At 38.3% G+C, this 72,089-nt stretch overlaps 1 protein-coding gene across 1 annotated transcript; it reads left to right on the top strand.

The window, feature by feature from the left end:
• Nucleotides 1-20,825: 20,825 nt before the first annotated feature.
• On the top strand, nt 20,826-50,948 carry LOC136882458 (uncharacterized). The gene is made up of 5 exons (XM_068229354.1): nt 20,826-21,065; nt 25,629-25,756; nt 36,424-36,504; nt 50,049-50,131; nt 50,825-50,948. The coding sequence occupies exons 2-5, from the start codon at nt 25,679-25,681 to the stop codon at nt 50,946-50,948; spliced, it is 366 nt and encodes a 121-aa protein (XP_068085455.1). The 5' UTR covers nt 20,826-21,065; nt 25,629-25,678.
• Nucleotides 50,949-72,089: the final 21,141 nt, after the last annotated feature.

The following is a 72,089-nucleotide window of genomic DNA, read 5'->3' on the forward strand; positions in this document are numbered from 1 at the left end:
CCTATATCATGTTTATGAGTACAGGCCGTGAATGCAACAATTGGCAATACATAATATCATCCATAATATACAATGTTGCAAAGTTTGGTCTGGGAAGACTTGGGAGAAAGGAGACAAGCTGCTCGATTATGTGGTATGTTCCGAAGTGTCAATGGACTGATGGCGTGGAATGACATGAGTAAACTTCAATTTTGAGTGGTGTCTTTAAAAGTAGGAAAGATAAAGCACATAAACGACAAGAGAAAATCAGCAAGTCAAGTAGGTACCTATAAAGTTAACATATATATTACATATCCTTAGTGACCATAAACCGATAGTCCCATTCTCTTCTGCGTCGCTCTGACGGGAGTGCGACTGAATTCAGTCGACTTGTTTTTTTTTTAAGTAGTCGACTGTTACGATAGTTTAAAATATCGACAAGTTCCATAGTTATCACTCGAAAGTGCCCATCTCTAGCTTCTAATCATTCGCAGGGTTGCCACCTTTAGTACTTTAGTGCTAGATCTAGTAATTCATGATCATTTAAAAGTACGTTTTTATGGAAATCTTGTAACTTTTACGGGGGTAGAGTATAAACTCTTCTACTGCAGCAAAAGAACAAGAATAAGTTTCAGAGCCATGTTGAAGTTTGCGAACAGATATTTAAGATGGTGGATTTTCGTAATCCTATTTTAAGAAATCTGTCCATGGCGAACCTGGGGCCTATTGCACGAACGAACTTTGCAAACTTTTCACTTTTCAGTTCAGATTTTGTTACACCATCACTTTTCAGATTTAGCTTGCAAAGTGAAAAGTTAGGAATCTTTTCACTTTTCAAGCTTGTTATGTTCCTCCATTGGTAGAGAAATGCAAAGTGCAAAGAAATGAAGTGAAAAGTTTTCATAAATCTTGCAAAGAGATGATTCCCTTTTCATATGTTAATTAACAAGTATGTACACTAGTTTCTCGGCGTAGAATTTGGTTTAGTGATATAAACACGTTACGACGTGAGCTTTTATTAGCATCAAGTGAGGACAGTGATGAAGAATCCAATAAGAGAACGTACAAAGACGGGATTAATTTTCATAACCTCACTTCGACGGGCTTTCGCGAGTGATTTCGTATTACCACAACACAGGCTCACTATATTCTTGAATGATCAGACATTTATTGAATCGTGTAACAAAAAGAAGTCAATCCCTTTCAGAAAAGAACAAATTCTTATATGCTTACATTGGTTAGTAAATGGTGCCCAGCTGCACCAATGCATGGGACATCAAAATCAATTATTTGCGAACTGTTACCAAAGTCGTAGATGTTATAGTAAATGTAATATTTCCTAACAGTACGTTGGCCTGATAATCCACTCAATATAGCGACGGGATTTCTAATAAAGGGTGAATTTCCCTCTGTGTGTGAATGTGTTGACGGCGGCCTGCTCTCGTTAATATTGATGTGTCATAATTTGAGAGATTATCTTTAAAGTTGTCGAAAAAGGATGTCACGTTTCTCCTTGACAACTTCCAGCACAGCCAGCTACTTGTAATAACCTTTTTTCCCATGATAAAAATTTAAACGGTACGACAATTATACCGTCAAATTCGCCGCGAAAAGTAAAGCATTAACACCGTAGAGTATTAGGCCTATACAGTTTGCTCATGGAATAAACTCGATCGGATCACTCATTCGCAGAGACTTTTCACTTTGCGAAAAAATTGAAAAGTACAACCTAGACCATGGTGGAACAGAAAGACTTTGCACTTTGCAAAATTTGAAAAGTGAAAAGTGCAAAGTTGAAAAGTTGCAAAGTTCGTTCGTGGAACAGGCCCCTGGAAAATTACTAATGAGATGGCAGTTTCATCAGTATAATCCCATTAGCTACGGTATATATTTCCCTATTGTAATTACAGAAAGTGTTAATGAAATTAGATAGGAAATAGTGGTTAGCTAAGTCCACAGAAACTTAAAAGCTTTTCAGCCTGGTGTGAAAATGGGAAACCACGGAAAACCATCTTCAGGGCTGCCGACAATGGGGTTCGAACCCACTATCTACCGGATGAAAGCTCTCAGCTGCGCGCCACTAACCGCACGGCCAACTCGCCCGGTGTTTTTGCAATTAAAAATCCTGTAGGCGACTACACCTTTCCAAATTTGACGAATTTTGTGAAGGCAGTGTTCTGTTTACTACATTCTTCTGCTGCAACAGAATGGGTTTTTTTCTGCTGTTACTACCAATAAGACCAAATTGGAAACAAACTCCAAACACGTATGTTGAATTGGCTGCTTCTGACGGAGGAGAAACTGGAACATTCGTCTGCCCTAACTTTTCACATTTCAAAACAGTTTATTGCTTTGGCAATGTCTTCCAAGAATTAAGAGACGAGCAAAATATGACGACCAAAACCGGTAAGTTCTGTTCTCATTTAATAAATATTATTGATAAGTAGTAGTTCATGTTTGTGGGTTAGTGTAGTCACGTCCTAGTTCGTGAACCATGGGCAACGGCTGAGTGGCCTAGTAAGTGGTCCTGACAGTCGGGATACCAGTTGCTATGGAATGGGAGTGGGCATCTCGGACATATTCTGAGTCGTGGCCCTCCTTGTGCTTAGGCGGCTAGGACTATGCAATTCACCGGTGGTTCATAACCCGTTAGAGGAGAGATCCTCACTTGGACTATGTGCAAGTAGGCCAGCATCCTGCTTCATGAATTTACCAAGCTCAGAACATTTTAAGCAAGCCTCGGACCTATGGGAGCGACGGAGTCCCACTCCCATTTGACAGGCGAGGGAGTCCTTGGAAAAAACTTGGCGAACTAAATGGAATTCGATGGGGAGCTATCAATATTAATGGGGTTTATGGAAGAAAGAAAGTAGACCTGGCTGAGTCAGCAAAGAGGATGCATCTGGAAGTGCTAGGAGTAAGTGATATTCGGGTAAGGGGAGATAACGGGGAAGATATAGGAGATTATAAAGTGTACTTGACGGGTGTTAGAAAGGGACGGGCAGAGTCTGGGGTAGGGCTCTTTATCAGGAATACCATTGCACGGAACAAAGTTTTTGTTAGGCACGTAAATGAATGAATGATGTGGGTAGATTTGTCAGTTGGAGGAATTAGGACTAGAATTGTCTCCGTGTATTCACCATGTGAGGGTGCAGATGAGGATGAAGGTGACAAGTTTTATGAAGCATTGAATGACATCGTGGTCAGGGACAACAGCAAGGATAGAATAGTGCTAATGGGCGGTTTCAATGCGAGAGTTGGGAATAGAACTGAAGGATACGAAAGGGTGATTGGTAAATGTGGGGAAGATATGGAAGCTAATGGGAATGGGAAGCGTTTGCTGGACTTCTGTGCTAGTATGGGTTTAGCAGTTACGAATACATTCTTCAAGCATAAGGCTATTCACCGCTACACATGGGAGGCTAGGGGTACAAGATCCATAATAGACTATATCTTAACATACTTCGAATTCAGGAAATCTGTTATGAATGTACGAGTTTTCCGGGGATTTTTCGATGATACAGACCACTATCTGATCTGTAGTGAACTAAGTATCTCTAGGCCTAAGGTAGATAAAGTGAAATCTGTCTGCAAACGAATAAGGGTAGAAAATCTCCAGGACGAGGAAATTAGACGGAAGTACATGGATATGATTAGTGAGAAGTTTCGAACAGTAGACAGTAAGCAGGTTGAGGATATAGAAAGTGAATGGGTGGCATGCAGGGATGCTGTAGTAGAAACAGCAACGGAATGCCTAGGAACAACTGTGTGCAAAGATGGGAAAAGGCGAACATCTTGGTGGAATGATGAAGTGAGTGCAGCTTGTAAATGTAAAAAGATGGCTTATCAGAAATGGCTCCAAACAAGAGCCGAGGCAGACAGGGAGTTGTATGTAGATGAAAGAAACAGAGCGAATCAAATAGTTGTTGAATCTAAAAAGAAGTCGTGGGAAGATTTTGGTAACAACCTGGAAAGGCTAGGTCAAGCAGCAGGGAAACCTTTCTGGACAGTAATAAAGAATCTTACGAAGGGAGGGAAAAAGGAAATGAGCAGTGTTTTGAGTAATTCAGGTGAACTCATAATAGATCCCAGGGAATCACTGGAGAGGTGGAGGGAATATTTTGAACATCTTCTCAATATAAAAGGAAATCATCCTGGTGGTGCTGTGAACAGCCAAGCTCATGGGGAGGAGGAAAATGATGTTGGTGAAATTATGCTTGAGGAAGTGGAAAGGATGGTAAATAAACTCCATTGTCATAAGGCAGCAGGAATAGATGAAATTAGACCTGAAATGGTGAAGTATAGTGGGAAGGCAGGGATGAAATGGCTTCATAGAGTAGTAAAATTAGCGTGGAGTGTTGGTAAGGTACCTTCAGATTGGACAAAAGCAGTAATTGCACCTATCTATAAGCAAGGGAACAGGACGGATTGCAACAACTATCGAGGTATCTCACTGATTAGTATACCAGGCAAAGTATTCACTGGCATCTTGGATGGGAGGGTGCGATCAGTTGTTGAGAGGAAACTGGATGAAAACCAGTGTGGTTTCAGACCACAGAGAGGCTGTCAGGATCAGATATTCAGTATGCGCCAGGTAATTGAAAAATGCTACGAGAGGAATAGACAGTTGTGTTTATGTTTCGTAGATCTAGAGAAAGCATATGACAGGGTACCGAGGGAAAAGATGTTCGCCATACTGGGGGACTATGGAATTAAAGGCAGATTAGTAAAAGCAATCAAAGGCATTTATGTTGACAATTGGGCTTCAGTGAGAATTGAAGGTAGAATGAGTTCTTGGTTCAGGGTACTTACAGGGGTTAGACAAGGCTGTAATCTTTCACCTTTGCTGTTTGTAGTTTACACGGATCATCTGCTGAAAGGCATAAAATGGCAGGGAGGGATTCAGTTAGGTGGAAATGTAGTAAGCAGTCTGGCCTATGCTGACGACTTGGTCTTAATAGCAGATTGTGCCGAAAGCCTACAGTCTAATATCGTGGAACTTGAAAATAGGTGCAATGAGTATGGTATGAAAATTAGCCTCTCGAAGACTAAATTGATGTCAGTAGGTAAGAAATTCAACAGAATTGAATGTCAGATTGGTGATACAAATCTAGAACAGGTCGATAATTTCAAGTATTTAGGTTGTGTGTTCTCCCAAGATGGTAATATAGTAAGTGAGATTGAATCAAGGTGCCGTAAAGCTAATGCAGTAAGCTCGCAGCTGCGATCGACTGTATTCTGTAAGAAGGAAGTCAGCTCCCAGACGAAACTATCTTTACATCGGTCTGTTTTCAGACCAACTTTGCTTTACGGGAGCGAAAGCTGGGTGTATTCAGGATATCTTATTCATAAGTTAGAAGTAACAGACATGAAAGTAGCAAGAATGATTGCTGGTACAAACAGGTGGGAAGAATGGCAGGAGGGTACTCGGAATGAGGAGATAAAGGCTAATTTAGGAATGAACTCGATGGATGAAGCTGTACGCATAAACCGGCTTCGGTGGTGGGGTCATGTGAGGCGAATGGAGGAGGATAGGTTACCTAGGAGAATAATGGACTCTGCTATGGAGGGTAAGAGAAGTAGAGGTAGACCATGACGACGATGGTTAGACTCGGTTTCTAACGATTTAAAGATAAGAGGTATAGAACTAAATGAGGCCACAACACTAGTTGCAAATCGAGGATTGTGGCGACGTTTAGTAAATTCACAGAGGCTTGCAGACTGAACGCTGAAAGGCATAAAAGTCTATAATGATAATGTATGTATGTATTTTGATAAGTATACTTTGCTTTCAGTAACTTACCTTATGGATAACCCTATTCCATTGTAAATAAATTCTTTAGTACTTTTTTTCCAAAAACTATTTTAATAGTACCTTTTTAGGGGAAAATTTAGTGGCAACCCTGATCATTCGTCTCCCAGTAGGTACGCACGCCATGTATTTTCTGGCTTGTAGTCTGAGTGTAATGTTCGGTCTTGGTTGTCCCAGATGTGTTTTTACTTCTATCCATGTGCAGTAGTTAGCTGGAGATAGTGAATTATACCGGGAGTGGGTAGAAATTCAGTAAGGGTTACATTACTTTTATAGCATGATAACGATGTAATATGTTGGAAATCTTAAGTGTAATACCTTATAGAGGAGAGATGTGTTCACTGCGACAGTTAGGAACCCACCCGCCGTCCCCCAGAAGTAATTTTGCTTTTATGACCTAATACAATATATCACGCACCATAGTCCATCGCCTAACTACGTTCCAGCATTTTGATTGGGCGAGACACAATGGTATATGACGTCACTCGTAGCAATGAAGTAAATGAATTCCATTACCAACCCACGCACAAGAAATACACAACTGCCCAAACCAATGGTGGTGTCACGCGGGATACTAGAGGCCTAGAGCCGCTTTGCGGTTTCTAACCTGGACGCCCCCAGGGCCCCTTTGCTTGATCCAGACCAATGGCATTGTCACTGACCAATGGTCTAACCAATCCAGACCAATGGCTTTGTCACGCGGGATACTAGAGGCCTAGGGCCTCTTCGCGGTTTCTAACCTGGACGCCCCCAGGGTCCCTTTGATTGATCCAGACCAATGGCATTGTCACTGACCAATGGTCTAACCAATCCAGACCAATGGCTTTGTCACGCGGGATACTAGAGGCCTAGAGCCGCTTTGCGGTTTCTAACCTGGGGGCTTACGCCCCCAGACCCCCTTTGCTCGATCCAGGCCAATGGCCTAACCAATCCAGACCAATGGCTTTGTCATGAGCTTCGTAAATTCGAAAGTAGCACCGCTGTACTAGGACTAGTTCTTTATATGAACAATTGGCAGCTCTGACCTCCGCACGATCAAGCCCTTCGCGAGACGCGAGAGAGAAACAAATGACAGTGCAATCGCGCCTAGATGCGTGCGCTGGAAAATGTAACCTGTTCTGAACTTTTGCCCGGGAGTGTATGTATACGGTCGAGGAACGACGCAAGGGTTTGACAGCGGCATAGGTCCTACCCTTCCGAGGGCCCGGCTCAGACTGAATACTTTCGCCCTCCACTCTTGTGGGCGCGCTGTTGTACAACACGTCACTCACCCTAAGCCCACGTGACGAATACGCCAGCTCCTATTGGTAGAACCATCTCCCGATTGCTATTGGTCGATTTGAGTTTGACAACTTGGACCACGTGGGACGACCACGTTTTTGACGTTTGTGACATTTTGCTTCACTTGGATTTGCATGCGTATATCTGTTATCTTCGTTTGCGTGTTTGAAGAAAAAGTACAAGATATTTGAGGTAAGCATCCTTACTGTTCTTGTTTTACTGATCTCCTGAGGCCAGAACATGAAAACATACCACACCAAGGCAAATGAATTTCGGATAAATTGAAACATAATCGCCTAGGCCTAAATTTTCTGTTTACTTTATCTTAGTGTTTGAATAATGTTTGCGGATATTGCATTCTATTTATAAATAAAATCCTATTAAAAGGATACTAGGCCGCAGGAGTTTAAGTAAGTTAATAAGTTGATGATTGATTGTTGCTTCTGTTCCCAAAAATGTCTTTTTATTATTTTTGACTGTCACCTTTTTGTTGCCTTTTTGCATGGTGGTTGATATGATAGTTACATAAGCCTACTTGAAACAGACACCTTAAAATTCAGTTGATGTAATGTTATATTATGTCTGATAAGCCATATCGTTTTGATAGTATTGATAGTAGCAGTACAAATATAAGCTGATTACAGTGTCCTTAATTATTTCTTTCTATTTCTTTTCTTGTCCCCGTTAAAATTGGCGATATTGTGAATATTTTCAACAAGTGGAAAGTAAAAGTTTTATTGTCTGCTTGGAACTGCAGCGTGTCATTTGGGGAGTAGTGGCGAGCTAAGAACGAGTTTTTTTCGTCGTTCAGAGGGGTGATACACAGCCTGGACTGTGCCAAGGTCTGAGCAAACCACGTGACTACCGCCGCACGCGCGCAACTCACAATCTGGAATAGTCTGAGCCAATTAAATGAGACCATCAGCCAATTACCGTTCTCGTTGAAGATCACACCTCCCAGGCTGATAAGATAAAAAGGCCTTGTTTCGAGTAAATCGCTCTCTCTGAATATCCTGCTCTTACCCTGAATATTCTTCGCTGTGCTGCTGTGTGGGACACTACGTTATCGGACCACGTGGAGAAGTAATTTCCAGTTCAAGTCAACGCCCGTTCTGCCAGAATTTAGCGAGAATTAGTGAATTCCTATGGAATAAAAACATCTTAAGAACCAAGTTAAGTGTGACTGTGTAGACGAGCTATTAATATTCGACGTGTGCTTGTGCAAAATACTTAATCTTGTCATCTCAGTTACAGCTTATGACCGGCGTTCTACCGAAGTCGTCTTAGAAGCTGAACACCTCAAGATGGATAATTCCACAACCACCGGCAACACAACTTCATCGAGGGACACCTGCTACAGAGCCTCCATGGAGCTGTAAAATGTGAGACGTATCTGGTAATTGGAAGGAGACTGACCGGAGGAAAATGCTGGAATAATTGACTGTCGACGGGAATCGAACTCCATCTAAAACTTGAGTACCTTTTTAATTTAATTTATCTGTCTTACCTTTTGTACAACTAGACGTCTTTCTTCTTTAAGTCGTAGACCTATTAGTCTGTTGTAGTTAGAAATATTTCATTTTTCCACTTCTTAAGGTGTCGTGGTAGACTAGGTACGTGTGAATGAAATTTTGAATCTATTAGAGTAGACATGTAGGTTGTCTTTGGATGATTTCCCATGCTTAGGAGCTTTATACTTAATAATCACTGACCACCCGATAAATCTACTTTCCTTGTAATGTTGAAAGTTACTGGACTGAAATTTGCGTGTACATTTTGAGTGAATAGGGTCGACCTAGTGTCTTTCAAGATCACTTGTTGTATTTATGATGAAGTCATGTAATTTTACCATATTCCACGAGGATCAGTAGATGTAATAATCACTTAAATGATAATAATATGTACTAAAGATCGGGTAAAACAGAATTAAACGCTCGTGAGCCATAAATTTACTGTAGAGTCCTTATATGTGAGATTGAATGTGCTCCGTTCATGAAGGGTCTGGAATATGACCAATCCTGAGGGATATTTGTCGTATAATTGAGCAATTGACGATTTTATGGTGATATTTGACTAATTCTTGTGTATTGGGAGCGCAAGATAGATTATAATTATTGGAGCACGTGTTGCGAGTGTATTTCACAGGTAGGGAATAAAAATAATACGATTAAGGCTCACGCTCGCGATAGTTTCAACCTGTAGCCCAAACGATGGTAGTGCTTATGGATCTTACTAGAATCTTCCATTATAATTTCATGAGTTAGATGAACTTACGTTGATACGTGAAATGTGTTTCTACCAAGTGATACCCATGACTTCGATCACTAGCCACCATTAATGAAGGATAATTTCAGTACACAGATTATTTCTGCTAAATATTACGCGTCCTGACCACTCGTAAAAATCATGAATAAACTTGCCAAGACAGGATTCGATGTAAAGAATGTACATAAAAGACGTGTTTCCTAGTGTGAATGTGTGTGTGTATGTAAATATGTATATTTCTCTTGTATCATGTTGGTCCCATTTAATTTGATCTGGTCGTGCACTTGCTGCGACGCAGATTACACTCATCGTTGTGTGGTGCCTTAAGAAGTAATTTTCATGCCCTTAAGGGAAAGTTTGATCAACTTAAGTCGAGGAAGACTAGAAAAGGATTTATTTTCTTCATTAGCGAGATTTAAAAGGAACGATCATCTCGTTATTTTACGAAGGCACTCGATTTGTAAATAAAATTTATTTAACTAGCTCACACGTGGATAATGTAAATTTCTGACTCATTTATAGTTGAACTTTGAAATATTTTAAGATTAATTTGAATGGAGATGAAACACAAAGATCAGAAGTAAAAGTTCGTCAGCCGCATGATTACTTTGAGTTATGGTGAAACCAAGTCATTAATAATTAATTGAAAATTATTATTCTGGAATGCTAATGACGATCATTAGGTAAATAATGCGGTGGAAAATTAATGAGAACACGATCGTGTGACAGTGAAACATAGGTTAATTAAATGATGAGGAATTAATAATAATAATAATCAAAATAATAATTAATTTATTTTGAGAATTTTGAAATCAATTTTCATTTTCTACTGAAGTTCATGTTGGTGTCATTGACTAATATTAAATACTGTAAATGATAAATTCAGTTGAGTAGGCCTACATCTTAAAACCACGTGTTGAGACTACTTTGAATTGGTAAATCTTTGAACACATTTATTGTAAAAACCTCGTTAGCAAGACAGTTGTTAATTATTTTATGAACTTCTATGTTAATTTATTTAAATTCTTTCAATCAAATATTCTGATTTGGAAAGGCAAGAGGCCTAATTTTTCTTTGGTTTTCATTACAGCACAGTAAGGCTGGAGATTAAGAACACGTGTCACTCTAAATAAGGAGGAAGAAAATCAATATTATGGAAGTTCTATGTAAAAAACAAAAACAAAATATCAGTAAGAATATTTTCATGCGTATGTGAATAAATGTCAGAGTGTTGTTTTAACATTTCTTTTTATCCTGCTTGGTCATCAATCCTTAACATCCCTTAAATGCCTCTAGAAAGTGATAGCCAACGATCGAACGGTCCACCTTGGGATCTCTCGCTCGATGGCTGGGCTTAGCTCGGGAAAAATGGGGGCAATATTATGTCTGATAAGCCATATCGTTTTGATAGTATTGATAGTAGCAGTACAAATATAAGCTGATTACAGTGTCCTTAATTATTTCTTCTATTTCTTTTCATGTCTCAGACCATGCACGAAAAGTGTCAGATCTGTGGAATATACACAGATAGCGAAGAAGGCCGGCAACAGGGAATCTTATTCCATCATTTCCCTGTTGCTAGACCTAACATTAGCAGAGAGTGGTTGGACATTGTGGGGGTCGAACGGTTGCGGCAGCTTACCCCGAAGCAGCTGAGGAACCGCACTGTGTGTTCGAGGCACTTTCGTCACTCTAGCTATCCAGGACCCCTATCAAAGATGCTGTATAAAGATGCTGTCCCGGAAAGAAGTAAGTAGTTGTTGTTATTATTATTGTTCACAGTACTGTGACCTATCACATTTTCCTGTAATTCATTTCAAATTGCTCTCCAGAGGTAATGATCATAAATTCATCAGTGCCAGATGAGGGGAAACCTAGCTTCTCATAATGAAATTTACTATAATGCCTGTCATACCTGAGCTTGCCTTACCTGTACGTTGAAATGTGTACATTTCTTTGAGGCAGTGTAGCTGAAATACCTAACATTTATTATTAACAAAATGGGGCACACATGTGCAAATGTTATTCCTTGTTATAATCCATGAATGGCATTATGTTGCCTGAATTGTGAAGGCAAGGTATTTAAATGAGCTCAATATCCTAACTGCCTCTTTATCTGAAAACCATTTGTACCGTTTTTACCAGGTTAATTTTAAGTTTGTTGTCTTCAGAATATTTTTCAAGGCTGACCATAGTTGCTTGAAGATAATCTTTGTTTTTAGAACCTATATCTAGGTCATCAGTGTATAAGTACAATTTGGTTGCATTAAGAATTATTTCTGTAACATCTGCTGTGGCGATATTGAATAGAAGCGGACTGATAGATCACCCTGTAATACTCCACTGCACTGTTTAATAGTATCTGAAGTTGTTTTGCCATCATGAATTCCTACTTTATTTTGTGACAAGACATTGTTTAGTATTTACCTGCTTGTTACCATCATGTTTCCCGGATCTGTGTACATAATCTGTTGCACTAGAATTCATACAATGGCGCCTTTCACAAAAACTAAGTCAGTGGTACTGTACTGTTCAGGGCTATATATATCTTTTCCATTCAGTTGTTGATTACTTTGTATCCTTCATCATTTATTAATTATAGTATAATCATTGTCCTTTGATCGGGTTTATTAACTCTACGACTTAGGTCACCTCCCAGAACTACAGGCTCTTCATTTTTCACTATCTTGATGGCTTTCATTATGTGCTGAACTGCAGTGTCCACTCTTCATTTAGAGGATGGTTTGAGGTCGGGAGTTCTGGTGGGCAGTGATCTACGTTGACTTGGTGTCTGCACAGGTGACCCTGGGGGTGCTTGGAGTGACCGGGTTGGCTAAGCAGACGTGAACCAGGCCCATGGGGGGAGGGGGTGGGGAATTTCTAACATTTGAATGTACCATTTTGAATTTATTTCCAACATCCTCTCAGCATGTAGGGGATCTTTTCTGGACTCAGTGAATATAAAATGTGCAAGTACAATTAGGTTTTCTTCCTTAAGTTCAACTGAACATGAATGGAGCAAAAACAGTTGTATGACATCTCTCAATACAGTTACTGTTAATGTATTCAAGTGCTTAATATTTATGTGGACAATATCATATGCTCAATATAATTTTATTGCTGTTTTGCCTACTGTAAGAACCATAGAGGGACCATAAGGACCATAATACATGTTTATGAACGAATGACATTATGCAATTTGAAAATCAATACCCTGCATTCACTGTAGTAGAGGAGGAAAAAATTGTACCATTCTTATTGGTTTTTTTGTGCATGTAGGTGTGCCTGGACACGAGTCTGGTCCTCGGCGAAGGCCTTCAGCTGCTATGACTGCTGCTCCCACCACCTGCACTCCTACTGCCTCTGCTACTACTACTACTACTACTACTACTACTACTACTACTACTATTACTACTACTATCACCGGTGCTGTTGCTGCCACCACCATCTTCACTCCTGCTGCTACTACTTGTACCATGTATAATATCATTGGTGCTGCTACTACCACTACTACTACTATTACTACTGGTAATGCTGCTGTTCCTGCTGCTGCTACTACTACTACTACTACTACTACTACTACTACCACTACTACCACTACCTCTACAACCACTGTTGTTGCTTCTTCATGTTTTCCTTCTTCTTTTGATATTGTTAGTCCCAGTAGCACTCCACAGGCAGTTGAGATTCCTGCATTTCAGATGCAGATGCAGATGCTGAAGCTTGAGGAAATGGCACATGAAATATGTCTTCTGCAGAAGGTGAAAGCGTACATCTTCTTGGAATATGAATGGAACGAGGTGGGATGTGTTGAACATTGCACCAGTGTGGTGGCAGATTTGGTAGCACACATGTGTCTCATGTGGGTTTACCACTTCTGTAAGCGAAAGTACTTAGTTCATCGCAGCCATACTGATAGTGGGTCAACTCTTCCACAGAGATTCAATCCATCTTGCAAGAAGATGAGGAAGATACAGCATTTGTAATGTAGCTTATCTAAAAAGGAGGGAATGTTAAGTTACCTATAGTAGAAATCTTTCTAACAACTCTTTGTTATTGAAAACTGTGGTAAATAAATCATGTCATTGTTTTCCGGGCTTGTAGGTTGTGGTCCAGGCGAATGTGTTGGTCCCGACGTTTCACTGAAGAATGCATTATAATACCAAGCGCAGTCTTCAGTGAAACGTCGCTCCAGGACCACAGCCTAAGCTTAGAAAACATTGACAATATTTGTAACGCTGGCCATGAAGTGGTAAATAAAGTTAAGAAGTTATAACACAGAAAGGTGATTTACAGTAATTTTCTTCTGCTGGGTAGTTGAAGAAACCACCTTCATTTTCATTAAATTGCTAGTACTGATTATGATTTATGATAATACTCTTATGTCCATTCTGCCCTTATGGAACTCAGTCTCATGATTGTGTTTAAACATGAAATTCATTAGTGAAATGGATTGAACTTTTAATGAGTCATCACTCGTGTGTGCTGACAGTGATATATAACCCTTAGAAAGAAATCTTCCCTTCCTGAGTGGATGTCGTTCATTGTAAAGAGTTGTTATTATGAAGAACTATTGAGGTAATTTCTTATTCTCTTCAGCCTGTGGACTGTAATTGTTGTTTCACTAATCGGTATATATGTGCTCAGTGTTCTCCCTAGGACCTTTCTAATGGGTGCACCGCCCTGCCGGTTTTAGATATATGCTAATTACATAATATTATTAATAAGTACACATTTGAGTCATTGGGTGCTCCAAATTCACCTATAAATACTGTAAATCTGCCAATTTAAATGATAAATCATCACTATAATTGCATCAGTTACATCAGAGATCAAATGTTTAGCTTGACCACTATGTAGTCGCGAGCAGGGGTCTGGATTAGCGTGGAATCGCATGCGAGCCCTCTATTCCATATGACATCACAAACCTGTATGGCAGTCCACATGTCCACAGCAACCGAGTGGGAGGCCTAAGTCCAGTGTTACATGATTTGGAAGGAGCAATAGAACACTTGAAGTTCAATGTACTCTGTTATATCTTGTTCATGATAATAACATTCAAATAATTCAATTGTGCAGTTAATATTTACCTGTCTGATATTATTGTTAACGCCCTGAGGGAAACGAATTGAAATATATATTGATATTGAAGTTTTACGTAGTATTCCCTGCCCGGCTACTCATTCTTGCCACCCGCCTGACAACATTTCTGAGGAGAACACTGGTGCTAATGGTATTAATGTTAATTTTACATTCAAATTAAACAATTTCAGTTTACAAATACTAATGATTGTTTAGCAATATATTTAATTTTGTATTACAAAACACCCAACAAGTAGGCTGTGCAGTGTGGTCATGTATCTATGAAATTGCGCTTGGGCAGTGGTGGGTTCGAACCCCACTGTCAGCTATCTTGAAGATGGTTTCCCTTCTTTGCAATAGGCAGGCAGATACTAAGGCCATACCGTAATTAAGGCCACAGTTGCTTCCTTCTGAGGCCCATTCCATCGTTGCCATGAATCGATGCTATATGAGCCTCATAGGCAAAGAAATGAGATCATTATGAAGCCCGGAACATCATTATAATTGTTCATAAAGGTGGAAAACAAGTATGTTCAGTTCATGTTCAGTGTTGTACTTCAAAATATGCCATACATCTGCATGTTTCAGACTCCCATTTGTCTTCATTGCATTCATAATGACATTTATAAATTCCTGCCATACAGTTGTTATATAATCAAACACTTTATTTAAACTTTATGGGACATGTATTATTATCATTAGTATTACTATTAACATTATTATAGGAAGATTAAGTACAGCATGAAGCATATCTACTAAATGGGAAGTGAAAAACTGTAATATGGAGTTATTTTCAAGAGCAATGAACCTTTCAAATATGTGGTTTACTGTACTCATAGTCTGTTCCTTTATATGAGCTCATCATGTGTGTATAATTGTATGATAATAATCAAATACTGGAGTGGAAGTGTTGTGTGATATTGTGTGAATGATTTTTGTAAAGAAGTCATAGTTTTGGGTAAGCTTCCATTTCTACCAAAGGAGGTTTCACTGAAAATCTTATATTTTGGACAAAATTTCTCATCAGAACACAGGAAATATATTATGCTCTCTCCTCTCTTATTTGCAATTTGAATGCACATCATCCTATACAAAAGTATGTACTGGTATGTATGCAATGTCCAAGTAACTAAATTAATGTTTGTGAATTTTGTGAAAACTTTTGACATGTCAGTGCAACCACAATAAGAGAGAAAGGTATTATGTTGTAACTTGTCAGTTCCAGTCTTTCTTTCATAAATGAATGATTTTGTATTTGTGTTGTATTGAATAGTTTTCTGGCTGATGAATATTAATTTATGATTAACACTGCTGAATGTAATGTCATGAGATTATGATATACTATGATCACTAAAACTTTTGTGCAAATTTCTACACCAGGTGAAAACGTGTACGCTAAAGTATTATCAACTATTAAAGAAAAACTGGATATCGAGCTTAATATGTCAGACATTGACCGTTGCCATCGCCTAGGTGTTCCGAAGCGAACAACGGCTGATGTGGTTGCCACAGGTAAATGCCCACTGATTATTAAGTTCCTGCGGTACCAGGATCGTGACCGCATCTGGAGGGCTAAACGTCGGCTAAAAGGCACGCACCTTCTCCTGACACAATCGCTCACGGGTACCAGGAAAAACATTTTAAATCGTGCACGAGATCACTTTGGCCTAAATCGTGTCTGGAGCCAGGACGGTCGCATTGTTGTGCTATGTGACAATGGACGAAAGGTGTTAATTACTACAATGGTACAACTTGTTAGTTTAATGTAAAACACGAGTGAGCATTGATACGGACTCATTACTGAGATGGCATTAATGCATGATGATGTAGTTTTAAGTAAATGTGCGTGTATGTGTGTGAGTTAATGTGATTGTGCCCCTGGAAGTACTTGTGGTGAAAACAAGATGAGTAAGCAGAAGTCTTTTCTAGATAATGGCTAGTCACAATACAAGTGCTATTTCTACCGATTGTAGTAACCTTGATGTCAGTGACCCGCTCCCACCCCCTCCCCAGTCGACCCCCTCACCCTACCCTTCAACAGCGTCAGTGGGAAACATTCTCAGGGAAAGTCTTTCAAGATATCGGCGAGCCCTACAGTGTTGTCATATTAACGCGCAATCGTTAATGGCTCACATTGACGAAATACAATCCCTCTTTCATGATAGTAATACCTTGCACTGCATATGTGTAACTGAGACTTGGTTACAACCCTCACTTAACTCAGGCCTGGTTGAATTAAATAACATGACTTTACATCATCTAGACCGAAGAAAACGTATAGGGGGAGGGTGTGCTATATACTGTCGTAATGATCTCAAAAGTAAAATAGTAGCTACTTCAGACCAGACAATTCCCAATCGACCTGAGTTTATGTTTATAGAAGTTTTGGCTAACAATCAAAAAGTACTGATCGGAGTAGTTTATAAACTCCCAGACGTAAGACATATATCGGACCTTGAAATTTGCTTAGCAAATTTAATTCCACTGTACGAAAATATAATTATACTTGGAGATTTTAATACAAACCTGCTGACTGCGACAAACGACTCATTACATTTACAAAATATGTTCTTTAGCTTAGACCTGAACATCCTACATCTAAATGCTACTAACCATCTACATACAGTAAACCGGACGACTCATACTTTGATTGACTTGATCATAACTAACAATACTCAGAAAGTTTTAAATCACGGACAGCTTGCAGTGCCAGGTATTTCTACCCATGATCTAATATATGTCTGCTATTCATTAAAGATGCCAAAATATGAAACTAAATATATAACACGCAGGGATATAATAAATCTGGACAAGGAAAGAATACGACACGAAGCATATTATCTGCCGTGGAACGATATTTTACACATGGATGATATTAACGTAAAAATAAATAAACTATCTGATCTGGTGTTAGAACTGTATGACAGATTTGCTCCCAAGAAAGAGATCCGGGTGACTCAACCACCTTCTCCGTGGCTGACTAGTGAGATTAAATCAGAAATCGCAAAGCGTGACTCATGGTACAGAAGGTTTAAACGAACGGGTAATGCTAATGACTTTGAAAATTACCGCGTTCTCCGCAACAGGGTTAAACAGTTAATCAGAAACAGTAAATATAAACACATATGTCAAGTATCGAAATGCAAGAACTCGACAGAAATATGGAAACAATTACGAACGATGGGTATAGGTCGAACGTTATCAAAGCAGGCGCCAAATGTATCCCTTGATGACTTAAATTTACACTTCACGTTGGCCGAATCCACTGTAAGAGCAAATAATAATAATAATAATAATAATAATAATAATAATAATAATAATAATAATAATAATAATAATAATAATAATAATAATAATAATAATAATATTTTTATAATAATAATAATAATAATAATAATAATAATAATAATAATAATAATAATATTCATTTTATGCCAATTCAAGATACATTTGTGTTTAAATGACGTAAAACGAGTTATGTATTCTCTCAGATCAGATGCTGCTGGACACGATGGCATACCTCTGTCTTTCTACAAATATATCATTGGTGCCATCCTGCCGATCGTAACACACATTTTTAACTACTGTTTAACCCAAGGAATTTTCCCTACGGCGTGGAAGGATGCCCTCTTCATCCCAATCCCAAAAAAGGATGGACCCAGTATTCCTTCAGATTACCGACCAGTTTCTATCCTACCACCCCTGTCCAAAGTGCTGGAACGCCTGGTACATGAGCAAATCCTTACGTACTTACATAAATATGCTTTACTCGACTCTTACCAATCAGGCTTTAAGAAAAAACATAGTACCATGACAGCTCTGCTGAAAGTGACAGATGACATTAGATATGCAATGGACAACAAACAAGTGACAATACTTACTCTTTTAGATTTCAGTAGCGCATTTGATACTGTCGATCCTAGGTTGCTTCTTTCCAAATTACAGTCCTTAAACTTTAGCCAGAAAGTGCTGGAATTTTTCTATTCTTACCTCACAAACCGCCGGCAGTGTGTGGTTGCAAATAATAATAAATCAACGTGGCGAACAAAAAATATTGGTGTTCCACAAGGGTCAGTCCTAGGCCCTCTCCTATTCACTTTATATATAAATGATATCACCAGATCAATTAAGCACTGCAAGTACCATCTTTATGCTGATGATCTGCAAAATTATTACCACACTAGAACTAATAATATACAACAAGCAATATGTAATGTAAACGCTGACCTTGAGCAAATTAATAGCTATGCAATTAAAAACAACCTTAAATTAAATCCCCATAAAACGCAAGCCATTATAATCGGTACATCAAAGAATCTTCACATTTTAAAACAAAATTGCATTCCTCCCGTAACTTTATATAATACTGTTATACCTTATTGTGAATCAGTTTCTAACCTTGGTGTTATTATAACGGAAACTCTAAACTGGTCAGCGCAAGTTAAGAATATCTGCAAAAAGGTTTATTGTGGCTTGCACCCCTTAAAATGTTTCAGAAATGTATTCCCTCGATCACTAAAAATTCAACTTTTTCGGTCATTATTATTTCCCATTTTTGACTACTGTGATGTAATTCTTACGGATATAACAAAAGAATTAAGCTTGAAACTACAACGCACTCAAAATGCTTGTCTTAGATATGCTATGGATTTACGGTATGACGCTCGAGTTTCTCCCTACTATAAACAATTATCTTGGTTACGACTAGACGACAGGCGTAAACTACATGCAAATACTCTTATGTACCAGGTACTTTCGGAAGACATCCCTGCTTATCTCTCCAGCAATTTTCGTCACCTTGGTTCTTTACATCTCCATGATACTCGCTCAGTGCCCCTCCTAGAAATACCTGTCCACCGAACAACTACATACCATCGATCACTTACTATCACCGCTTCGGGATGGTGGAATGCTCTTCCCAAAGGCATCAAGGATGCTGCATCAAAAAGTATATTTAAAACCTCCTACTAGCAGTTCCTCGTTAAGTGCTTCCAGCAAGGTACAGTACCTGTATGAGTGGAACGAGTGATTGTGTGTGAAAATGATATGAGATTATTGTACAATAAATTAAATATTGGTTTAATATAATAATTTAAATAAAATTAAAAACATCCATATTGTATTTACGAAGTAGAAGTAGTCTAAAAATAGCTAGTAGTAAGTACAGTATTTAACTTAGATCTAGTCTTGCAAGGATACAATTAGTTAAATTTTCATTTAGTATTTTTATTAAGCTTACTAGTATTTTTACATTCTTATTTCTTTTGTTGTGTATTGATTTTTTTTTCCTCAAACCTGTATTATGTAGGCAGTTACTTTTTCTTTCATTCTTCTTTGCATGTATATATTCATATTTTTGTCTTAAAATGAGTGTTATTTGTACCGTAGTTCTTAGTATTTTAAGTTAATCAATGTTATTGTATGGAATAATAATAATAATAATATGTGTGTGGTTAAGTGTAAGAAAGGGCCAAGAACCCTAACTTCGCCACAGAAAATAAAGGCTTTATCTATCTATCTAACACTGTGCACAGTAGGTAGAATATAGCTCCATAAATCAAAAGATCATGTTTCATTTCAATTTACCTTTGAATCCTACAAACTCCCACCTTATCATATGAGTTTCCTTTAATCATTTTGGTTCCTGTGTATGGCTTTCTTTCTTACATTGTATTTATGTTTTATTTCCTGCATAAGTGGCATATCTTGATACTATTGACTGTTACGGTTGGCTTAAGTAGTGTTACAGAGGACTGATGTACGAGGGGATGTTAGTGCCTATTTCTGTCGTAGGTCTTAATCTGAGATAAGGATTGCCAATCCCACTCACCTTCTGGTAACTTCCTTCCTCCCTTTGTGAGTTAGCTTCCTTTTTCCTCAGCAGAAACAAAAAGAAGCAGCACAGGCAAGGCCAGTCACTCCCATCATTCATGGCTTTGTGAATTAGTAAAAATAAAATATAGCTCCATAAATCAAATAATTATAGTAAGCAGCACTAGCCGGTAAGTTTCTTTTCTCCAGCAAAAAAATATTATTATTATTAATAATAATAATAAAGCACAGGCCAGCCTCTCCAGGTGTATCATTGTTCAGAATGCAGTAGTTCAGAAGAAGGTAACAGAAAGAAAGAAAAGGAAACAAAAGAAATTAAAAAAACGAAAACGTATATTTAATATAATTTTTTTTAGAGTGGAGGGAGGACGAGAACCGGCGGACCCTCCGCGCGCTAAACGGTTTAAATCACCCGCCCCGTGATTTTAGTTCAGCCCTGTTCACTCTAGAGGCGCTAGTGTGCAATTCCTGGCGATCTTTGCGCAGGCGTTGCGTACAGAAGTGAAAAATAACGTTGAGAGTCATCTCTTACTCATTCTCTTTGCAACGACGCCCTGGTTGTAAATTTGTGAAGAGCCCATTCTTTCCTTCGTGTTTACTTTCGAAGTGGTTGGCTTGTCGTTATTTAATATGTACTGTGCATCTCGGACATATTGCGGCTGCAGGTTTATTGTGTAGATTGTTCTGTTTCATTTAAGAATTTCTACATCAGGTAATTACAGTTTCTTACGTTATACACTCTGTCCAAAGGAGTATCAGACTTGCACATCTCCATAAGGAACTTTATATCGTACTTTACGTGATAGGAAATAAGGTAAGCTTTATTGATCAGTTCGTATTTAACACGTTGGGTGCCACGTGCCGCCATATGGCGTCACGGTGGTCTTCAAATTTGAGATGGCGTGACGCCATATGGCGGCACACCGTTCTTGAAATCAGATTTGGCGTGACGCCATATGGCGGCACAGTTGAGTTTCAGGCGATACACCATAGATAATCACCTGTGACATCAATGCGCGTAAAATTGGTGCTACGTGAAAGGGCGAACTTCAGGGTCTATTCCACCTACGTATTTTTACTCTATGCCACCATGTGGCGCAACAGTATTCTTCCGAAGCCACTGACTGGCCAGTGGTCATTGTCACAGGTGAAAGCGCGCCAGGCATTGTTTATTCCTCGTTTACGTACGTATTATCACTCAGTTTATATAGTTGTGCAAAAATATAACAAATAGAAGATATTGGTAATAATATTACGAGGGAACACATACATGTGTTACACTCGGATTCGGTTGAAATTTGGTAGGAATATTCGTGTGAGGCAGTAGAATGCTAAGGTGAAAACTGCATGTACCCAGCGCAAGTTTAAACGCCAAAATTGAGCAAATAAATAGTCATAAAATTAGAAGTCCCGCGGGAGTATTGGGGTGTGGCGGAGAGGTAGGGAGGAGCGAAGCAGCAGACGTGAACCAACCGGGCTGCGTCGAGCTGCGCTAGCAGCCAGGTAGCGTATAGTTAGCGCGCTCACCTTAACTTCCCGATTAGATGTGCAAAACGTAAATACGAAAATAGCACATGAAACAAGTGTACAAAGGACGATGTTAGAACAACGATGCCAATAAGGTTTGAAAAATTACGAGTAACAAGAACTCGGGCGTGCCGAGACGCATATTTTCATTGTTTAGAGTTATCAGAAAACTGTTTACAACAATATGTAATGTAATATAAGTACTTGTTTTGCATTTTACTAGGTTTTCATAAATATTGCGTTAATTTGAATTAGCAAATAAATATCCCGTATTTGAAATTCGTATTACACATTCCATGACAAAAAATTCTGTGACGCCATATGGCGTCACGCTATATTTTATCTTTCCAAAAAAATTGATGTGACACCATATGGCGTCACACATGACCATGGTATGGTGAGATAAAATTTACTTATTACATCATATAAATACATCCCAAGATTATATAAACAGACTACAACGTGTACAATTGCTTTGGCACCAGCGGAATACAATTCAAAAACATGCCTGGCACCAGTGGAATAGTGTGCTACAATCGGCTCGGCACTCAACGTGTTAAACATAAAAGGTCAGCGGCAGATAATTCTGTTTTTCAGCCGAATGTAGGCTGTCTACATTAAATGTATCTCAGCTACCATTCTTAGTGATAGTACATGCAAATTTGTTCCAACATGGTACCGAATAGATTCTGAGTAGCCTGCTCATGCGCAGTTGTATACACTGACACCAAAAAGTATTGGCACACAAATAAATGTGAAGCCAACACACCAATATATTTATTGAAATGTACAGTAGTAAATATAAAGTTGTGAGTATATTTTGGGTCGTTGTCTTGTTGAAAGTAAAAGATGCCATCAAGACCCAGTTTCTGTGCACTGCTACATACGTGACCTCGCAAATCATCGGTGTATTTACGATGATCCAGACACCTTCAATAATTGCCAAGTCAGCAACACCGGAAGTTCCCTTGTATGCCCAAACCACTATGCTTCCTCCCCCATGTTTTACTCTTGGTAGGGCATGTTGTGATTGGAGCTCTGTACATGGTTTGCACCACACGTTTACATTTTCATCAGATCCAAACAAGTTAAACTTTGATTCGTCAGTAAATACCACAGAATTCCAAAATGCAGTCGATTTATTCTCTTAGTCTTTGGCGAACTGGAAGTGTTTTCTTCGATTAATTTCCAAAATAATGGTTTCCTTCTGGGAGATCTCCCATGAATATCAGCTGCGTTCAAAACATTCCTAATAGTTTGAGTACTGACCTGTTTTTTGGACATTGACTGGATGTCCGATACAATCGACCCTGCATTTTAAAGGACTTTTAATGCAAGACGAACAATGATTCGACGCTCCCTACATGTAAGAACTCTTGGACGTCCAGATCTGCGTTTATTGTCTGTTGCAGCAGTCTCTTGAAACTTCATGATGATTGCCCACACTGTTGAATAAGTAACAGAAAGTTCTGTACTAATTTCATGGTGAATTTAACCCTGCAAATGCAAGAAAACCTCTTTGGTGCGGAATGACACAGAATACTCCTTTGCTGTCTGATTCTTCGTGACAAGTGAATGACCCATACACCGGTGTCAGGCAAGTGACTGAACTGAATTATTGTCAACTCCGATTGCACAAATCTGCTTTGTGCGGCATTGTCTGTAAAGCTCAATAACAAACGACGTCCAGTGTGCCAATACCTCTTTGTGCAGGTGAAAACACTGATTTAATAGATTACATGTGTTTATGTTGTGTTTAGAAAATAGTTGAATACACAAATTATTTCCTTTATTGAGTAAGGGTTAATGGTATACATATAATGTTCCTAGTATTTATACATTTGTATTGTATGCAAAAATGTGACTGTGCTAATGATTTTTTGTGCCAGTGTACATGCTGTTCCAACAGAAATTCAGAACTGCTTCAGCTTTTTGAGTTCTGAATTCATATTCATCTAACTACATTCAGAACCATTTCAAGAGCCCATGCCAGTAGTGTGCATTCAATATCAGGGACTGCATGTTCTATACATGCACATTTGATTTGACCAGTAAATGGTGTGACTACATACAGTACTTCTCATTGGAATAGTGAGGTCTTCCATCATCCATTGTTTAATATTTTGTAACAGTTCGTAGATGGCGTTGATACAGTTCACAAATGCCATTTACTAACTCAATCAAACATTATTAACAATCAGTTCTGGAAGCATTCTGATTCATGCATGCTCATTAAGATAATTTTGAAGGAGTTCATAGCCAGTTTGGAACTGTTTGTTGTAATGTAGTAGTTTACAGGCAGTTCAGAACCGTTTTTTGTAACAAAATAGTTTATAGCCAGTACGGAAGTGTTGTAACGAAGGAGTTCATAACCAGTTTGGATCTCTTTGTTGTAACAAAGTAGTTCATAGCCAGTTCGATACTGTTTGTTGTAATGGACATACAGTATACATTGTAGCATAATCAGTATTGGTTGCAACTTTTTAGACCGAGCTCGATAGCTGCAGTCGCTTAAGTACGGCTAGTATCTAGTAATCGGGAGATAGTGGGTTCGAACCCCACTGTCGGCAGTCCTGAAGATGGTTTTCCGTGGCTTCCCATTTTCACACCAGGCAAATGCTGGGGCTGTACCTTAATTAAGGCCATGGCCGCTTCCTTCAAATTCCTAGGCCTTTCCCATCCCATCATCGTCATAAGACATATTTGTGTCGGTGTGATGTAAAGCAAATAGAAAAAAAAAAAAAAAATTTGCAACTTTTTAGATGAAGTTGCCATTGATTACCTGGCTATCGTCTATCAAATAATTTGTTTGGTCAATAAGAAATCTGGCTAAACTGCTACTGAATTCAACATATTATATGGTAGATCGTAAATAGGCTGCTAGCCCCAGTAAATACTGTGCGTCAAGGGAAGAACTATGGCTATATCTATGTAAGAAACTGGCTTATTTAAATACATAAGGCACAGGGCTTACCCACAATTGTCATTAACATCCAGGATTATTTACATAATTTGTAAGTTTTATGAGTTAGACTGGGCTCACCACTTACTATCCGAAGGTTTGTAGGTTGAAAACAAAACTTGAATGTACACTATCAGAACATTCCTAATGGTGACTTTCAGATTTTATATTGTATCTGAATCACCGCTGGACTCTAGTGTAAAGAGAGTGAGGTTTATATTGAGCAGTGCAAAATGTACACAACCAATGGAGCTAGCGGAGGGACAGGGCACTGGGAATGTGTCTTCACAGTGGCTTAATGCGGATCATTTGACCTGCAAGTTGAGCAAGAAATTAATAGTTTTGAATGTTTGTCTGTAGAATTTCTTTTTTATTTTGTTACAATTGGCTTTAAATGGCACTGACACAGATAGGACTTATGGTAATGATGGGATAGGAAAGGACTAAGAGTGGGAAGGAAGTTGCAGCCCTTGAGACAGTTTTCTTTTTCCCATGTTTACATCAAATAAATGTTGGGACTCTATCTTACTCAAGGCCACAGACACTTGCTTCCCACTCCTAGCCATAATGCCATAAATCCTATCTGTGTCAGTGTGATGTAAACAAGTCTTAAACAAAAAAAAAGAAGGTACATCAAACCAGTCTAGACTCTGAGTGTAGTGGGCGATATATGTAAGTTGCGGAGTCACAGGCTTTTCAGAAGTATTGTGCAAATTAATCCCATTCTGTGGGTGTGGGATATTCTTTCATTGAAATTGTTTATCCCTAACATTCAGTCTCGAGGTAAAACTGGAGGTTCTGTGGCTATGAGCACAGTATCAACAGTCATCTAAAACTACAGACTCGACGAGAAAACAGCAATAATAATGTTTGTTGCTCATGTTTCAGTGCAAGCTCTGTGGAAGCAATCTACATCCTAGAACCATCTATACCTTCACATGCTATTTAAAATGGACTTTGAAGTAAAGATCAAAGAGGAACCAATCTGCTTTGAGGAAACTTCAAATACTTCATGTGTAAGTATCATTCCAGGTAACTTTGTAGTGATTGCATTTAAACTTTTAGCAGTCGTCTGCGTTTGACTGGTTACATAACTCTACTTTTATCTGTTCAGGAGATGTATGAGTATCTTGCTGTCTATTCTTGAGGCACATATATGTTTGTAATACTTATCTCAAATTGACTAAGTATATTTTTTATGATTACACAAATGCAGAATTTGATTAGGCACATCATGTCTGAAAGCTGATGAAGAAGTGGGTTTCTCTTCATCTCTGTTTGCTTTGTAGCTCTTGTCAGGAAAAATGGCAGTCTCAGAAACTCAGATTGTAGAGGGCTTGACTTCTGTTTTCAAGTTGGTATATTAAATCCTTTTTCACCCTGATGGTATTAAAGTGCTCAAATACATTAGCCTCTTGCGGGAATGATTTCTGTCATCTTAGTGTTTTAAAAACATTTAAAGCTAGTTTGCATGACATTGAATCAATAAGTGTTAGGCTGGTGAGCGGGTAGTCTTCCTCCGCTTCGATAATTTACAATAAGAAGAGCAAATAATTGCCACAAATTCAAGGATATGATGGGAGGTTTGATCGCCTCTGTTGAAATTCCAGCCCAACACCAACATAGATGGGTTCCATCTAAAATGATATAATGAATTACATGTTTAGATCGTAAGGAGTCAAATAATTCAGTGGTAAACCTGTTGATTCTAGAAGGTGTTTGAAGAATCACAAGGTAAAAATGTTAACTTTGGTACTATAATAGTTAATTTTTAATAGGCCTATGGTTAAGTGGGCTACAACAGAACAAACAGTAGCAAGAAACATTTGATCACTGAATAATTTTTCTAAGGAAACAATCTGGTGTTTTAAAACATGTTTTAAAGTGTTACATAACATAAGAATAACCAGCTAAATTTTTCATAAATGTTTCATAAGTGTTCCATTATGTTTTTAAGTGGTCCATTATAACAAACAAGAAATGGTCATTATGTGTGCATTATAAATAGTGGTATATATTGATGATGTCTTATGCATAGATGAATAAAGGTTAGACCTTAAGATATGGTGAATATTGATTTATGATGTAGAAATCGCTGATGAAGTGAGTTGGGGCTCCCAAAGCATGTACAAGTGAAATAATTGTACAAAATTCAAAACTGGTAATATTTTTTCAGGGTAGACCAAACCATCACCCGTAGTATATTATGTGTTGGATGTCATTCGTTGTTATTGGAAATAGTGGTTAGTTGTTGGCATTGGAACCATGTATTCATTATTTTCCCCCTTGGATAATTTCATGATTGGTTACATAACACTAATTATTGTCAGTGTAAATTAACTGAGCAGTTCCTATTCTTTAAAATGAGTACCTACAAGGCCCCAGTAAGATTACCAATGAATTTGAGATATCAGTACCTGAAACTTAGTGTGGGGCCAGCTTCATTAATGTTCTACGAAATCTAGCACAACTCTAGGAATGTTACCTTATTGTTATCTTTTTAGGAACAAATTCCTGCAGGATTTCATTAATTTAGTTTAGGAGCAAGTTTAATGGTTTCGAGTGATAAGACAGGCCATGATTTTAGTGTGATAAAAGAATTATAGTAAATATTAGTTCAACTACAGTGCTATCCCTAAGACCTCTTAATGGGTAAGGTGCCCTGCCATGTTTACAGACTGCCCAGCTAACATTACCTAGATATGCACTAATGTCATACTGTAAAACTCCTTAGTTAAATGATCAATCATTATTTTCATCATAACTACATCAGAGTTTAAATATTTACAGGTTTTGAATGATGCCACAAACCCGTATGGTCATCCGCAGCAATGGAATAATAATCCCCAGTATTGAATGGTTATGAATGAGCAGTAGAACTCTAGAAGTTCATAATCCTCTGTTGTCTTGTTCAGGGTAAATATACTAAAATAGTTCAATTTTGCAGTTACTGTTACCTGTCTGTTAATATGAATGCCATGAGGGGAATAAATTGACATTTTTTTCATATCCGTTTTTTTACATAGTATTCCCCACCTAGCCACTCGTTCCTGATACCCGGCTGATAAAATTTCTGGGGAAAACACTGCACTAGTTAGAGAAGAAGCTGGTAGGACAGGATAAATTGACATGGAACCCTGCATCATTCTAGTCCATGGACTAATGAGCCATGCATATTAGTAATGACTGTAATCTATATTTATAAACTCTAACAACTATATTGATTATTTTGGCAGCATTTTCTTTTAATTATCCATTTCAGGTGTAATAATGATACCTAAATATTTTTTAGCTTAAAACTTTCTGCTCAGGTACACTATTTTGATAAGAGGATTAATGAGGGAGATATCTTTTCAGGCTGCCTTACAGTCTTAATTCCTAAAGCACATAGCCTGTGAGAAATTTTCTTTCTACCTGAGAGGAACTTCATATTTATTGTAAATCACTTACATTTAATCAGTTTTTATATTAACATTAAACAGTAAACATACTGTCATTATACCACTTTGAGTCAGACTGTTCATTAGAGTGAAAGCTATTGGGACAATTGTCAGCATCCTCTTTTGCAGTTTCAGAAGTCACTGATGTGTACTACTCATCTCATGTGACAATATTTTCAACCTCACAAATCTTCCAACTCTTTCCCACAATACACTTCCAGCACCCTAGTTAATGGCCATTCGATCCAGTTCTTCCCATTAGCTGCAACCAGTACCACATCGCCTTCTCCAGTGTTTATATACCTCTTATTCTCTTTCTGGTTCAACTGTCGTAGGTACTCTTCTCAAGAGCTTGTTACAACTGTATTAGAAATCAAAATCTCCTTTAAGTTCACAGAATCCAGTTGATCTAAATCTAGTATTACCATGCAGACATCATCTTGCAAGATACTTGAAGGTGAAAGTTGGTTGACATCTTCAGGCTTCTCAGGCAAGGAGGCAAGAAGACGGAAATTAACTCCCACAGTAGTGTCGTCATCTCTTTGCAATACAGCGAAGCTCTCCTGAGACACATCTCAAATTACTATTTACTATCTGAATCCAATTTTGCCAACAACCACCCCACTAGCCTGCTGTAGGAGGGTTAACCCTATACTGTATTCGCTGCATTGTGGACTCTCTTTCTGTATGGTTTTAGTCAACAGTGTTCAAAACAAATTCTCTACAAGTGAAATTTATTCCGTTGTTGTAGACACTTTTGGTCTTTCTCATCAAGTGACAAACCATCAAAAACTCAGTAAAAATCCATTCGTTATGAAATTGCTGACCAGTCCCAAGTGCACTGCCCTATACACAGCAAACGTATAGAGCATAACCCACCCCTTTTTTTAACTTTCAGTATCAAGAGTCCAGCAATGTCTACACCTGTCACCTCAAATACTATAGCATCTTTTATTCTGTTTTCCGAGAGAGTTCCAGAATCAGCATCTGCCTTCTTAGCTTCATGCCATTTTTCATCTCACATCTTGACTTCATGGTCTGGCTTCTCCTTCATCCTTGTATAACCGAAAATCTTTCCCGCAAGTGCAACAGTAACATGCGAGTGCCAAGACCCACTGGCCTCTCTCTAAACCTGAACATAACAGAGGGAATAAGTTCAATGAAGTTGTACCTTTGTCATACAGTCATTCAGAGACAACTCCCTTTTCCTTTAGCTGGATACGTCGAATATGGGCCTAATTCGCATTGTTGCACTGTCCTTAATTACACCCCGATGAGGTAGAAAGTAGCTTTTACCTCTAGTTCCTTCATAATGTCTCTCTTCAGCAATACCATCTTCAGCACATTCTTGCAGTACAGCATTGTACTCATCAAATTAATTCTCACAAATAATTTTCTCAGTCATGGAACACAGTCTTTCTTCTGCAACATCACAGTGTCATATATTACTTGCACTCCCTATTGTTTCTCAACTCTTTTGTCAAGAGGGCAATGATGTTGGTGAAATTACACTTAAGGAATTGGAAAGGATGGTAGATAAACTCCATTGTCATAAAGCAGCAGGAATAAATTAAATTAGACCTGAAATCGTGAAGTATAGTGGGAAGGAAGGGTTGAAATGGCTTCATAAAATAAGATCATCATGGAGTGTTATTAAGGTACCTTTATATTGGATGAATGCTGTAATTGCACCTACCTATAAGCAGGCAAGGAGGAAGGATTGCACCTATTAAGAAGGTATCTTGGTAATCAGTATATCTGGCAAGGTTTTCACTGCCATCTTAGAAGAGAGGTTGAGATCAGTGGTTCATAGGAAGTAGAATGAAGGGCAGTGTGGTTTCAGGCCACAAAGGGCTGTCAGGATCACATTTTCTCTATTCGCCAGAATCTTGGAATATTTTGTTTGTAGTTTACATAGATCATCTGCTAAAAAGTATAAATTTACAGGAAGGTGAAAATTTAGTAAGCAATCTGCGTATGCTGACAACTTTATCTTAACGGCAGATTTTTTATTAAATCCTGCAGTCTGCTGTCTTGTAACTTGAAAATAGCTGCAATGAGTATGGTATGAAAATTAGCCTTTCTAAGTCAGTAGGTAAGACATCCAAGATAACTGAATGTCAGATTGGGGATATGAAGTAGGAACATGTAGATAATTTAAAATATTTAGGATGTGTATACTCCCAGGCTGGTAATATAGTAAGTGAACTTGAATCAAACTAATGCAGTCCGCTCACAGTTGCAATCAACAGTATTCTGGAAGAATGAAGGCAGCTTCTGGATGAAACTACCTTTACATAGGTGTGTTTTCAGACCAACTTTGCTTTACGTGAGTGAAAGCTCGTTGGACTCAGGATAACGTATTCACAACTTAGAAGTAACAGACATGAAAGTAGCAAGAATGATTGTTGGTAAAAACAGGTGGGAACCATGGCTGGAGGGTAGTTGTTATGAGGAAATAAAGGCTAAGTTAGGATTGAATTCAATGGATGGAGCAGTAGTCATGAACGAATCATGCTGGGGTCATGTGAGGCAAATGGAGCAGGATAGGTTACCTAGGAGAATGATGGAGTCGGTCATGGAGGGTAAGAGGAATACAGGGAGACCAAGGCGAAGGTAGATTAGACTCAGTTTCTAATGATTTGAAAATATGAGATATAGAACTAGTTAGAAATAGGGAATTGTTGTGGTGATTAGTATATTTACAGAGGCTTGCAGACTGAATACCAGAAGGAATAACAGTCTATAATATGTATGTATGTATCTATTACTTTAACAGGATAATTCTTGATGTGCTCATGGATAACAATTGCATTTGCGCAGTGTCTGTGTTTGCCACTATTGGCAATATGGGTTGAAGTTACCTGGAAGATTCCTCTATTCGTTATGCAGTACAAAATACTGAATGCATTCTTACACACAATCATCAGTTTATTGCCTTATTACATGATATACAACATTGCTATCTGATCTGAGTGTTGGTTCACTCTTCGTTCACCTCCTTGATGGTGAGTTTTGATCAGTCAGCCCCATTAAGGAATATTTTTGTTATTAGAATAAGAATGAAAGAAAATTTTCTAGGAATGGTCCTTCTCATCTTAATTTAGCCATTCAGAATATTTAAAATAATAATAATAATAATAATAATAATTGTGGCCTGTTGCAGATTTTTTGAACTGACACCTATAGAAAAACATGAATGTCTAAGCACTGAGGCAAAGAACAATAACTGTGTCATATCTTCCATACTGTGCATCTCAACCATGATGATAAGAAAAGGATGTGTTTCATGTAGACTCATTACACTGCACCAATCCACATGTGTCAGTGCTTGTGCACTACAAAGGAAGTATACCTTTATAGGACTCTGTTGGATCCTCGTATTCAATAAGGATATGAACTGCATTAGTGTGGCCCTATTGGCAGCATGGCCTGAATTTATCAGTGAAGTTACCTGGAAGTTTGTGTTGGTTAGGAGGATGTCATAAAGTTTTGTAGGTGTATAATTCAGTACTGCCAGTACGGATATGAAGCTGATATTATGCAACACTGCAAAAGATGCAAATACTGCACATATTTAATTGATTTAGAGATATGTTGTACACACTATTAAATTAAAAAGAAGTTATATGATGCTTCAACCTTTCAATACTATTAAAATAAGAAATGTAATTTTTTACATTCCTACTTAGTTATAATTGGTACCGGTCTTTTTGAGCATTATTCTTGGTCGTCATCAGCCGATCACAAATAAGTATAAAAGACAAGGCACAGGTAAACAAAATGCACAGTTTAAGAAATTCCACCAGATGCTGTTTAAAAACACCATAATACTTTAGGGTGCACTGTGTGTGTTGGAAATTCAATGTTATGAAGAAGTCTAGGATCAAATATGTATTTTTAGTTGTGGTTCATGAAGCACAGTGCCGATCTGCATATATGTCTTGCTACTCTTCAAGAACTTGCTCTGTACTACATGTACATATTTGATTTCCAACTCTTTATGAATTTGGAACTATCAACATGCAGTGCTGATCCCTAAAATTATATAGTGCCTCATGAACTACAACTAAAAATATTTATTTGATCCTAGAATTCTTTGTAACATTGAATTTCCAACAGACACAGTGCTCCCTAAAGTGATTTAGTGCTTCACAAACAGCAACTGACGGAATTATTTAAACTTTGCATTTTATTTGCCTGTGCATTGTCTTTTGTACTTATTTTTGATTGGTTGATGATGACCAAGAATAATTGTCGAAACCAGTAGCAATTATAATTAAGTAAGAATGTAAAAAATTATGTTTACCATTTTAATAGTATTGAAAGATTGAACCATCATATATCTTCTTTTAACGTAAGCTAATAGTGAACTTACCACAATATGGAATACTATGAAATTCTTATCTCTTAATACTTTACACACTGCTTGCAATATAATCAACATATTCACTATATAAGGAAAGGACTACATATTTGATGACTTAATCTTGATCAAGTCTGTCAAAATCAATTTCTTGTTGAATTGATTGTACAAGACCAGGGTTCAATAAAACAGTACCTTTCAAAAACGCATATTGGAATTACAAGATGGGTCGACCTGACCAGTAAAAAAAGGTCAAATGTCGTATGGCTCTTAGTGTTGGGTGTGTCCGAGGACAGGTTCGGCTTGCCAGATGCAGATCATTTGATTTGTTGCCCTTAGGTGACCTGGGCGTCTTGATGAGGATGAAATGATGATGAAGACGACACATACACCCCCCCTCCATGCCAGCGAAATTAACCAATTATGATTAAAATTTCCGACCCTGCCAGGGATTTAACCCGTTACCCCTGAGACCAAAGGCCAGCACACTAACCATTTAGCCATGGAGCCGGACAATCTGACCATTTAGACATTTCCTCTATGCAGCTTTGATTTGACCAGAATTTTGTATCCATCTCTGTTCCTCACACAAGAGAGGATGAATTCAATGTGATCCAGGCTTAAACTCCATGTGACCGGGCGAGTTGGCCGTGCGCGTAGAGGCACGCGGCTGTGAGCTTGCATCCGGGAGATAGTAGGTTCGAATCCCACTATCGGCAGCCCTGAAAATGGTTTTCCGTGGTTTCCCATTTTCACACCAGGCAAATGCTGGGGCTGTACCTTAATTAAGGCCACGACCGCTTCCTTCCAACTCCTAGGCCTTTCCTATCCCATCGTCGCCATAAGACCTATCTGTGTCGGCGCGACGTAAAGCCCCTAGCAAAAAAAAAACTCCATGTGAGAATTTATCTTAGTACAGAATCCTCTCTCCAGACATATTTCTGCAAAACCTAGCACACTTAACAAATCAGAAATGGGACCATTCATTGCAGTTATTTTCTTAGTTACAGAGGGACAAACCATCATTTAACATAATATTATTAGGATAACCTATGCATTTTTCAATATCAGTACAGATTTTGGCATCGTTGGAATATCTGTTTGCAGCCTTGGTTCACTTACGTGTAAGATGGCATGAAATTAATAAATCAAACGCAGGATTTAGGAACATTGCAAACTGAATGGTACTTTCAGAATCAGTAAACACTTCAAGACATAGATCACTGCAAAATTTAAGGGTATCAGCCACAGAATTACTGAAGGTTTATGGACGTAAGGAAATGTTTATCTTCTGTCTCACCCCCTCTATATTCTTTCTCCTTAATCTCTGACCAGTGTGCAAGCCTTTCACTTCCTGTAATAGTACAAACCTCACTAATATTTTCTTGGTCTGGAGCACTACCATCTTCGAGAACCTGCTTTCCTGGTAGGGAATTCATTGCAAGTTTTATATCGTGAGCAGCATCAAGGATAGTTAATGCCTTTAGCTCAAACTCTGCTGGGTGTGGAAAAGAACACTGGGAGTTCAATCCAACAAACTGCATTCCTAAGGCTATTAGTCACAATCTCATCACAGCTGCTGACTATATGATTCATCCACTCACTGGTATTTTTGAGCTCCTATTCAGTGTTGCCACCATAAAGTCTAATACTTCCTTAACCACTTCATACTCACCAGTGTAAATATCCCTGACCCAAGTCAACACAGAGACAAAACTGTTTATTGTCCCACATCAAGTTTTTCCTTTATTTTAAAAACTCTCCTCTGTAAAACCTGGACTGCCATCAATAGATGTTGCCTAGTGACAAACATTTTGAAGATGTGGTGGTGTAAATATTTCTTAGGTACCGGTAACAATAAGGATGCTGGGGATATTGATGCATGGTTTGAGTTGGCCTGAAGCCTGGCAAGGTTTTGGATCACCTCTTGGAAATAGCTGCCCAGAACATAAATCATTATGTTTCTTGTGAAGACCTTCAGTGATTTCTTGCTGATGGAAGACTTTCCTCCTGTTCCCCTTTGTTTGCTTTGCTATGATTTCAGCCATTTTATTTTTCCTGGTAGCCTGCATCAATTGTTGCTTTAATTTCTTAGGGATGGGACAAAAGCTGTATTTTTGGTCATAGGTTTGGTGATTTAAAAAATAAAATTAAAACAATTTTAAAACACTGTCACCCAGATCACTACAATTTTAAATTGCATGATAAATAGGAGCAGCAAATGGTTAGGAAAAGATAATTTAAAACTATTTAATAGTCCCCACTTCAAGTACTTTAAATTTAACAGGTTGCCTGTGGTGGGTTTTCTTGGTTCTGTTTTATTGGCAGTGAGCACTCTATTTTCTTTGTTTGCAAATGTGAGGGAAAATAAAATGCTTAGAACCATGTCATGTTTGGCGGTGATAGCCACTGGTCGTTTGATACATGTACTTAACTTCGATGTGTGCAAAACATATATTATTTTATTGGGTGGGATACAAGTTGTCTCTTTTCATCCTCACAAGCCATTGTTGAGTTAATTCCTTGGTTTTTAAAAAGGGAAATCAGAAACATGATCAAATGAATAATAACTCTATCTCACACTACTTCCACTGTTTAAACATGCAGGTTTAATATCAAACAGGAATTGCAAGAGCAATGTCAGTTATGATTCAGTAACATTTAGTTAAAACAAAATTGGGACAACAATCTGACCTCTTGCTTCTTAATTCATATGAAGTCCTGTCACAATGCACAATATATCTAAATTGACCAAGTGGCCATGCGGTTAGGGTCATACCGCTGTGAGCTTGTATTTGGGAAATAGAGGATCAAACGCACTGCAGGCAACCCTTAAGGTGGTTTTCAGTGGTTTCCTGTTTTCAGGCCAGGCAAATGTTGTGGCTGTTCCTTAATTACGGCTACTGTCACTTCCTTTCCACTCTTAGCACTTTCCCATCCCTTCGGAGCACTGATGTCAAACATACAGGCCCTCTGTGACTTTGTAGATAACCTGTAGCAATAATTGTTTGTAAGGTTCATGTTAGTTTGGGGTTATGACTTCCAATATGAGTTGGCCTGCCCTAATCCATCTCTGGTGAGATACTTTGTGCTCAATGCCTGTTGCCCAGAACAAGTTTGTCAATTGTAATTTGGGTCTCACTCTCATCCTTGGCTCTTACGATATGAAAGTGACTGAGATATGAGCAGCATGTGTAACACCATACCTAACACAGCCAGATCCTATAGGAACAGGTGTGAAATTGATGTTTGTATAGCTTGTCTGTGTGTACATTTAAGTGAACATGAGAGACTGGTATGTAACACCACTGTCTGGCTGGAAGAGGAAAGCAATGGAAGACTACCTTACTCTTCATTTCCTTAGTTTGCCTCCTTAGTGACACCTAGCTCTCTATCTCAGCTGATGTAGTGCTGTTTAGGACTGTCCCTGCCTTCAGGCTGAGCACTTCATATACAAGAGGAAATATGCAAGATACATTTTCCTGCTGAGTTGTATTTTCTGGTACAGGATGTGAAAGATAACAGTGATAAATTGTGAAGTTCTTAATTTTTCAGAATTGGTTTGTTTATAATGAGCAGATTATTTGTAGTATGTCTGTACATTTTCCTGATCATTCAGTGTTATTTTGGGAGGTTTTATATTATATGATTGTTCTACTCTTCAAATATAACTCTGAGCATTCAAACAGGACATTTCTGCACTCCTGAAGCTCCCTTAGTTGTCATGCTCTTATGGATACTCGACATGGAGATTCTCTGACAAATGATAATGAAGATTTGAATCTGAAACTGTTTCAATTACTAGGAAATACGACGTATATAAATACATTTCCAGATGTGTCTGAAAAATTTGCCTAATATATTGACTTTTCCACAGGACAATTACAATTTTATATCAGAAGAGATGCATTTGAAAGGAGAACCAAAATCAGAATTGGCAGTGCCAAGAGAAACACAGGTGAGCACATTTGAAGTAATATAATATTAATATTTTGGTGACATTTTTCTGATAATGGAAATTCTAACAAACTGTAAAATAGGCCTAATTGAGCTATTCCTCATTTTAAAGTAGACATTTTGAAGATCTTTGGAAAGATGTATAGTGAAATTTCCAATATTTTGAAATGGTTTTCATTTTTCTTCATGTACTAAATTTTATGCCGCATGGCATCTGGTGGCTGGTTTCTTCACTATTACTGCTACCTTATCCTAACCGAATTTAGGCTACGAGCATGGCTATCTTCCGTTTGTCATGTGCCAAAAAGCTCCAAACCATTTCTTCAAAATGTTGATCCGAGATGTCCATCTTCTTCTAAGTCTTCTTTTGCTCAAAATGTTTTCCTCAAAATATTACTTGTAACAGACTATCCTTTTTAGGAGTCCCATCATCTGATACACGTATTTCAGTCTCTTGAGTTAAATTGTCTTAATAAGCTCATGTCGACAGCTCATTGTGTGGGAAACCCCACTGTCGGCAGCCCTGAAGAGGGTTTTTATCCTTTCCCATTTTTACAGCATTAATATGCTGGTTTGTGTCTTAATTGAGGCCACTGCTGCTTCCTTTCTACTCCTAGCCCTTTCCTATTCTTTTGTCGGCATAAGACCTATCTCCATTGGTGCTACAATGAAAATAACCCGTAGTAATTACATAATTTGCCATTATATATCAACATCTTGAAAGTTTGGATTCTCTCTTCTGTGGGTAGTAAAATACATAGGGCTCTACAGTATATAGTAGGGTGGAAAGGACACAGCACTTTGTTATTTTCATTTGGAGTTTTATTCTGTGATCATTTCAGGATAGGAGTTGCCACATGTTAATGAGGATGGACTATGCTTTCTCTAACCAGCGTTTGATTTCAGTACAATGTTCCTGTATTACTCCCTAGATATACCATATTTATTACCTTTGTACATCAGAAAGATTTTGGACGGTGTAGGTTTCTTTTTTACATTGTTTTTGTTGTGTTGAGGACAAAGTCACAGTCTTTGGGTACAGCTTTTATAAATTGTGGAGAACACTCATTTAAGTGCAGGGCAGGAAGTGCGCTGTAGTGGAAGGTGGCAAGGACTGGGTTCGAGCATACATAGGAGAGTATAAGTCAGGATATTGTACAATGCATACCTTATGAAACGTACAATCTCATCGTAAATTATAGTATTCCTTTTAAGAATCGTTTCACAAATCCTTCCAATAATTACATACATAACTGCAGATTACACATAACTCAGTACGTTAATCACTTGATAGAAGACTATGGTTCATTCACTGTCACTATATCTAGGCATACTAAATCTTTTGAAGAATGCCCCTCCTACTATTTCATCATATTCTCTATCCATGCCTATTTCACTTCCGCTGGCAGTATCTGGCGTTCTATTCCACTTTCTCTTGTGGTTTCAGTATTGCTTCCATCACTGTCACAATTTCTGTCCATTTCACTTCCCACGCTTATGTTTTCCATGGTCCAATAAACCTTCACTTGAAATTACTTACCTTCAAATTTACTTATGTGCTCACAAATTTGAATTCCTGTCCTCATTTGTAATAGAAGCAATTTGTTCACCATAAGTTATAGAAATGCTTCCATTCTGAACAACACATTTTGTTAGAAATGCCATTCTTGACACTTGCCCATATCAGCTTAATGGGATTCAATTCTGGGTGATATGGCGAAAGCTGTAATACAGTATGACCATGTTTGGCTTACATACAGTCTATTTTATCAGTGCACTGGCCTGATTTTTTCATCTTGATTGATGAATATAAGTGGATTCTCAGCATGTCCCCTTGGAAAAACGAATTGCAGTTAACGTTAACCAGTATACAATTTCTCACTTGTTATTGTTTGAGAGCCATCAGTCCAAAGACTGGTTTGATGCAGCTCTTCATGTGCCCCCATGTGGTGTCATTTTCATCTCTAGATAACTACTACATCTTACATCTGCTCAGATCTGCTTGTCATATTCATATCTTGGTCTACCCCTACTGTTCTTACTGACTACGCTTCACTCAAAAACCAACTGAACAAGTCCTGGGTGTCTTAAGATATGTCCTATAATTCTATCTCTTGTCAAATTTAGCCAAATTGTTTTCTCAATAATTTAATTCCATATCTCTTCATTCGTGATTTGATCTACACATTTCATCTTCAGCATTCATCTTTAACACTATGTTTCAGGAGCTTGTACCCTCTTTCTTTCCTGAGCTAGTTATCATCCATGTTTATCGTCCATACAACACCATGCTGTGGACAAATTTGTTAAAAAACATCTAAGTAATCCGTTTATCACTGTTTGAAAAGTGTAAATTTATTTTCTAAAGAAAGGCCTCACTTGCTTGTGCTAGCCTGCAGTCAGCATTTTATGTCCTCATTTCTTCTGCTGTTGTTAGTTTATTTATTACCCAAGTAACAATATTCATCTGCTGCCTTTAGAATTTTATTTTCTAATCTAATTTTTCCTACGTCAGCTAACTTCGTTCTAATGCACTCCATTACTTTTGTTTTAGTTTTATTTATTTTGGCCTTCTACTCCTTCCCCAAGGCTCTGTATCATTCAACAATTTCTCCAGGTCTTCTGCAGACTGAGATGACAATATCAGAAGCAAACTTCAGAGATTTGATTTCCTCCCCTTTGATTGCGATACCCTTTCCAAATTCCTCTTTGATTTTCTTTATTTCTTCTTTCTTCTATATGAACATTGTAAAAGAGGGGAACCTCCAGTCCTGCCCCACTCCCTTATGGAATACTGCTGCTTTCTCAAAGTCTTGTATTCTTATCACAGCAGACTGATCTTTTTTCACATTGTGAATTATTTTCCTTTCTCGGTATCTGATAATGAATGCTTTTTATGTTCTATGGACACTATGTATGTGTGCTTCTTAATTCAATCCTCTACAATCAGATGTAAAGCGAGGATTGCGTCATGTGTTCATACATTTGTTCTGTAGGCAAACTGATGTCCTCCAACTCATTGTCAAATTGTCTTTTCATACTAAACTAATAGTGCGATAGTTTTCACACTTGTCTCGATAGCTGCAGTCGCTTACGTGCGGCCAGTATCCACTAATTGGGAGATAGAGTGTTTGAGCCCCACTGTCGGCTGCCCTGAAGATGGTTTTCCGTGGGTTCCCATTTTCACACCAGGCAAATGCCAGGGCTGTACCTTAATTAAGGCCACGGCCGCTTCCTTCAAATTCCTAGGTATTTCCTATCCCATCGTCACCATAAGACATATCTGTGTCGGTGCGACATAAAGCAAATAGCAAAAAATTTTTTACACTTGTCAGCACCGACCTTCATGGGAATAGATATAACATCATTTAGCCAAATATTAAATGGCAATTCTCCTTTCCCATGTATCTTGCACACTACACGGAATAACTTCACCATGCTGGTTTCTCTTATGGCAGTCAGTAATTCTGAGGGTATGTCATCAATTTCTGGTCCCTTGTTTATACTTATGTCTCTTATAACTTCTTGAAATCTGACCTCATAATTGGGACTCCCATTTCATCATCATCAACAGCCTCTTATTTTTTCAGAACCCTATCATCTACTTCTTGACCTTGATGGTGGTGTTGGATATGTTCCTACCATATTTCTGCTTTGTCTTTTTTTGCTATAAGTTTTTCCATCTGAGCTTTTGTTGAGGGGATTTGCTTGGATACAGTGGGAATGATGCACATACGAAATGAGCCCTATTGTTGGACTGCAGTTTCATAGGATTATCAGCAAGCTGTTGACTATATTCCTCAATATTGAATCCATTGGGACTGTTGTATCACCCATCACTACTCTTTCATACCTAGTTTTCCTTTCGCCAAAGGCGTCCTTGATTTTCCTGCATGCAGTTTCTACCTTTCCTAGGACCATAAAGCCTTCAACATCCTTGCACTTCTCTTTCAGCCATTCTTCTAAAGATGGTTTTTCTGAGGTTTCATACTTTTAAACCAGTTACATTCTGAAACTATACTATAATTATCCCATATGAACCTGACTAGTATTCTAACCTGCAGGGACAGGGAACTGTTTATTTTCAAAAATTATGTTTTAATTTTGTATATTGAGGATTGCTCAAAAAGTGGCCGTTTTTTCAAAGCTATATACCTCACAGGTCAATGCCTAACTCTTCATTAACTTTTTTCTCAGTCTTCACTAGTGGATCATCATGTGTTATTTTTTGAAGCAGCTCTCCAGATGGAGTGGAATACCATATTTTTCACATAGCCACTTCACTTCAGACCTTATTTTATGACCGTTGCAAACTTTGCAGGGCGTAGAAGGATGTTTCTTCCCTTCTGTTGGAGGAATGGGCACTGGAAAATGTCCCCATACATTTGCCTGAAGCTGCAGGTGGCTGTGTTGACCGGGCGTTCTTCCTTTTTTTTGTCGTAGGCAGGAGAGCAACACGCTGCAACAGTCGCTCGGCAAATGCTGTGAGAAATTCTGTATAATGCAGCCACCTGCCAGTAACCTTCATGAACGCAATGTATGAATTGAAGATAGCCATATGCAATAGATGCAACATTATCTTTTTATAAAACTTGATAGTCCATTGCATTACTGGGAGACATGCAAGGACTTGGTCTTGACGATATACTGCATTCATTTTCCGGTTGTGTCTCCCAGTACCCTTGGGTTTTTTTACTACTTCCCTTCCACCTCGTTTTTTTTAATTTTCACCTCAAAGTTCAAGTTTTTATCAACAGTTGAAAGTAAATGCACATCCTTTCTGTCTTTCCATTTTATGGCGAGAATATTATTAGCATTGATTATTTTCACCATGTTGATTAATATTCCCTGTATTGACTTATAATCAAATTTCTTTAGAACACTTTCCCACCTTGTTAGTACTTTACACATTTTATTGTGTGTATGTTTAGTCCTCAGCCCGAAGACTGGTTGAATCCTCAACAGCTCTGCCATCAGCTGTCATAAATGGCCTAGGCATCACTGAAGAGGTGTACTAGGGAAATGATACTTAATTAATGTATATGTTTTGAGAGCTAACTACTTTCTTCTTTAGCAGTGCCAAAACATCAATAATCTTTGGAATTTGTACATTGGTACAAATATACTTATCAGCAGGACAATTATATATAAATCATGAAATTGTTGAAATATTTCTTTATGTTTCAACTTTACTTACTTACTATGTCATTTATTACAGACTTTAAAATAGAAATTTTCAAATCATAAATGAAAAATCTATTAAATTAGTCACTATATGCTGAAAATTTAAATCTGCTCTGCTATTGGAACTTCAGTCCTTACTTACATCTAAAAAATAATAAAATGTTTCTTTGTGTCCAGATTTACATTTGCATTGTATTTAATAAAACAGTTGAAAAAGAATAACTTTTGATTTGTAAATAAATGAATAACACCTATTAAGTTAGTCACTATGTTGAACTTAAAATATTTTCTGCTCTCTTCCTGAGAGGAAAGGAGAAATTTCAAGAAGAGAGCAGAAAATATTAGCTCAGAAACAGCTCGTATTAGACACGTATCTCAACACACTTAAGGGTAATGCGATAAAAAACGGGCACAAAAAGGGAAACAGAAAATCATAACCATTTAAACAACTTGATTGAGAAATTTCACCATCCTGTTATAAATCTGTCAAAAACAGTACTAACAGAGCAGGAAAACAAGATACTAGGAAAAGGTCCGAAACACAATTGGCCGAACACGAATATAGTCAATGCCACTGCCATAATGATTGTTGAGTCGAAAGTAGCTTTTAATAAAATTCCCCCTGACATACAAGATGAGGTAAGATGCGATATTAGGAGAAAACAGAACAAAATCCATGTATCAAAAAGAAGAACATTATCTACTAGTAACCAACAACATTTTGTAGAAGGGGAACAGGTAATAAACCTCAAAATGAAAATTAGGGATATGAACCTCATTATCACTAGGGCAGATAAAGGGAACATGACAGTAATAATGCAAAAAACAGATCACACTGAAAAAACCAAAGAATTTTTCAAGAAGAGCCCTTTTTTGGTGACTAAAAAAAGATCTAACCCAACAGATACGTCTCCTAAAATCAACCGTAAAATATTCGTCATTTTTATTTACAGAACAAGAGAAGACAAAACTAATGACTATGAACCCCAGACAGCCAGTAGCGGAAGCTTTACCTAAGATCCATCAGGCCGGCATCCTCATACGCCCGATCATCAGTTATAGGCCAAGCCCATTGTATAAATTAACACAATACATATAGAAATTTCTAAGAAAGAGTTATAATTTTCTGTCGAATAAGTCTGTAAAAAATACCATTAAGTTAATTAAAAACTAGATATCTTTGAAACACAGCCTTTCCACTCTTTGCATTCGTTTGACATATCAAATATGTATCCGAGTGTCAATACTAAGAAACTTTCCTATTATCCAAAATAAGCTAACCCTTCATAGAGCATAAGGTGCTCTCGCAATTTACAGTTATTTTTTTGTGTTTTCATGACTTAGTACAATGAATACTGTCGATATACTTTGATTTTATAATTATTTATGATCATTTGATCGGTCAAAATTGGTGGTACATTATACTACCACTGTCATGTAAAAACTAAAGTTGGCATGGGACAATAATGTACCACCTCATAATCCTGAAAATATTACAGTATATTACGAGTCCTTAATCACATATATGATCAAAACACTTACAAAGTCAATCATTACTCATTATATAATTTTATTCAAAAAAGCACTCAAAAATCAATCATACTCATTATTATATAATTTTATTGAAAAATATCAAATAATACATTCAAGCAGAATTTTCTTTTATGCATTGATATTTGACAGATTTACATTACACTGCACTAAACTTGAACTCGTCAGGCATTTTACCCAATTTGATCCAATGATATTGATCTGCTGGGGTAAGTTGTTCATCTTCCTCCGATTCGGATGACGATTCTGGTATGACAATTCCTGCTGGCTTAGCTGTGTCACTAGCAGTTGGTATGAAGTTTGGATCCACTGCAGAATCATCTGATGAATTATTAGAATCCTCCAATACTGCAGACAAGGATTGAAAGTTTGCACTATAGTAACTAATAAACGAATACATTAACAATATATATCTAAGCCTGTTTTCAGTCGAAGGCCAGGTCAGGAATGAATGCCCCATCTAGCTCCGAATTATTGAACTGGGCCATCTGGAGAGGCCTGTAATATACCTGCTCTTTTATGATTGAGGAAGTAAGTGAATGATTGAATGAATGAATGATGGAAATTATTGATTATGGGGCCGAACTGGATTGAAACTAAATCTGAATCTGACCATCACTTTTTCCAGAAAAATTTACAAGAAATGAACGAGACTTGAACCCAGGCTGACAGCAAAAGCAGAACATCTAATCATCCAGATAACACAGGGGCCCGAGGAACCAAGAAATAAAATTCTAAAATGACAGACTAGGGGAAGTAGTCAAATTATCTAGGAAAATTTTTTTTGGATAATAGGGAAGTTTCTTAGTATTGACACTCGGATACATATTTGATATGTCAAATGAATGCAAAGAGTGGAAAGGCTGTGTTTCAAAGATATCTAGTTTTTAATTAACTTAATGGTAGTTTTTACAGACTTATTCGACAGAAAATTATAACTCTTTCTTAGATGGAATACCATCTTCAGCATCATCACCTCCATCATGCAACTCATAGGATTGGTTTTCGGAGATTGAGATCAAAAGTTCTTTTACTTCATCTTTGGACAGCCCCTTCATGACCTACCAAAGCAAAAGTACCATGACATAACTTGACTAAATTCATTGTATTTTCTTTTGGCTAATAATTGAGAAAGGTAATTTGTGTGTAGATCTATTGGTAAAGGACCAACTTCACTATTACACCATTAATTATGTTACTATCTCTCCAAATATTATTGTGAGAATACGTAATATCATTGTGTTCAATTTTCAGGTTAAGTATTTCTCCATATTTATATTGCAATACTTAAGTATTCATAAGTAATATAATACTATTTCATATGTAATTATGTGTGTAGTTACATATCTTAACAAGAATGTACATACCTTGGAACTGTAAGAAATCCTTTACTTTCTTTGAAATTCAGTTGTAAAGTGAAGACTAACACAAAGACACGTTCACAAGTAGACCTCCAAATGGGCTCCACCCTTAACAATTTAAACAATATTGATCCACAGATAAAGTTCACTCTGGAATCTGAGTCAAATGAAAGCACAAATTATCAAGATCTCACGTTAAACAGACTTTCTTCTTCTTCTATATAATACAATATTTACAGGAAACCGACACAGACAGCTACCACCATCTAAAATGATTCTTTCCATCCCAAAGCACACAAATGTGCTACCTACAGCAGTATGGTAGACCGGGCATTCAGTATACTGCTAAATAAAGAATTAAATACAGTTCGCTCCGTAGCTAAATATAATGGGTATGATATTGCATTAACAGAGTGCATTATCAATAAATGCAGATATCGCTTAAATTCAACTTTAACTTTAGAGACAACTAAACCTGATCATTATTCAACCTTTACTTTCAATGAAGATATTTACAGCATTACAAATATTTTGAAGAAATCGTATAACGAACTGATAATATAAATATGGACATCATTTATAATACCAGCTCAATTAATAAAACAGATATTTATCAAAAATAAGGTGTCTAGAGATTCCAATTTCAAAACTGTGAGTTCTTGTGTATCAGACAGACTGGGAGGAGCTTCAGAATCAGATACACGGAGCATGTAAATACCATAAAACTTAATAGATACTTGGCAGGCAGAAAGCACTTTCAAGATTTCAAGCATAAGTTCAGTAACATAAAACAGGATTTAGAGGTTCTTATGAATGTAAACAAAGGCCCTGTCCTCGACGTCACAGAGCAATGCTTCATTTCTTTAACTCCGTATCGATCCTGAATGAAATCTCAGAAAAATAACTGACTTTTCAATTTTTTTACTTAAATTTTCAGATGTATCGATCTTCCAAATAGACGGTCAATATTTAGTGCGATACACAATACCCTATCACATTACAAACCCCTACCACTCTGTTCACAGGACCCGCCGTAAATCCTTCCTCCTATCCTCTCCTCCCCAAACCACTCCTACCACTCCCTCTCTCCGCACCAGATATAACCTACCTCAATACACTCCACCCGTCAGTATTAGTCCGTACCTTCTCACAAACTGTAGTTTATTAACACGGTGTCCAAGATGAGCCACATATACAGTATATTACACACACTTTAGATTGTCCAGGCCCATTATATTTTAATACTTATAATTCCTTTGTTTCAATTTCGCTTCAGGCGGATTCAAATCCTTCTGATTGAACTGGGAAATTTTAGTTCACCTGTGTTACATCAGAAGAGAGGACGGAAGGACAACCAATTACCATTAACCATTTCTTACTTCATAATTTTACTAATGTATCAGTGTATAATTTTTATGAACACAACAAGCCTTTTGAGACGAGTGTAATGAGATATACTAAGGCATATTTCTACAAGTTCATTACATGAACAAGGTATTATCAACTAAAATTACGTTTTCACTTTGACAGCATTTGAATCACAATTGTCTTAATGGATGGACAAATTATCGCCAAAGATTCAGAAGCAACCGTAAATATGACATGTGATAATTTGAGTATTAGCACATATACAGATCAACAGAGACAGTGTATCAAGTGATTGCTATAAGTTTTTTTACTATTATATTCAGCACACCAGGTAAATAATCATTTCAAAAGGCTTTTATACCTCGGTAACATGTAAAACCTTATTAATCTTGTATTTTCAAAATACTATTTGCATATTTATCTATACTAACCTCAATTTTAATTATGTCCTTTCTCAATTGTGTGATTAATGTATTTTATGGCTGATGATGACATTTCTATGTCAAATCCGGTAGCATTATTAAATAAATTTTGTAAATAATATCTTATACAACTCATAATTTATATTGAAGAGGTTGAACTTTAAAAACGTATCTCTGTGATATGCTCCTACCAACATTACGTGTTCGCTCTGTATAGCAAAGGAGTGTTCCCTCCTTTGACTAGTGGCGTAACTGCAAGGTAAACACAGCCAGTGCCTGCGCCCCGTATCCCCTCAGTTGTGCTTACCCTGTAATAGTGTGCGGAGTGTAGCCCCCTGCTGATCGTGACAACACAATGGCACAACAACGTCATTTGGATCCCGTTTTGCAGGGTAGAATACTCGGCCGCCTGGGAGCAGGCCAGACACAGACCGAAGTTGCCGTATCGTTGAATGTGCCATAAGGTTTCATTTCCAGACATTGGAGACGATTTCGAGACGCAGGAGATGTTAGTCATAGGCCAGTACCAGGTCCACCAAGGGTAACCATCCTGCAGCAGGACTGATATCTGGCCTTAACCGCCTGACAAAATGGGAATGCATTTGTAAGACAATTGTCGGCGAAGCTTTCAGCTGTCTCAGGTCGTGCCATTTCCTGGCAAACTGAGTACCGGAAGCTCAGAACAGCAGGGCTGTTTGCCCGACGTCCAGCTGTGTGCGTCCCGCTCACTCCAGCTCAGAGGCAGACCCGTTTACTGTGGTCTCGTCTACATCGCAACTGGACCATGAATGAATGGAGCCATGTGCTCTTCACAGATGTCTCCTGCTTCAGTTTGCAGAACGATTCCCATCGCATATTAATCTGGAGGGAACCGGGTAGCCGATACAACCACTGGAACATCGTGGAACAGGTCTTTTATGGTGGTGGTGGCGTCATGGTGTGGGGCGGCATCGTGTTGAATGGCCGTACGGACCTGCACATCTTCATGGGTGGTCCGAGGAACACTATTAACACTCGGAGAGACAGGGATGAGGTACTGAGACCACATGTTCGACTCTTCAGAGGTGCGATTGGTCCAGACTTCCGCTTAATGTACGATAATGGCCGACCGCACCGCACTGCTCTGATGGATGAATTTCTGGCTGGGGAAGTCATTCATTGCATGAACTGGCAGTGAGGTCTGCGGATTTGAATCCTATAGAACATGCCTGGGATGCACTGGGGGGGCAAACTGCATCCCGTCAGTCTCTACCAAGGACCCTCCAAGACCTTTGTATTGCCCTTTCAGAGGAATGGAGTCGACTTCTACAAGAGCTCTTGGACCATCTTATAGAGAGCATGCCACGTCGCTGAGAAGCATGTGTGGCCATTAGGGGTAACCATACACCCTATTAACAGCATATTTTGTTTTGGAAGACACTGCCAAGTTTTGTTAGTTGTTGTCAAAGGTGTACCTTAGCTATCAGAACCTTTCTGAAACGGTTTTTTTGGACAAGTTGTGTGACTTATGGTGTGGGTTTCCATTTGTTCAGCAATCCGTCATTCATTCCTATAAGGAGGTATGGCCTCGTTTAGTGATTATGTTTAACTTTTGGACACCAGTGTATAATTTTCACTGAACTTCAAGGAGTAATCTACATGCGGCACAAGACTTTTCACTTGCTAGTAACTAAAATACTAATGTTTATAGGTTGGTACGGAACAGTTCCGTATGTAGGTGATCGGTCCAAATTGGCGGCGTAAGGAATGGTTCCGTAAGTCGACACCGATGAGTTAATGCCAAGGTTGCTTCCTTCCCACTCCTAGCCCTTTCCTATTTCCCTATCCTATCATTGCCATAAGACCTATCTGTGCTGGAGCACCATGAAGCAAGTTGTAAATAGAAACTTATTGGGTTGGAACTTTAATAGTAGCAAGTATTCAATTACAACTCATACAGAAGATATGAATGTTACACCATGATCTACTGTCCTTCAGAGTAGTCACCAGCATTGTGTACATCTCGTTACCAACGATGTGGACATCATAGGATATCTATTGCAGCACCTGTTATTTTGATAGTTCGAATGGAGCAGTTTACTGTCTGACCAGTCTCTTAAACAGTTCTGGAGCAAAGGCCCCGAAGTGGTTCCTTCATCTTGTGAATCAAGTCAAAGTCACAGCAGCTTTAATCTGTGGATTACAGTATAAGGTACAGCAATTCCCTACTCCAAGGACCAAACCAATCAGCCACATTTGCCATGCGTTGTCGTGGAAAATGATGGGTAATACGCCTTGACGGTATGCTGTGGAGGAGCATAGTGCATTAGGATAAAACCATAACAGTCATACATGAGTATAACAATAAATTTCACATGGCTGGGGTTCTCATGAACTCACAGTCTTTGTGGTTTCCCGTAATGATGCCATTATTTCGATCAGCATTTCAGCTGTGGCTCATACAATTTAGCCCATGTCTCATCCGGCATAATTATATTGCATAAGAACACCTCTTCCTTGTACTTACAGTACTCCAAATGGCTACGAGCAGCATTGTATCGTAATCATTTCTGCATTTCCGTTGTATCACGCTGAACCCTTTTTGATGAAATTTTTCTCATGTGTGTATTCTTTCTGATATGAAGCACAGTCGTATTCACGAACCTGGTGTCTCGGGCCAGCTCGCATATATGACACCGACCAGTGTCCATTGACATGATCCATTAACTTCTTCACTGACACTAGGATGACCTGGCTGACACACGTCTGCCCCTTATTGGCGTCCCTCGTTTAAGGATTTTACCCGCAGTGCCACTGTTCTGTAAGGCTGTGCAGTTTCGCTGCAAGCTTCTTGAAGACCTTGAGGACACGCTCTTGCTGTACGATTCAAAACATCATGACAACACTGACTTAGATTCCAGCTAACCCGAGGCTGTGTTCATTATGCCAGTTTGCATGCGTGTGATGTGTGAAGTTATGCTCTGAGGTAAGGTAGGTATAAAACTAACGTGTGCTGTCAACGACATTATTAGATTCCCTTGCATGGCGTCTCATCAGCTGTGTTGTCACTTTTTTTGCTAGGAGCTTTACGTCGCACCGACACAGATAGGTCTTATCGCGACGATGAGAGAGAAAAGGCCTGGGAGTTGGAAGGAAGCGGCCACGGTCTTAATTAAGGTACAGACCCAGCATTTGCCTGGTGAGAAAATGGGAAACCACGGGAAAGCATTTTCAGGGCTGCTGACAGTGGGATCCACGATCTCCCGGATGCAAGCTCACAATTCCTTCAATTTTGCCAATTGCCACCTTTTCAAAACAATAAAAATATAGTATAAACTTACATATTTATTATGATGTTTATATGGTACATGTTTCGCTCCTTTTTGTGAGCATCATCATTATTGTTGTCCTTCAAGTATTCTCGTTCTTTTGCTCCCTCTTCCAGTGCTCTCCTCTTCATTTTATTATGAGTTCCTTTTCTTGTTCCTGTTCTTCACATAATTTTGACTTGACACTTGTTTGCTTGTTTCCTTTTTACATTTGGAGAATAGATTGAAATTTTTATTGTGCAAACGTGCAGTTTATTTTGTCAGCTATGTGATATCTATTTATAAACTTTTACTCTTGTTATCTGTTTACTCTATATTTCTTACTTTGTTTTGCATATTTCTTCCTTATAGCCTTCCAGCAATATTAAGAATGAAATAAGTGTAGATGAACACACAGTAGGTCAGTTGGTCGCTTGTTTCAAAGAAGAAGACAAGTAAGTACTCTTCAGCTTAATTAGATTTTACACACCTAACCCTCGACATTATGGAACTTGCTATTCATATGTTGAGTACCTCCCTCTGCAGACAGGAGGTGGAGTGAAGTCCTCGATATCCCAGTATCTTTGTTCAAGGCGAGCACAGCTCCATTCAGATCATTCTTGAATTCTGTCTCCTGTACTTCGCTCATGGTCCGAACTTGTTGGTTTGATCATGGCTCATGAGAAAATTCCACAAAATTAAAATAAGTCAGCCTGTAGTATCTAGTGATCAGCAGGCTGCCTAGTTGGCACCACTCAGTATCTGAGCCAGTACAATGATTATTAATATTACCATCCCAGTTCTTTTCTCCATATTGTAATAGTGTTCTTGGGTGTCTGGTTGACCATAACTTTGCTGTTGGCCATTCTTGCATCATGACCAGTCATGAGAATCAACCTTGCTGTGTTTTAGGCACATGATTCTGTCTCCTTTCATACCTCTGTTTGTCTTTATGATTCTTCTTTAGAAATCCCTATTTCTTTCATTAGTGACACTTTGCAAATACTTTTTCTGTTATAACGATATATTTACTGTCACCTTCAGTGGCTTGTTAAGTTTCAAAGCCGTTAGAGATAATGGCTCGTATGATGGCATAGTAGATTTTTATCTTGTAGTTATCAGGTGCATATTTTTAAATGTTGTTTCAGATGGAAGAATAACTTCAAAAACCTGCCTGGAATCTTTCTCATATTTCAAGGCCTGCTTATTTCCAGATGGATGACCATGTTTTCTCGTACTCAATTTGCTTTCCATGCTCAGAATATATTCTGACCTCTGAAAATTTGATCTTGGGATCCAGTGGCTGAAAATCCAGCAATGATCCACAGTGGCTGGTGTGTTATATTCCATCATCTATATTCTGTTTATTCTTCTTCACCTCTATCACCTCATTATAAACACTGCTCCATGCAGTTTGGAGATATTTAAGTGTCTAAATGTCAAGTCTTTATCGCTCTCCAACATTTACCTTGGCCTCCTGTTGCTTTTTCCCAATCTTTGTTCTTACATCTGACAGTGTAAGTAGTAGCTGATTTCTGCACAATCACCGGCAATGTATGGTAGAAGTGCAGAACACCACTCACACACTCATCACAATATTCCAAGAACTATTAAATCAATAAAACTGAAATATGGTCATGAGTAACAGGTAAGCAACCTATTTGAGAAATTAATCCTGGTACGGTTAAATTAATTGAGTAAACAAAAGCAAAAGTGGGGTTGATTCAGAGCAAGAGGTTGGCATCGGCATCCTCAGTGTTCAGGCAAGTGGAAAGTATATTTGGGGATAGGAATGTTGGCAACCCTGCCTCTTGTCTGGCTGTTTCGGATGAAAGTGAAGGATTCAAAAGTTTAGTTTTGCAGGAATGCTATTCCTGAATATGTAAATCTGCAGCTCATCACAACAAAATAACCAGAAAATAATTCAAGATGGAGGCAAGCAGCTCCGTGGTGATATGAGTTCTCCAAGTTTGCGTCGTGTTTTTAATGGTATAAAGTTTAATAACATCTGCAAAAGTAGTATCAAGGTTCTCCTTAACAAACAGAGAACTGACCCATGCTTTTATGGCATGTTCATGAATGTGACATTTCTCATATGCAAATGGCTTCTTACGGCATCTATTCCAATGACTTACGTATTTCTGATAATGTGCCAGATAGGGCAGCACCCTCAGTTGTAGACCCAGAAGATCGTTCACTTTTCGAGAGGAGTTGTATTAACTCCTTGAAGCGACTCTTTGCCCTGTTTATGTTAGAGGTAATAACGATGGAGGCCGCGGAGATTGGAGTAGCCTTTCTATGTTTTAAACGGATTTTTAATATATTCAAACTTTGCCCATTCATCCATGTTTCCTTTTGTTCTGACCATTGATATTACAGGTGTGTTGATCTTTGTTTTCGTTTTTGGTATTATGATTGTTCATAACATTCCATTCATAGCAGATTGACATGCACCTTTTCTGCTCCGCTGCATGGAACTGGTGTGCGTGTGTGGTTGTTATTGTGATCATGAGTTGGTAACTGGGTCTCAGATCGACTCTATTTGTGTGCACTGCATTCTATGGTACTTCATCATCAGATGTGTTTATGCCCTCCATCTCGACTTAGAGTTATATTCTTGTTGTACGAAGCGCGTAAGGTGATGGACTTGAACACGGGTGACTTTTAATCTTGTTGTAAAATTGTTTGCGTGGTGCACGCTGCTGCATGGTATATGCGACACCTGTTGTGTGTGGCCATGTGCGTCACACTATAAATTTATTTTGACATTAGTAACTGGAACAGCCGTTTGTATTCCTTCCGATAGCTACATATGTGTGAATGCTTGGGTGTGTGTTGCTGAGCAAGGGGAGAGGAAAGATGGTATGTCGATCAGCCTCATTTGCATTTTTAATCTGGTGTCTGTACCTTATGTTTGATTCTCGGTACAGTTTGGTTTATTCTTGCCATGTCTCTGTCTTGGGCGTTTGCTAGCCCGGGAGGGCGCCATGTTTTCTTTCATATATTTTGACTATGCAAAAGCCTGTGATACTCTTTGATTTTAATTATTGTTCGGTTGGCGCAGAGATGTTCCTCTCTGTCTCATCCTGATTTCTGCTATTGATATTTACCGCTCGTTTTTATTCTCTGTGACGTGTGGGTGTTTGACTAGATATGGCTATTGTTGAGTGAATAACGGAGTGAGAAGAGTCGTGTAATGAATGAGACGTATCTCGTAAGAAGGACGACCTAAATTGGGCCATGCTAATGATAATAAAATTGGCACATGATGTAATGAAGGTGTTTCTGAGATGGTGAGCTTGTAATTGTATCTGTTTGTAATTTGAAATAATAGTAATGCTGCGCTCACGCGTCGATGCGATGACATCCATTCGGGAATGTATGTTTATGTAAATATCCATTTAGTATTTTTTCTTAATTACTGGCTTTCCTTTTTCTTGTTTAATGTTTTTTCTTAATTTTATCTAATCAGTAAATCCTCATTTAATTTATTCTGCATTTCGCTGATAGTAGTATTTGATTCATATCCTTGTTCGTGAACAATGAGGATCGTTTCCAGCTCAAGACTGTGTTCTCTTGGCCTTTCCTAGTCACGGTCCATGCCTCACTTTTTCCCTATGTGTGTTTTACATTGCTGTTATATTTATATACTTATTCTGGGGAAGGGAGTTAGGGTTTGGTTCAGAACTGTATACAGATTTAGAAATTAATAAGCGCCTATTAGTAGTATCTAAATGTGAGATTAATTCTTGGGCATGATGTAGACGTGAAGGTCTACAGCCCACCTTAGGAATGGGTATCGGATGTCTTTGGGGTCGGAGGGTTGCCGGAGGGAGCAAAGATGCCAAACCGCCTGTATCATTTCCCCACCTTGTGATGTGTTCAGTTGCTCTTAGTGGAGATGTGGAATTGAACCCAGGACCAAACTCCGAAGTCTCATTCAAGTGCCTGTGTTGCATGTGGAATTCTAAACATCATGTGAATCAGCTGTTTGTGACATTTACATTTTTTTACTCACCAGTCGAGAGAACAGCTGCAAGGATTAATACATCTCTATTGTAGAAGATTATCTGAGGGGTGCAGACATGGCCGTGTTAGAAGTGTAGTTCTCCTCAATCTCAGAATCATTTTTTAACATGACATCAAGCAGTGTAAATAATGATGTTAGCAACTCAGAATATTGGACTGCACATAACAGGACAGTTACTTTGTTTTACAGCCTAAAATATGTGAAGTGTAGACAGGCTGTTCTGGCCACTCTTACTGCTTTAGACCCACCAATTGTGTGCGTTAGTGAATCCTGGGTGAATTTGTCAATCTGTGACATAGAAGTGGTACCTCAGTCATACACGTATTTAGGAAACCTCAGTGGGGGATCACTTATTGCCACGAAACCTGAATTCAACCATGTCCACTTTGAGCTGCTGGAAACCAAGGCAGAATTTGTTTCGGTGGAATTCATGTTCGCTGGAAGCAATTACCTTTTGGGTTCCATGTACCGAGCTCCGAACTCCACTGGTGACATCAATGAGGAATTACTACTGTCTCTAAGCCATGTACAAAATATACAACATTGATTCAAAAGTATTTTGAAGCCTGGTAATTTTATCTTGGCAATGTTCTGGCAGCATGATCGCCCTCACCTCCTGCCTCTTCCCATCAGTCCATTAGCGGCAGCTTTTGTTGTCGAATTCTACATGTTCCTTGAATAATTAATTACTGAACCAACCTGTATAATGAAAACTCTTGTCCTTTCTAACCCTCCAACCTCTGTTCTGGAAACAGCAATAATCCCCTGTTCCTCTGAACACCGAGCAGTTACAGCTACCACAGAATACAAGAAAACACCAGTAAAAAAATGTAATAGAGTAGTCTATTACTACAAAAAAGCTGGCTGGGGACTGCAATCATAACTTCTAAGAAGCGATATACCCATCATTACCAAGAAAAACTCTTCATAGATCACAAAAGAAATAGTCAAAATGATATGCAAAAGGAATATTCTTTACAGGAAATGGAAACAGGATACAAGCAATCTCATGTGGGACGAATATAAATGTGTGAGGAATACCACCAAGAGACTCATCCATGTAGTATACAAAAACTACATAAACAAGATAAGTAGCAACAGCAAGGACATGTGTTAATACCTTAATACAGCAAATCAGCACAAAGTGCATTCTACTTCAATGACAATAGTTGCCTCCCTGTTCAGTGAGAAATTTAAAGTGGGCAAAAATGGGCCAGGGAAAAGTACGAAAATGTACCCAAACACAGGTAAGCCATTACCACTCTCCTTCTCCATCCTTTACTTCACAGAACGCCTCCGACCTTGAGAACATTCCTCCAATTATCTTTTGTGCAATGTGCACAAGCTTTAGCTCCCTTGGAGCAGACTTGGAACAAAATTTCGGCTACACATTGTACTAATGAGACTAAGGACATTGCTTTACTCATAGAGGGGAACGATTGGAGGGTGATCTTTGGGACTCGGTGCTGGACTTGGAACAAGATGGTGGCTACACATTTCGCTAATGGGACTGGAGAGATGGTGTAACGTTTAATACTGATAGGGGCATAATGGAAGGTAACCTGAGGGAATCGGAGTTGAACATGTAGTTCTGTACGAGGTAGTGAGTATACATTGTTTATATGGGACTAGGGATGCGGTGTAAGGCCTAAAACATTTGAATTGCTTATATGGACGTAATGGAGGTCGATCTCAGAGCTGAGCGACGACGGGGTCATTCACTTGGTGATTGTAATCTTTTGAGCTTAAGATTTGAACTTTTGAGACTTCTAATTGCATACCATCAGGTTTCATCACTTAGACATTAAAGCTTTCACTTCAGAATTTAAAAAATGTGTTGAAAGATAGCTATCAAGTCTGTGTAGACTAACTTAGGTGGTGAGCGAACCAATGTTATCAGCCTAAAGGGCTGATCTAAGGATCACTGGACAGAGGTGATGCTGAAACATGGCAGACTAACTTAGGCTGAGTAGCTCAGGTGGTAGAGCACTAGGTTTTGAGTCTTGAAATACTGCATGGTGCTGATCTAAGAATGATAGTCAGAAGTGAACTTTAAAACTTAGTAGCATGTTATTTACTTATTTATTTATTAAATGTGCCACCAACAGAGACACACTCCAATTATAGGCGGCTTTTACAAATTATTTGACACAAATCACAGAAATACCAAAAAGAAGAAAATATGACAATGCTATGTAAAGGAGATGATGAAATGGATGAAACAGTATCTCATATACAGAAGTCTGTTACTACATTGAAAAAATAAGTTGTAACCAAATCATGTAAATATTATACATATAAAAAATCACTTTGGCTACTACAATTTTTAAAATATATTTACATATGTGTCGTATTCATACACAAAGTTAAGATCTATGTGATATTTATTAATTAGGTTATTGTATGTTTCACACATATTGATAAAAGGAGAGTTCTTATAAATACAGTTTTGGAGATGGGAGTTATGAACAATTGCCAAAGCCAAATTTCCTTTTCTAACATTAAAGCATAACTCTTGAAGCAAACTATTATCATCAATTAATGCATTAACAATCTTATAGAGATAAATTTGTTGAGCTATTACACGCCTACTGGCTAGTGATACATATTTAAATTCGTTCTACAAAAATTCATATGAAACATAATTTCTAAAAGGGAGTATCTTATATTTTTTGAATAAAGATATTTGAAAAGCATTTCTGCACTTGTTCAACTTGATCTCTATAATATTTATGACATGGAGACCAAATTATACATGAATACTCAAGTTTTGATCAGACAATACTATTGAAGATTAAGGTGTGTGCATGCATGATGGTGAAATCTCTTGAATTTCTAATTAAATAACTCAATTTCTTATACGACTTATTAACCATGGTATTAATATGCTCCTTGAAAGATCAATTTCTTGTGACAATTACACCTAAGTCATTAACAGAGTGAGCAACTTTGAAATCTTCGTTGTTAATTTTATATTTATAATTCAATGTATTTTTCTTATTTGAAATCTGAAGGAAACAGCTGTTATTTATATTAAGTCGCAAACAGTTTTCATTATTCCGTGCGTATAAGTAATCCCAATCACATTGTAATTTCAACATATCATAAACATTTTTAAACTCTTTATAAAGTTTGACATCATCAGCATATAATAAACATTTAGATAATCTAATTCTAGTGGGCAAATCGTTAATATATTTTTAAAAGTTTAAATGGCCAAGGTTAGACCCTTGTGGTACACTAGAAGTAGTTTTGTATGCATAAGACTCATGTTGATGATAGCAAACATATTGTGTCCGGGCACTATGATAAGATGCAAGCAGTTTTAACCATGGATGGGTCAGACCAAAACACGACAATTTTCTCATTAAAAAGCCTCCTAATTTACAAAGGAAAAAATGTTAATGTATCCTCCTATTTCAATACCGAACATAATTCGATCATTAGATGGAGCAATAAAATTAAAACATATTTCCGCTCATTTGAGCCATCTTCAGTGAAATACGGGCTGGTGGTTAATGTAATGTAAAATGTGCTAAAAAGATAATGAAGGAATGGATGAAAGGCAAAGGAGGCATGAAGGTAATAAAAACAATAACAATATGCCATACAATAGTTCCATTTAGAAGTAACAATAATTAACTTGCTGAGACAAATTCAGTGATAAAAACGTTAATATAAAACATAATTGAGTCCAAGAAGTGTGCTAGCCTAAGAAGAAAATAAAAGAAAACGTATGATACAGACAGAAACGAACAATAAGTGCTTGTGGTGAGGTTGCGGACCTCTTAGTCTAAAACTTCTGGTTTGATAACAATCCAAAACACAGGTTGAAAACACTGTGTTGAAAATTCAGGCTGACCGTGTGTTTTTGTAGAAATGCCAAGAACTAGAATGGCTAGGAGGGGAGCAGAAAACTTGAGAAACCAAGTTTGGGTGGAGGCAATGTGCCAGATGAAATGCATGTGATAAGTGATGGAAAAACGCCGCTTAATTTAAAAGTTTTAGAATAGCAGGATTCTCAATTTCATCTCAGTTTAGCGGTCCCATTCTCGAAGATTGTTTCCAATGTTGGCTGGGTAATGTAATGATCTAATTTGTCGAAAGCTTTAAAAAAATCTGTGTATATTACGTCGACCTGTCCTTGATTATTCGAAATGGCATACACATATTGTATAAATTTTAGTAGGTTAGTCGTAATTGATCTACCTGGCATAAAACCATGCCGATTAATATGTATACCGACCCTCACATGATTAAATATATGCGTGTACATTATTTGCTCAAATACTTTAGCCAGTGGACATAAAATACAAACAGGGCAATAGTTTTCAATATTTTTACTGTCCCCACATTTAAAAACTGGACACACTTTTGATATCTTCCACACTTTTGGAAAGGTTTGCATTTTTACCACAATGTTATATAAGGCTTGTAAGGGGAAATCCAACACATTCGAACATGCTTTCAGTAGGTACGGCTGTATTCCATTAGCACAACATGTCCTTTTAGGTTTTAATTTTTAATAGCTAACATATATTCCTTATCATCGACAAATTGTAAAGATCATGGATAATTAACATATGAAACAGATGTGTAAGGAATGTCATTGGTTAGTGGAAGTTTTGAATATACCAATCCAAAAAAGTTTGCAAAGCTATCAGCTATACTTTTGTTATTACTAAATAAGATATTGCTAAATTTCATGCCCTGTTGCAGAATTTTCTTGGTATTTCTTATGCATTTCATATGGCTCCAGAACTGATTGACATCACTTTTGATATTCTCTTCAAGTCTAGAAATATAATTCTTATATGCTCATATGCTTATATGCTTATATGATCATATATTTCGTTACTCTTTTTAACTCTTGACACTACGGTGTAAAAACTTCACTACAATGGCACATGAAGCTTGATGCAAGTGCCTCTGCAACCTATGACATGCATCAATCTATTCATTCATGATCTCCACATTTAATACTCGACCTACATGCTTAATAATTTCATAAACATCCTCATAAACTCATTCAGGTATGCCTAAAATTTCAACAGTGGCATGACGAACATAGTGATCGAGTTCATCTAACTGTATTTGTATCTTTTTATTGCTTCTTAAGATTAAACTTTTTTCTCTCAATTTCTCCATTTTCTCCTTGAATTGATATTACTTCCAACTGTTTTTTAATAAATGTTGTATTCTCATCCAACTTTACGTGAGCTAACTCCAAACTTTTGCCTAACTCTCGCTCAACCTCTACACTTGATTTCCTAATCTCTGCAATATCTTCATCTCAAGTGAGAGTTGATAGATGTCCCCAATAGATGATGTTGCTAGTTCCAGGCCATGTACACTATTTTTTTTCCTTTTCAGAACGAGCACACCTCCAAATTTGATTTTCAGCTTTTTAAGGAATTTATTTCAACATTTGCATTGGAAGCAACCTTACTCTGAATCTTAGAATTTATATCTTGCCTAGAGACAGCCTTATGACATGCTACACAAGAGCTCGTGGTGGTGATGAATTGTATCACGATCGATATAGAAATCGATTGCGTAGGCTCAGGGTAATTGCACATCACTTCACTTTGGAAATATGTTCATGTTGATAGCACTTCACCTCAATGTTCATATACATAGATTCTTACTGAAATGACCTAAACGTGACCAGCAATACATCACTAATTAATATCTAATAATAATCCAACATGTACATCAGTTCTTCAAACCTTAGTAATCCAGCGGCACACAGTTTCACTTCGTTATTCAATTTAAGTACAACCATAATCACAAAATATCGATGAGCACTACCGTCACACACCCACTACTCAGCCATTGCCATGTTGCCATATCTAGTTTGTATACATCGTCACCATACGACCTATCTGTGTCAGTGCAACGTAAAGCAAATAGCAAAGAAAGAAGTTTGTATAGACTAACTTAGCCTGATAAAATTTCATCTAATTCTAAATATGGCACAAACACCCATCCATCTTCCAAGTTTGGTAAAGAACCTAGGTGAGGTGTAAGGCTGTTGAAAGATGCGTGCTCATCAGCAATGGGCAGAGTCTAATAAGCAATTGCAAATGATCAGCGGGCAATTGTTCCAGGGCGTATTAGCAGTTACTAATGAGTGCGGGCTAATGAGCAGTGACTAAAAAGTGTGGATTAGTGAGGTGTGCATTACAAGTTTTTTTAACATATTATGCATCTATCGCCTTACAACTCAGTTAAGTTTATATTCATGAATATCTGTGTTAATATAGCCTGTACAATAACTTGAAAACTCAAGTTCGGCCAGAAATGATTAGAAATGTTGTTTTACATCTTTAGTTTTTCGATAGAACGGCTACTAACACTGTCCCCTAAACTACCATTTCAGCTAGCTTACTATTTTGGGTGTCTCTCTTGCTTTATCCAGGCTTGAGTCCTGCTCTACAGATAGAGCTGGAGATAACACCCTAAGAGATGTAGGTTATTGATAAGTCTGCAGCATTGTAGTGTACTGTATGCTACAGAAAAAAAGAAAGGTGCTGTACTGACTGTACCATAAAATCTATAACTCAGTAATATCCACACAATGTAATTCTTGCCCTACTTGTAGAATCTCTGCTTCATGCTTTGTGTAATGACAATCTAGACCGGCTCTTATCTCTTACAAGCGTTCTACGAGTAGGTTGGGATCTTACATCTACATCCGGTAATAGAGGCTTTCACACTATGTGCAGGCAGTTGATATGTAGAAAACTGTATTTAACTTGCTTTGTCGGTAAAAACGGGTTGAGACCTTCTCGGTCATCTTCTTTTTCATCGCCTTCATTTCGTACCTCTTCCTGCTGCTCTCCTTCTGTAGATGTTTGCACTGCGACAGAATATGTAGTAGGCTGAGGCAGTGAAGTAAAATTAAAAACTCTGATGGTAAATACCATTGAGATCATCTTTTTCTTCCTCTTCTTTATCTTGCATCTCTTCCTCTTGAGATGTGAGCATAGGAACAGAACTTGTTGTAAATCTAGACAATTAAGTAGAATTTGAAATAATTTGTAAAGTTTTACTATTCACAAATAAATAATTATCTGGTAGAATACGTTTGAGCTCGCTAAACTTCTTTCTCGAAGCTACACTACAATCTTCTTCATGATGTTTGCCACTGGAAGGGTTTTACAACAGACTTTTACTGTGTTTGCAGCAAGAAAATTGCCCTACACATCTTATGGCACTCTTGCTGTACCCCTAGAGAAAGGTTTTTCCACAATCTTTGCAAATATAACCCAGGGTAGATTGTTTCATGGTAGATATTTTCCTGAAGACAGAGAGAGGCAAAGAGAGATGAACCAATCATTTTAGTTTAGTGGTTTTTCATTCTCCCCACTACGGGAGTGAGCCATGGATACCTTGGCCAATTACATTTACAGATGTTTGTTTCAGTTGTGGTTGTTTGCTAATTTCACATGTTCTATGGAAGTAATTTAAAAAACTTTTCATCTGCTTTTGTAAAACACATTGTCAGAAATAAAAATAGTTCCCTTGTTAAAGAATTGAATCACTACAAATATAATAACAGAACAAAACACATTTTTTTCCTCGATGTGAAACAATGTTAAATATATTTATTTTATTTTTTACTTAGATACATTTATATACATTTTAAGTTTCAGTATACAATCGTTGACGTAACGTTATTAACGAATTCTTCTCCATGTGAATAAGCCAAGTTGTCATAATTTCAGAGCAAGAAATATAGCAACGAGAACCTCGTCTAGAGATGTGCGATCTGTATTTGGCCATAATTCCATTATGTGTTTAAATTTATATATGGTCTGACTCGGAAGCGGGAATTGATGCTTGGTAGGAGGTCTGATTTGTATGGCTTTTAATCCCGAGGATTGACCTAACAGCCAGGTAAGGAGGTGTTATCCTGTGGGATGCCTTTTTATAAATTTGGTCCAAATGAACATTCCATTGAAAATTATCTTGAAACGTTATCCCTGCATAGGTAATTGTGGTCGTTACAGCAAGGAGTTGATTATTTAAGATTAGAAAGTGTTTGTTAGAGGACGGCATCTGCATTTACGATTAGGAAAAAAATTATACATTTTTTGCTGACATTAATTTTGATTTTTCAGAAATTGAAGCATTGTTCGAGTTCATTTAAATTGGTTTGGTGATGGGATTGCAAGGATCAGTTATTGGATTCCACAGCCAGTATTACTATTTGTTCAGCAAACTGACACAATGAAAGTGGGGGTATAGGTTGGGTAATATTGATACAAAGGACATATAAAAGTGGTGACTGGGATACCTTGTTGTACTCCTGATTTAATTGGAGAGGTATAGGTAAATGTGTTTTGGATACTGATTTTGGCTAGGAAATTGGTGATTGTTATTGGAACTGGAAGATGATGGAATTCATATATCAGTCCATTGAAAGGCATTCTCAACATCAAGACTGGTAAGGGCTGCGCATATTTTTGTAGGTAAAAATTTTGTGACAGATACAGAGAAATGAAAGACATGGTCATGTACGAAGTGCTGAGGACAGAAACTGGCACATTACTGAGGTATGAGATGAAGGGTGTCGAGATAGGGGTATATACAGTGAGCTAAGGTGATTTCTAAGATTTTAGAACACTGAAGATTTGTGAGACAATATGAAGTTAATTGGGATGGTAGTTTTTGGGGTTTTCAAAATGACATATTTTTGGCATGTACCCAATTTGGGGGGGGAGGTGGGGAAGTATCCAGTAGGGAGAATTATGGTGCATATTTCATTTTGGAGTTGTAGGAAGGGATGCTGGGCTTCTCTTATGTGTCGGTAAGTAATATGATCCAGTCCAGGGGCAGTGTTCTTTTTAGTCCTGAGTGCACTTTTTATATCTTAGACTGTAATAGGGGCATTTAGGGGATGTTGGGAGTCAAGAGCTGGAGTGGATTCATAGGTAAGGTGAAGAGGATTTTGTGTGATATCTGAATATTCCAATATTGAATCGCGGTGAGGATGGTAGATAATGGCATCAGAAGGTGGTGAGAAAATTACTTTATAATGATCTGCAAAAATGTCAGTCATTATTTTATTATCACTGAGTGCAGATTTGTTATGAATTATTAGATAATAAGGGTAGGATTGCTTTATGTTTGTCAGTGAATTAAAGGTATTTTGGGTTCACCTTTTCAGTACTAATTTATTGATGCGGTTCATAAAATAGTGGTACTAGTTTCGACACTAATTACATGTCATCTTCAGCCAGTGATACAATTAAACACAATACAAACATCCAAAAAACAGTATCAGAGACATGGCACACATATAATAGTGATTAAAAATAAGTTAAAATGATGGTACAAAAATATGGAATGAGATTATTGCGCGTCAGACCATGAAGTAAAATTATTTAATATCTAAGGTGAGAATCTTAGTTGTTAAGTCCGTACACACATGAAGGATGATCCAGCTGGTAGCATATGTTATAAAATGTTTATATCTTCGTCATGTTAAATAAAAATTGCAAAACATGTCATTCATGCAAAGAATAACTCTTGTTTGCATAAGGTGTGGCATTCGACGGTCTTAATTCAGGTGGTTCCAGAGAAAATAGTATGGTCATATGAAGATCTTATTTTGAAACCATGCTTGATTCCCAGTTCGATAAGGGACTATGGAAACCTGATGAAAAAATTCTGAAAGCCAAATTAGTCATTTAGGAATTACAAACGCGGAAGGAAGAGTAGAAAATGGTTCGAACTCTTCTCTTCCTGAATATTTGGGTCACAGTTCGAAGGTATGCCTTCTAATGTTCATTGGAATATTTTAATATTTGGGGTGATTAGGGAGGCAGGGGAGTTTTGCATAGATGGCAGGTTTGGTGAGGAGTATGGAGTCGGTAGACAATAGTTTGTGGTTCAGTGTTGCATATTATGACCGATATTGTCTGTATGCCACCCAATAGGTTCGTGTATACCGTATGAATGTTTGGGGACGTTGGTTATGTTGCTATGGTTTTGTTCGTACATTTTTATGGTTAAGGCAGGGGTATGGTCATTCCCCATTGAAGGTAGCATTGTGATGTCACGGTTCATTGCTTGGTTAGGGCTGAGGATGAGAAATTCAGGGCTTATGTTTGATGCAGGGCGGGTTGGGGGAAGGGAAGGATGAGAATGAGAAATTCAGGGCTCGTACTTGATGTGGGGCGGGTTAGGGGATGGGAAAGATAAGTATAACATGTAATAGTTGATGGTAAATAGCTTGTTATTGTTGCTGTTGTTGTGTATATGAAATAATTTTAAAATCTGTGATCATGATGTAAGTACTGTATTTACAATCAGCATTTGCTACAAATTTCTGATGTGGGGAATAGCCAAGAGGTTTGTAAATTGTTGCTAAAGCTATTATTTGATTTCCAATAGTGATTTCTATATTTAAGTTTTCAGATAGATATTCATTTAAAGAATGATAATGTTGTTCTGAAGTGATGGACTAATTGCTACCCCTCCATTACATCTATTTTGGCAGCAGTCACTTGACCCTTAAAGAACACATATTATTGTAATAAACATTCCTTTGCTACAACAGTGGGCTACGATCAAGGAGAAATAATGCACACTGCTTTCACGTCTCAGAGAAAGTTCCGTCAAAGGTCAATCGCGCCACTAGCTGGATCCGATACAGAACGTCAGGACGTTGGAACGGGACAATAGTCTGGAGCTCCATAGTGATGATTTTCAGAATCGTCTCAGTGGAAGGAGGGGAAGAGTGGAAGGGGAGGGTGGGGCAGGGATGTCAATTGGTGTGATAGGTAACACTTCTCCGGCTGAGTGGGAGAAGGTTGATCTTTACCCTTACATTTAACAGAGAAAGTCGGATGATCTTCACTGCAAGTGTTGCATTTTAGTGATCCCTTTCTCGTGCAAGCACTTGAGGTGTATTGACCACTACAAATCGCACATACATTTTGAAGAAAGCAATAGTGGGATGATCATAGAATTGGCAGTGATCGCCGTGTCTGCGCTGTGGTCAATATGTCCAAGAAGCCTCCACATGATGTCGCTTCACGTAGATCAGCAAACCATCTCTCAGAAGCTGGTTCATTGTTGCCATAATCCGAGACAGGATAGGCACCAGCGTGTTGCGTCCGTTAGAACGCTGCATCCGAATGATTGATGTCCCTGTTTCTGAAGATGGCCAATGATAACGTCCTCCGTGTAGCTCCTATGAACCCCATGTGCCACCGCTGACCGGGTAGAGGCTGGACGCAAAGGCGGTTAGTTGTGCCGCATTGTTAAGCTAGGTTCTGTGTGCAGGACGTGTCCAAAATACACTAAAGGAAATGGAAATTGCTACACCCAGAAGGAGTGGTGCTACATTGCTGCAGTTGAACATGCAGGACGAGTGTTCGATTCTGATTCGATGATTACACTTTCAGGTCCCTCTGACCGCAAGTTTGGACAACAATCAATACAGAATGTGCCCACCACGAGCTGCAATACATTGATGAATTCGTCGAGGTATGGAGTCAATAAGTCCCTGTATCGCTTCCTGAGGAATTGTGGTCCATGCTTGCTGCATTGCACGGGTCAGTTTTTCAGAGTCGTGGGCGGCTGAGGACGGTTGGCTAGTTGTCGACCCATCATGTCCCACACATACACAATAGGACTGAGGTCCGGGGATCTGGCGGTCCATTCTAAGTTTGTGATGTCGTGGAGAGCTTCTCTGGAGATGCGTGCAGTGTGAAACCGGGCATTGTCCTGCTGAAACATCCCATTAGCAATGTTTGCCATCATAGGGACAACCACTAGATTGAGTACCCTATCAACGTACTGTCGAGCAGTCATAGTGCACTCAAGCACTAATTGTGATTTCACATTAAAGCCAATAGCTCCCCAGACCATAATGCTTGGTGTTGGCCCTGTGTGCCTTTCCACAATAAGATCTAGGTGGCCCTCTCCCCGGTACGTCGGCGCACACGATTCCGGCGATCACTGCGGGCAAGACAGAAGCGCGATTCATCACTAAAGACGACCCTATGCCATTCGTTGACCCACGTCGATCTTTCTCGACACTAGGCCAGTCTTACATGTCGCTGTTGTGAGGTCAATGGAACACCGTCTGCAGGGACACGGGCTCGTTAGCCAGCTGTACGGAGGCGATTACCAACTTTTTGTTGTGTACGTGGGGTGCCCTAGCTGCTCGAATTTGCGCTGCTGTTGCATGGGGTTCCATCCCGGCCATGCGAATGATGCGGCGATCCCCTTTCACAGTTGTCCTTTGCGCTGGGCCTGTGCCAGGTCTACGAGTGTGGGAACCTTCATTTGACCACTGCTGCCATACACGTTGTACCGTAGATGCCTGTCGGCCATCACGTGCAGCGACAGTCCTTAGCGATAATCCAGCCTCATACAGACCAATTATCCGAGCCCTCTCAAACGGCGACAGTTGTTGATAGCGTGCTCTTCTCTGTCGTCAAGGCATGTTCGACGGGGAACACTTCACTGCACAGACTGCAAGCCAATTACGCTACACCAGAGTCCGTATACTGGAGTTGATTCCTCCACGACCAATCACCTAGGGAGACCTGTAGCATCAATCCAATGGGTCTGAAAATTTGATCGTTTACATACCTACATGGCATCGTTCCACATCTTGAAGATCAACACAAAAGACAAATGCCCTCATGGTGTAGCAATTTCCATTTTCTTCAGTGTATGCCAGTCTTATTTTGTTGACTAGGACTGTATAAACATTTCTTGAAGTTTTCATGGGGTGGCCATCTTTGCTGTACTGAATTTCTAGGGGATAATCTCGTGTGACATTGAGCAGAAGCTTGGTGATTATATTGAAGATTTGGAGCGAGTGGTTGATATCCAGGTTCAGAAAAATAAGGCATTTTGAATTGGATCCATTGAATGTCTTTAATTCATAGCCATTTTGTTATTGTCACATGTTTTAGATTTTATTTCACAATACAAACAAGAACATTTACTTTAATTGTAAGTATTGACAGCCTTTTAATCATAGCCATTCTGATTTTAGAAAGTTGAGTGTTCGGCAACATGTGGATATTCATTCTGGTGTGCGGCCAAATTCCTGTACACGATGTGGTAAGATGCTTTCTCTGAAGACGAATCTTCGGCGTCACTTGCTTACACATAGTGGTGAGCGTCCAGATTCCTGTGACGACTGTGGTTCTATGTTTACTCAAAAGGCAAGTCTTCGGCCACACGAGGTTATACTTTCTGGTGTGTGTCCTCATTCTTGTCAAGTATGTGGTAAGGAATTTATGCTGAAGTCTACTATTCAGCGACATATGCTTACGCACACTGGTGAGCGTCCCTATTTATGTGAACATTGTGGTTCTCAGTTTGCTCGAAAGGAGAGTCTTCGGGACCACCACCACACTCATACTGGTGAGCGTCCATTTTCTTGTGACGAATGTGGTTCTAGATTTACTCAAAAGGCAAGTCTTCGGCATCACCTGGTTATACATTCTGGTGAGCGTCCATTTTCATGTGATGAATGTGGTTCTAAATTTACTCATAAGGCAGGTCTTCGGCAACACCTGGTTATACATTCTGGTGAGCGTCCATTTTCATGTGATGAATGTGGTTCTAAGTTTACTCAAAAGGCAATTCTTCGGCAACACCTGGTTATACATTCTGGTGAACGTCCATTTTCATGTGATGAATGTGGTTCTAAGTTTACTCAAAAGGCAACTCTTCGGCAACACCTGGTTATACATTCTGGTGAGCGTCGACATTGCTGTGATCAATGTGGTTCTAAGTTTACTCGAAAGTCAAGTCTTCGGCAACACCTCATTACACATGCTGATGAGCGTCCACATTCTTGTGATCAGCGTTCTAAGTTTATTCAAACGTCAGTTCTACCACAACATTTGTTTATACATTCTGGTGATCGTCCACCTACCTCTTAAGAATGTGGTAAAAAGTTTTTCCTAAGTCAGATATTCGGCAACTCCTCCTTACATACAGTGTTGAGCGTACATATTCCTGTGTTCAATGTTGTAATAAGTTTTCTAAGATGTCGCATCTTCATCAACACTTACGTACGCAATCTGACGAGCGTGCGGATAAGACGACTATTAAGCAACACCTGTTTATGCATACTAGTGAGAGTCCATCTTCTGGTATTGACTCTGCGAAGGAGTTTTCTGAATAGGAAGTGCCTGGACAACATTCGCTGACCCATATTGGGGAGCGTGTACAGTCAGGGAATCAATGCGATAATTATTTCATTATCAAGTCCCGTCTTCGAAAACACACCATGTATTGCAGCTCCCCCTCTTTGTGAGACTGATGTAACAGTTTCGGTCAAAAGTCTGAGAAGAATATGACCTAGCTTATATATCTCTCAGTTGCGTGAAAAACGACTACGGTTATTAGACACGGCCACATCATTGTATTTAATGTGGTATTATTTCAATCTAGTCCTATTATTCGACAACACATTTTTGCGATTATTGGTTAACGCCCACATTATTGTAATGGAAGAGGTAAATTTCTTGAAGAGTGCAAAGTGAATATTCAATATCCTACACATACACTGTTTTATATATGTGAATAACAATCAAAATCATTAATAACCATTGCCATATGAATAAAATTATAAATTCAAGTACTTTCGCGCCTCACGTTGGGCGCCATGTGTAATATAATGTTAATAATTAACCATTGCAATATGATTGAAATAAAATATGAAGAAAAATACTTAATCGCCTCACGCATGGGCGTCAAATGATAACTACCTGAAAAATTACTAACATAATTAAAATAAAATAAATTAATAAAATAATATTTCGAAATGTCGGTATTAAAGGCGACGGAGTTCACCAGAATGGATCCATCAAATTTTAATAAAGCACGGTAATTCTTTCCCAGAGCGTGTATTATCTGCACACATTATCTGGACGCATTTACACCCTAGTGCTGAATCGGTCGACCTCGACAATCTTCGAGATTCGTACTGGCAACCATTGAAACATAAACTATGAATCGCTTAAGCATCGTTGTGCGACATCTGGCGTACACTTTACGTACTAGTACTGTTGTTTACACAGCAAAGCCAAACTATATAATTCATGCTAGGAACAAAATTCGCATCGAGAAATGTTATATAATGTCATATAATGTGTATGTGACACAGTCGTTGGCTAAAGATAATAACAGTTTAGAAACTTCATATCGATCGATCATATTCTCGATTCAATACAGATTTCATTTTTATTCAGTTGGCAGCTCTACCGGAACCGGGACAGCTCCCTCCTTACTCCTCACCCCCGTACACAAATGTTTCCATATTTATTGTGCCGATAATACATAAGGTTGTGTACTGGTACAATTCCTTCAAGCTTTACCTAGCCTTCTGAAAACGACTTTATAGGTAGGGACTTCAGCTAGCTTCATCAGTAACTCCACTGATTCTAAAATAATTAACTATCTTCTGAAAAATATGCGTGATGGGCACCTCATCAACACACCAAAGTATACATAAAATGCACTCACAATATATCGCTGGAAGTCTCCATATTTACACAATAATCGACAACAAAGACAGAGGGAAACTAAAAGTAAAAGCCGCCACTTGCAGTCAACCCATTGAACAATGCTCATATGTAGGTAATGCACCCATCAAATTGAGCCTCATTTGTTTATAATATATCTTCCAGTGTATATCAAATGTGAATTGTCTCCATACAGCGAAATTCTGTTCTCTTACAGCCGTTTATTAACAAAGACCACCAAAGAGTATACTTAAGCCACTCAAGTTTCTTAAAAGCTCCTTCTGTTGGGGGCAATAAAGCAATTATCTCGGTGAACACGGTGAACAATAGCTCACCAGTACACAGCAGATAGCAGAGAAAGTAGGTCAAGTGTGGGAATTTCCGCTGTTTGCAAGACACGGAAACAACGGAGCAACGCATACAGAAGATAGAAAAACCTTCCAGAAACCCCTAAAAATGAAGTGCAATCGTCCAGACAAGCAGCAAAAACCTCAGCCAATGAAAATTTGTCATTCAGAGTATTTCAAAGTTAGCGCTCTTCATCATTTAGTCATTTTAGAATATCCGACAGTAGTTACAGATGATTTTATGGAAATTATACTCTGATTTATATAGTGTAAATGATAGAGGAAGGACATTTATTAGATGTGTGGTCGATAATTAATAAAGTGAAAATGCGTCATACTACAAGGGAGAATGAGTATTGCGCCATTTCTTAACAACGCCACACAGTCCGCTAGACGAAATATTTCAACCCAAGCCGTCCAAATTATTTATATGTCAGTGATCAACTTTGCAAACACGACATAACAACGGAACTGCTATAAGTTTATTTGTTATATGAGTATTAGTGAAGTGACAAGAGTTGGTGTGTAAATAAAAAGACACTCTGACAACCATGAAATCCCAGAGTAAGTCAAGTGATATCACCTGATGACATTCCTTTCTCACTATCGTAGCGCACTGCAAACATAATTTTCGGAAGCACCTGTTCATACATACTGAATTTCGCCCAAACTCCCGTAACTAATGTGGTAAAAGGTTTCGTGAAAAGTGCACGGTTAGTGAGCAACTGCTTAAAAACATTTCGCGCTCTTGTGGTGAATTTCCCCTGATATCTCGTCTTCAAACACACCTGCCCACGCAAATTGCTGGGCTCCTACAAATGTGTAAAGAATGTGGCAGTAAGTAATTCAGGAAATCTATTTTTTGAATGCACAAGATCACTTGTAATGGAAAGCGTTTACACTGGTGTAACGAATGAGGTAAACATTTAGGGAAGAGGCAGGTTTGAAAACATCCAGTGAGTTATCCCAAGCTAGGTCACTCTGTTGATGTCAATAAGATGGTAAATTTTCTCAAGCGTGCAATAAAACTATATTTACTGACATGTGGCGTTGAACGGGGCGTTCATCTGAAGAATTTAGTGGAACCTCTCTCATTCTTGTAAAGAGTGTGGTAATTTTTATAAACACCTGCTCACTCAGTCTTCAGGATAGACGTTTCTGTGTTATAAGTGCGGTAGAAGGTTTCGTAGAATTTTTATCTTAAGAAGTACTCACCCACTAACAGTGCAGAAGGATCAAACCATTTCAATAAATGAATTAAAAACGTTTTCCCACAAGACTTATTTTCAGACAAACCTGGTAGCTCACCTCGATGAACATCTACACTGATGTTACATGTCATTGGTCGTTTAATCTTTTTGTAAGTCCACTCGCAAGGAACACATACTTAGACCCTATCGGTAACGCCCATGTTGTTATTTGGTACGTTTCAACGTAATTATATGGATTTCTTAATCTTAGAAGAGATTTTTATAGAATGGCTACACCCTTGAATTCAACGTGCAAATATGTTTATGTCTGAAGTCTCATCTTGTTAGACGACTGTTTAACCCTAGAATGATGATTCAAACCCGTCCCAGATTTTGTGATAACCAGTAATATTGAATCCAACAGCTAATTTATTAAAGGAGAAGAAGACATTGGAGATGCAACTATAGCTAATTTCAATTTTACGGTGATTACAAAGGATTCAAATGCAAATAGCTCTCCTCGATATTTTGTTGAAAAAAGCAGAAGAAACGAACGAATGTGATTCAGTTGGAACTTCTGTAAGTGTCATATACATGTTACATTTTGCTTGCCATATTGAGGATCATTGTGCTCATTTTGGACAGTACTGTTAAGAGATAGATGTTTTAAATACATATTGCTTGTCACAAATTTTCATATCCGTGTATGTTTTGAACCCTAAATGTTATGCTGATTTTTCAGTGGACATTTTAAAGTTTTTTATCGAGTTGACTATTCTAAGATGCTTTCAGGGTATTGACATGCTATTTTATTGTAAAATATTTTTGGTGAAAAATTAATCACTAAAATGGTTTACCTATTTGTTTTGATATGGGGTCTATCATACCCATCCTGACCGTTCATGTTACAATTTTCACATTTTGGTGTAGGGTTAACATGGTTTGGACTAACGCCCATCCATAGCGATGTAACAACAGTAAATTCTCTCAGTGGTAAAATCGTCGATGTGACCAGTCCACTAGCACACGATTCAGGCCGTACTTTTATCATGTATACAGTGCCATGATTTTCTAACAGTTATTTCCTAAAGTAACATTATTGTTATTATTACATAACATTCTTGCCTCTCTATTGAGTCTCCATGGCTCAGACGGCAGCGCGTCGGCCTCTCACCGCTGGATACCGTGGTTCAAATTCTGGCCATTCCATGTGAGATTTGTGCTGGACAAAGCGGAGGCGGCACAGATTTTTCTCCGGGTGCTCTGGTTTTCCCTGTCATCTTTCATTCCAGCAACACTCTCCATTATCATTTCATAGCATTAATAAATCACCT

The sequence above is a fragment of the Anabrus simplex genome, chromosome 10 (genome assembly GCF_040414725.1).
Source record: "Anabrus simplex isolate iqAnaSimp1 chromosome 10, ASM4041472v1, whole genome shotgun sequence".
Lineage (NCBI taxonomy): Eukaryota > Metazoa > Arthropoda > Insecta > Orthoptera > Tettigoniidae > Anabrus > Anabrus simplex.

Bases quoted from the DNA above. Each gene is read 5' to 3' on its own strand.
- LOC136882458 (XM_068229354.1), top strand. From the start codon at position 25,679: ATGCTATTTAAAATGGACTTTGAAGTAAAGATCAAAGAGGAACCAATC. The intron at 36,505-50,048 runs GTGAGCACATTT...TCTTCCTTATAG, and splicing joins CAGTGCCAAGAGAAACACAG to CCTTCCAGCAATATTAAGAA. The intron at 50,132-50,824 runs GTAAGTACTCTT...ATGTTGTTTCAG, and splicing joins TGTTTCAAAGAAGAAGACAA to ATGGAAGAATAACTTCAAAA.